Here is a 72,089-nt window from a genome sequence, read left to right on the forward strand (position 1 = left end):
AGAGACGAAAGGGGGGGCATGCTTTTCTAAACAACTGTCTTTGTCGTTTCAGATCTCCTTTCCCGCTGTTCCCTTCCTTTCCCGCGCTCTCAGGACTATTCTGTTGTCTGTGTTGTATTTTCAGACTTCAGGGTCGTTGTGTGGGTGAGGGTTTAGGACTTTCGTCACAGCCCCGAGGAGTATAGGAGACGGAGCCTGACAGAATTTCGGCCCAAGAATACTGTTCTCCTCTTGGCTGTGTTGAAATAGGAATGGCGTCATTAGATGATGTGGTGGCAGCCCTGGCCTTAGTACAAACGTAATGTAATGTATGTATACTTGTAAAGCGCACTGTTACCCTGTTACGTGGCGTCCTGGCGCTGTATACCGATGGGGAACCCGTCCTGGCTTTCCCTGTGAGAGGGCACCCCCAAGGTGAAGCCAGGCATCCCCCGCGCTGCTGGAGCCGTTGTGGAGATTAAGCAAGCTATTGCCCAGAGTTGCAGAGTGGGACCCATGATTAGCGTAGGCTCCTAGACTAGAATTATCGAGTCGCGGACATTGACCCAAGACTCTGCCGCATCGGGAATTGAACCCTGGTCCTGGACCGACCTCTGCTTCAGGGTCTGCTGCTTCTAACCAGTGAGCCACACTTCTCCACCGGAGAACAGAGCTAGCGGCCTCCAATAGAGAGGTGGCGGCTTCTAGAACTGAAACTGCGCAATTGAGGGCAAGGATGGATGGCTTACAAGGGAACCATTTTAGCGCAGGAACTAGTCAGACACCTCCCCCCTCTCTGGTAGTAGAAATGCCAACACAAATACCACTTGCCCCTCCAGAAAGGTTTTATGGGGATTGTTGGACTTGGCCTTTTTCCCCCAAAATTTTTCGCTTTTGACCCCCTTATCTGGATTGTCTCCCCCATGGGATTAAACCTGTATAGGCCATGAGTGGTGTGAGACCCCTTTTGAAAAATGTAAATTACCTGACATAATGTGAGACACTTTGTGAAGATGTAAAATTACATGTTGTAAATGGTACACTTGTAAATATCCCCCATTTTGAAAACGCACCTGACTGAAATGTATTGTTTTTAAAATGGATGCCATGGCCATGGGTTTTGCCACCTGACTGACATAGGTCAGCTGTCTAGATAACATTACCCAGCAACCCCTAGCTTTTGGAGGGAAAGCCTGGCACCCAGGGTGCTCACCCCCTCCCTTAGAACCAGTTTAGGCTAGATGTGCCAACATTCTAGAAGGTCCTGGCACTGCCTGGGAGGAGGGTATAAATAGGGGGAAGTGTCACCAGAGAGTTAGTCAGCGCTGGGACAAGGAAGGGAGGGGGACCTGCTGTGAGGTGCGACCGCCACATGGGCCTGTGAGCTGGGCCCTGCACCCCTATAAACCCCCCCCGCTGCTGTCCCCATGGGCCCCTGACAAAGGAGGGCCCCTACCCAGGTCACTGACGCCGTTTTGGACCAGGTACCACGTCAGCGCTGCATGAGAGAAGCGCCCAGGAGGTGAGGAGTGGGACTGTCTACCCCCTCTTGTAAAGCTGTGGCCCTGTGGAAGTGCTGGGTCGTGAGGAGCTACCCGGGGAGGATTGTGCCCCCGAGGGACTGTGGACGGCTGACTGGCATAAACTGCGATATTGCCCCCTAAGCGCTGTGAGTCTAAAGACTGTTGCTGCCTGTGGAGCTGCCTGGGGAGGATTGTGCCCCCAAGGGACTGTGCCCTGTGATTGATGTGACCCCCGAAGTGCTGTTGGCCCTGAGGACTGTGTGGGCAGAGGAGGGAGTAGTGCGCTGTGAATAGCGCCATTCTCCTGAGGAGAATCACGCTGGAGGAGCCTACCCTCGTTTCAGCGCGCTGTCTGTCGCCTTATTAATTAATTAGGAAGGGAGCCTACCCCTTGTCGCAGCCGGAGATCACCGTCGCAGCCCGGGTGCTGAGGAGATTGTGAAGGGACTTAATATCCAGAAAGGGAGCCTACCCCTTGTCCGGTCCTTGCGCTGTGTGGCAGCGCCGAAAATCACCGCTGCCGCCCGGCGCCGCCGTGAGGAGACCCCCCTGCTGGGGTGTGCATCGTCGCGGCAGCCCCCGATGCCAGGAGGGGGCCGCCGAAGTAGAGTGAGGGCCGCGCTAGGCCCTGAAGCCTGCCTGACCCGCGTCACGTGACTGGGGCGCCGGTGACGTCTACCGCCACGCCCCCAGCCACGCCGCGCACTGATTGGTTGCCCCGCCGGGCAGCAGGAAGAGGCCCGGAAAGCCCTGGGTTCCCGTGAGGAAGAGGGAACCCGGGTGAAGCCACTGAGGTCGCTGCCAGGCCTGAGACCGGAGCGGGAGCCTACCCCGCCGGTCCGGTGGGCCAGGAAGCCTGGAGTGAGCCGCAGGAAGACCGGAGCGGGAGCCTACCCCGCCGGTCTGCAGCCGAGGGTTGGAGTGGAGAAGGAGGCGGGGCCGGGGCACTCTGCCGGTGCCAGCCCCGCCGCCACAAGGGAAGCGCCGCCGCCAGACCGGGGCTTGTATTGGGACCGGGGAGGGCTCGGAGGAACCAGAGAGCCCCTCCCTTCCAGCACCATCGCCGGAGGGCCCCAAAAGAAGCCTGGAATCTCCCCACACCGGACACCTCCGCAAGGGGCCTAGTGAGCCCGAAGAGACAGGTAAACCCCCGAAAAGGGGAAAGTTGTGGTTGGGCCCCATTGGCCTTAACGAACTACCGCAGTGGGAGGTTGCCCCTCCCTGGGGGAAAACGAGTGACTATTGGGCCCTGGAAGTTAACCCCCGCCTGGGGTAGAGAGATTTATCAGGAAGTGGTGGGCCCAGCCCCAGGGATTAATCCTACTTCGCCTAGTAACCTGCTCAGCCTAGGCCTTGTGCATGGCTTATCTGTTATGAAATGTTTGCTCTTGCTCAGAGAGGCGGTTACTAGCCCTAATGAGATGGTTGCCTTCCACCAGGAGAGGGTTGTTCTTACATAAAGAGAAGTTGCCTGATTCCTAAAATGCCTAGTTATCCCCTGGGTTGCTCCTTCGATGAAATGTTTATGGAGATATGCTATGTCAAACATTGCGTTACCCCCTTTACTCCTGCAGTGAAACGATTCTTAAACTGAGCTGCATTGTGGTGACATGTTTAGTGTTATGCCTAAGCTAAGGTGATTGGTGGCCCTAAGTTGGCCTGACAAGTTATTCTAGGCCCTGTATATGCCCCTTGATAATGAGCCTGCCATACTGATTCCTGTTAGGGGTTCCTGGCTAGTATGTGCTGTAATGCTATATTGTCTTTCCTTACAGGGGTGGGGTTTGGCGTCATAACGCCTGAGGTGTATTGTTGCATGATGTGGGATTTTGAAATAACAGCTTCCCTAAGGATGAAGGCCTGAGTTGGCCCTGCCTGACGCATAGTTCCCTAGGTGGAGGGGGGAAGAAACCTGATGTCTTATTACAGGTGTTCCTGCCTAATGTTAATGCCAGGTGATTCCTATTCTTTTTGCAGGAGTCGCCAATGCCAGCTATTGTGGGTTCTTACCCCTAATGTTTGATTGCATGTTTAATGGGCAAATACGCCAAGTGCATTTTTCCCTTATATAGGTGTCACTGGTGTTACATGCCAAATGCTAACCCTTTTATATTTCAGCTAGACACTATGGACTATGGACTAAACCCCTTTTTTGTCCCATGTAAATAATCCCCCACTGAAATACTTGGCTTGGGTGCCAGTTGGCGCCATGTTATGATTACCAGTGTATTTTTCCTTTTTACCTTGCAGGTTGGAGATAACACTAAAATTATTCTTTTCCAACCAAAGGTGGAGTTGCGTCTCTTTTGTAGTGTGCCTGGTGTGTCGTCTGTGGGTACTGCGTGAGTGCTTCACATGTCCTCCAAGTTTGGCCTGCCCGCTTGATGCCATGCTACCCCCTTTGAGACGTGGGCAACCCCCATTTCCAACATTTTGGTGGCAGAGCGGTGGGATAGGACTTGTGTTTGCGCAGTACCACAGCGGCCACGGGTTACACTGCAAATAGAGCTTGGAGGTAATCTGAGCCTCGTTGTGGGGATTATTGTGTTTTTTATTGCTTCCTCCAGAAGAGTGTTGTGAATTGTCCCCTTGTTCCACTGGGAGGGTGTGTCCCGGGTGTACCTCGCCACGATGGGGTTGGTCTACCAGGAAGTGGACCTGATGGAGTACACCGAACAGGAGGTGATAGACTTCCTCCTGGAGAGAGGGATACCCCCAGTAGGGAACATTAGGAGGAACCTGTTTCTCTATGAGGCCCTCAAGAGGGGAGAGCCTTTGGAGATTGATGGGGACTTGTCTGACTACCCCCCCGAGGTGTTGAAGGGTCAGTGGGTTAGAGACCAGAAAGAGGGCTCCCCATCCAGAACCCTGGGAGGTAGTTATTCCGAGGAGGAGGAAGAATTTGAGAGGGCGGAGATGCCAGGAGCTGTTGAGGACACTGTAGATAGGGAGTCCAGCACTGGGTCCAGCCCCGGGGCCACTGCCCCATCCCTTTCCCTGTCCCCAGAAGAATGGGTAGATAGGCGAGAAGAGAGGGAGTATCAGCTGGCGCTGGCAAAGCTCAGGCATGCCGAGGGCTTAGCGCAGCTGAGGGTAGAAGAGCAGCGCCTAGAGACTGAAAGAGTCCTAGCGCTGGAGAGGATGGCGGAGGCGGAGAGGGCCTTCGCCAAAGAGAGATCAGCTCAGGTGGGTAGTTTGACCCCTGAGAGTGGTTTCAGGAGTCTGGATTCACCGAGGTGGGTGGGATCCAGTGGTGGCAGCGAGTGTAGGTCCAGTGCAAGGTGTCCCACTCCCGAAGCCCAGGAGACTGTGCCTGATTCCCCGGAAGAGGAGGACGGGTTAGTGTTCAGGGGCAGGGGAAAGCTGTCCCATCAGTCCTGGGGAGAGTTCGAGGAGGAGTGTTGGACTGTACTGGAGGATTGGGTGGTGAGGAGAGCAGTGGAGGATTGGGAAGGGCTGTGCCATGCCGTTATCCGGGAGCACATGCTGAGGAGTTGTTTCCCAAGACTGCGTCACCATCTGTTGCAGTGCGGGTTCTCAGACCCCAGGGAACTTGCACGGGAGGCAGACCTCTGGGTAAGTGCCAGAGTGTCTGGGAAGGCAGAGGGGAGTGATCCTGAAGGGAGTGAGACGGGGAGGTGTCCCAAGGTACCCCAGCTGCGGCCACCAGGCCTGGAGTGTTCTTTAAGAGAACCCCAGCTTGGGAGGCTAGGCTGCCCCGAGGTGTCATCCCGAGGGAGGGATCCCCTTATGTCAGGAGAACCCGGAGCATCATTAATCAAAGCTCCAGCGGTTCGGGGGACTGACCAGTCACAGGGTCTAGATCTTGGACTGGGGTTCCGGGTTCGGGAGTTGCCTGGCCTGGAGGGTGGGGTTCCTGTAAAGCAGGTCCCTACCAAGTTGACTCCCAGGGGTACCACTTCCAGTGGGAGGGTGCGGAACTCTGGGAGGGGGTGCAGAGGGAGGAAGGTCTCTTCTCTGTCACCGGCTCAGCCACAGGGCATAGATCCCGGGTTGGGTGGCCAGGGACAGGAGTTGCCTGCCCTGGTGGGCGGGACATCTGTAATCAGAGTCCCCCCGGAAGTGACTCCCAAGGGTACTTCTCCGGGTAGGAGGGTGCAGAATTCTGGGAGGGGGTGCAGGGAGAGGGAGGACTCGCCCCTGTCACCGGTTCAGCCTGTGAGTTTCGACTCCAGGTTGGGGAGAGAGTTGTGTGAGGGTGTCCCCAGGCGTAGGAGATGGAGGAACCCAAGGAGGAGAAGTAGGGGGAGGGGAGCCTCGCCCCTAAGGGCTGGTCATTCTGAGGGTGTAGACCCCAGGTGGGTGGACCAGTGGAAATTTGGAGAGAAGAGAGTGGTTCCAGAGTATCACAAGCCTGAGGCTAGAGCCTCCCACTCTAGGAAGGAGAAACATCCCACTAGGGAACACCAGTGGGGTGGTTGTGTTGGTGAAGGGAGGGTTGCGAAAGAGAACCATTGGGTTCCAGAGTGGAGGAGAGACTGCAGGTGCTCCTGTGGTTGCAGGCCTGCGTCCACCTTTTTCCGCCCCAAGCAGGGAAGCCCATCAAGGCATTGATCGGTCTACCCTGGCTTTTGGCTGGGGGGGAGTCGTGTTGGACTTGGCCTTTTTCCCCCAAAATTTTTCGCTTTTGACCCCCTTATCTGGATTGTCTCCCCCATGGGATTAAACCTGTATAGGCCATGAGTGGTGTGAGACCCCTTTTGAAAAATGTAAATTACCTGACATAATGTGAGACACTTTGTGAAGATGTAAAATTACATGTTGTAAATGGTACACTTGTAAATATCCCCCATTTTGAAAACGCACCTGACTGAAATGTATTGTTTTTAAAATGGATGCCATGGCCATGGGTTTTGCCACCTGACTGACATAGGTCAGCTGTCTAGATAACATTACCCAGCAACCCCTAGCTTTTGGAGGGAAAGCCTGGCACCCAGGGTGCTCACCCCCTCCCTTAGAACCAGTTTAGGCTAGATGTGCCAACATTCTAGAAGGTCCTGGCACTGCCTGGGAGGAGGGTATAAATAGGGGGAAGTGTCACCAGAGAGTTAGTCAGCGCTGGGACAAGGAAGGGAGGGGGACCTGCTGTGAGGTGCGACCGCCACATGGGCCTGTGAGCTGGGCCCTGCACCCCTATAAACCCCCCCCGCTGCTGTCCCCATGGGCCCCTGACAAAGGAGGGCCCCTACCCAGGTCACTGACGCCGTTTTGGACCAGGTACCACGTCAGCGCTGCATGAGAGAAGCGCCCAGGAGGTGAGGAGTGGGACTGTCTACCCCCTCTTGTAAAGCTGTGGCCCTGTGGAAGTGCTGGGTCGTGAGGAGCTACCCGGGGAGGATTGTGCCCCCGAGGGACTGTGGACGGCTGACTGGCATAAACTGCGATATTGCCCCCTAAGCGCTGTGAGTCTAAAGACTGTTGCTGCCTGTGGAGCTGCCTGGGGAGGATTGTGCCCCCAAGGGACTGTGCCCTGTGATTGATGTGACCCCCGAAGTGCTGTTGGCCCTGAGGACTGTGTGGGCAGAGGAGGGAGTAGTGCGCTGTGAATAGCGCCATTCTCCTGAGGAGAATCACGCTGGAGGAGCCTACCCTCGTTTCAGCGCGCTGTCTGTCGCCTTATTAATTAATTAGGAAGGGAGCCTACCCCTTGTCGCAGCCGGAGATCACCGTCGCAGCCCGGGTGCTGAGGAGATTGTGAAGGGACTTAATATCCAGAAAGGGAGCCTACCCCTTGTCCGGTCCTTGCGCTGTGTGGCAGCGCCGAAAATCACCGCTGCCGCCCGGCGCCGCCGTGAGGAGACCCCCCTGCTGGGGTGTGCATCGTCGCGGCAGCCCCCGATGCCAGGAGGGGGCCGCCGAAGTAGAGTGAGGGCCGCGCTAGGCCCTGAAGCCTGCCTGACCCGCGTCACGTGACTGGGGCGCCGGTGACGTCTACCGCCACGCCCCCAGCCACGCCGCGCACTGATTGGTTGCCCCGCCGGGCAGCAGGAAGAGGCCCGGAAAGCCCTGGGTTCCCGTGAGGAAGAGGGAACCCGGGTGAAGCCACTGAGGTCGCTGCCAGGCCTGAGACCGGAGCGGGAGCCTACCCCGCCGGTCCGGTGGGCCAGGAAGCCTGGAGTGAGCCGCAGGAAGACCGGAGCGGGAGCCTACCCCGCCGGTCTGCAGCCGAGGGTTGGAGTGGAGAAGGAGGCGGGGCCGGGGCACTCTGCCGGTGCCAGCCCCGCCGCCACAAGGGAAGCGCCGCCGCCAGACCGGGGCTTGTATTGGGACCGGGGAGGGCTCGGAGGAACCAGAGAGCCCCTCCCTTCCAGCACCATCGCCGGAGGGCCCCAAAAGAAGCCTGGAATCTCCCCACACCGGACACCTCCGCAAGGGGCCTAGTGAGCCCGAAGAGACAGGTAAACCCCCGAAAAGGGGAAAGTTGTGGTTGGGCCCCATTGGCCTTAACGAACTACCGCAGTGGGAGGTTGCCCCTCCCTGGGGGAAAACGAGTGACTATTGGGCCCTGGAAGTTAACCCCCGCCTGGGGTAGAGAGATTTATCAGGAAGTGGTGGGCCCAGCCCCAGGGATTAATCCTACTTCGCCTAGTAACCTGCTCAGCCTAGGCCTTGTGCATGGCTTATCTGTTATGAAATGTTTGCTCTTGCTCAGAGAGGCGGTTACTAGCCCTAATGAGATGGTTGCCTTCCACCAGGAGAGGGTTGTTCTTACATAAAGAGAAGTTGCCTGATTCCTAAAATGCCTAGTTATCCCCTGGGTTGCTCCTTCGATGAAATGTTTATGGAGATATGCTATGTCAAACATTGCGTTACCCCCTTTACTCCTGCAGTGAAACGATTCTTAAACTGAGCTGCATTGTGGTGACATGTTTAGTGTTATGCCTAAGCTAAGGTGATTGGTGGCCCTAAGTTGGCCTGACAAGTTATTCTAGGCCCTGTATATGCCCCTTGATAATGAGCCTGCCATACTGATTCCTGTTAGGGGTTCCTGGCTAGTATGTGCTGTAATGCTATATTGTCTTTCCTTACAGGGGTGGGGTTTGGCGTCATAACGCCTGAGGTGTATTGTTGCATGATGTGGGATTTTGAAATAACAGCTTCCCGAAGGATGAAGGCCTGAGTTGGCCCTGCCTGACGCATAGTTCCCTAGGTGGAGGGGGGAAGAAACCTGATGTCTTATTACAGGTGTTCCTGCCTAATGTTAATGCCAGGTGATTCCTATTCTTTTTGCAGGAGTCGCCAATGCCAGCTATTGTGGGTTCTTACCCCTAATGTTTGATTGCATGTTTAATGGGCAAATACGCCAAGTGCATTTTTCCCTTATATAGGTGTCACTGGTGTTACATGCCAAATGCTAACCCTTTTATATTTCAGCTAGACACTATGGACTATGGACTAAACCCCTTTTTTGTCCCATGTAAATAATCCCCCACTGAAATACTTGGCTTGGGTGCCAGTTGGCGCCATGTTATGATTACCAGTGTATTTTTCCTTTTTACCTTGCAGGTTGGAGATAACACTAAAATTATTCTTTTCCAACCAAAGGTGGAGTTGCGTCTCTTTTGTAGTGTGCCTGGTGTGTCGTCTGTGGGTACTGCGTGAGTGCTTCACATGTCCTCCAAGTTTGGCCTGCCCGCTTGATGCCATGCTACCCCCTTTGAGACGTGGGCAACCCCCATTTCCAACAGGGATAATAAGAAGGTCCAGGTATTCATGACCCAAGTGTTGTTGCACTTTATGTGCAAACCAAAGATGTTTGCAACCAACCAGGCTCGGGTGGCTTTTCTAATATCCTATTTAGGGGGGGAAGCAGCACAATGGGCGGTTCAAGTTGTCCGAAGGGATGATCCTCTACTCTATGACTGGGACAAATTCCGAGTGGAATTTGAAAAAACCTTTGATCGCACGGCAGAAACATTCTCAGCAGATAGAGATATTTTAGCTCTGAAACAGGGCAACACTGAACTTGTGACATATTTGAATAGTTTCCGCCGCCTCATGGCAGAAACAGATTGGCCAGAAGCTAAACAATCTGCGTTGTTCTATCAAGGCTTGAATGACGAGATGAAAGACGTCTTGGCGCACATTGATCCACAGCCCCGTACCTGCTCCGCTCTGATTGAACTTGCATTGCACCTGGTTCATGGAATAAAAGAACGGAGGGGTGATCATAAGAAAAAAGAGATGCCAGTGATGGCTTACGATAGAGGGGGAGAAAAACCAGCTTCGGCTCAAGACGCCATGGAGATTGGAGCTGTGAGGGCTTCCTTGACGTTAAGTGAAAAAGAGTATCGGAGGAAAAATGGTCTTTGTCGGCACTGTGGCAAAAAAGGCCACTATTTGAGAGAGTGTTCAGTGAAGCCTAAATCTGGAAGATATAAAACCGGACAGGCTGCAGTTGGAGTATCTGACAAGCCGTCGGAAAACTCCCATGCTTGAGGACGAACGAAGGGGCCCCCTCAAGTCGGATAATAATCCCTTCAATTGCACCGGGCGGTAATCAGGAGAAGAGCCATGTATTTTTGGTGATGTCCCTGTTCATGGAAAAAGAAGAAAAAGAAGTTAATGCGATGGTGGACTCTAGGGCAACTGGATGCTTCATGGACTATGCAGAAGCTGAAAGGCTAGGAATCCCACTCATCACCAAAAATAAACCTGAAATGGTATATGCAGTGGATGGTAGTGAATTGTTAGCCAGGCCTATAAAATAGCACACGCCGGAGTATCTGCTCGTATACCAGGGTGTACAACATGAGATGTTATCTTTCAACATTATTCAGGCCCCGCAATATGGAATCATATTGGGACTTCCATGGCTTAAGAAACATGAACCACATATACATTGGATGTCTCAAACCATCAGTTTTGTGTCTGATTTTTGCAATAAACAGTGTCTGTTGGTGTCTGAAGACCCGTCCCGGGCCTTGGCCTCTTTACATAGCATCGCTACTGCTGAGGAGAAGGATGTGGTATTGCCTTCATGTTACAGGGCATTTGAAAAGTTGTTCAGTGATACACAAGCCGAAGCTCTACCACCGCATAGATCCTACGATTTCCGGATCGACCTTACTCCAGGATCGGTTATTCCTAACGGAAGACTCTATGCTCTCACAGTGCCCGAGAACGAGTACTTACGGGCTTATTTGGATAAATATCTGGCTATTGGGTATATACGGCCTTCAAGAATTCCTGCGTCGTCGCCTTTATTCTTTATTCCTAAAGCCAATGGTGACAAGAGATGTTGCATCGACTATCGTGCCTTGAATTCCATTACTATCAAGAAGCGGTACCCATTACCATTGATTCCTGTCTTGTTAGAACAGGTAAGATCCGCCAAGGTGTATACCAAGCTTGACCTGAGAGGCGCATACCACCTCGTCCGAATAAGATCTGGGGACGAATGGAAGACTGCTTTCAAGACACGGTATGGGCTGTTCGAATATCTGGTGATGCCCTTTGGGCTGTGTAACGCCCCAGCCGCCTTTCAATACTTTCTGAATGAGGTGCTGAGAGACTTTTTGGACCGTTTCGTAGTCGTGTACATCAACGACATCTTGGTGTACTCGGACTCAACGGAGGAACATCCATCACACATGAGCCAGGTGTTACAGGCCCTACTCCTTCATCATCTTTATTGCAAAATCACGAAATGTGAGTTCCATGTGACCACAGTTGAATTTCTTGGGTTGATGCTTACGCCATCGGGTCAGGTGATGGCGGAAAGAAAAGTGAAAGCTTGTCCCTGTAACATTAAAGACATACAGTGCCTCCTTGGTTTTGCCAATTTTTATAGGCGCTTCATAAGGGGGTTTTCGGCCTTGGTGACTCCTCTTACCCGTCTTACTAGAAAGAAAGTACTGTTTCTCTGGGGAACTGAAGCACAGGATGCATTTGATGGATTAAAGGATGCGTTTACTAGTGCTCCTGTTCTAATTCATGCCAATCCTAACCTACCCTTTTTGGTGGAGGCGGATGCCTCCGAAGTGGCGTTAGGAGGCGTTTTATCGCAAAGGAATTAAACCACCGGAAACATGCATCCTATTGCATTTATGTCAAGGAAACTCAGTCCAGCCGAGATAAATTACACAATAGCTGAGAAAGAGCTGCTGGCCATACGGGATGCTTTTGTAGAGCGGAGACATTGGTTATTGGGAGCTATACATCTGGTCACTGTCTACACACACCATCGCAATTTGCAGTTTATGCGATCAGCCCGTCATCTTACTCCCAGACAGTTACGCTGGATGTTGTTTTTTGAGGAATTCAGGTTTGTGGTTACGTACAGACCAGGTATCAACAATAAAAAAGCGGATGTACTAACTAGGCAAGAAAATCCTGCTCTACATTCCACGACACAGAATCGCTCCATCATTGATCCCTCGAAAGTGGTGTGTATTGCTCAATCTAAAGACTTTCTGAAAGCTGTACGGACTGGGATTCAGTCATTTGTGTGGAGAACCTGGCTTCGTCTTCATCCAGAGTGGAAAATGATACACGGGATGGCCATGAAAGGAACACAAGTGCTGGTACCCACAAAATCCCTGCAAAGAACAGTGTTTTCTTGGTGCCACGAGACGCCTAGTGCAGGTCACATGGGATACGTGAAAACACTTGAGAAGGCATTGAGACAATTCTGGTGGCCCTCCATACGACCCGATCTGTGTCAATGGGGAAAAAACTGTACACAATGTGCCCAAATGAAATCAGACCGTCAACAACCTCAGGGATTTTTGAAACCTTTGCCCACACCTGGAGAGCCTTGGGAAAGCTTTTCAGTGGATTTCAATGTGGGACTCCCTAAAGACCAAGTCATGACGACCATCCTGGTAGTAGTGAACTATCTCACAAAAATGGGACACTTTATCGCTTGTGATCAGGTCTGTATGGCAGGTCGTTTAGCCCAGCTGCTCTTGGTGCATGTGGTGAGGTTACACGGACTCCCGAGGGTGATAGTGTCAGATAGGGGGGCCCAATTTACTGCTCACTTTTGCAAAGTCTGGTGTTCTGCTTTACATATAACCTCTTCTTTGTCCACTAGCTTTCACCCCCAAACGGACGGCCAAACGGAGAGATTAAATCAATCATTAAAACAATATCTCCGTTGCTATGTGCAGGCCGATACGGACTCCTGGGTGGATTGGCTGTGGGTGGCGGAAATGGCATATAACAGCACTCAACACTCTTCCACACAGCACTCATCTTTTTTCAGTTCGTACGGTTATCATCCTAGGGTGAATCCCTTGGTGCTCCCGAACGATACGGTCAGGCTGCCAGATGTCAGGGCTCGATTATCACGTATATGCCAAATCCTTCTGGCGACGCGGTGTAATGTAGCTCAAGCTAAAGTGAGGTACAAAGTGCAGGCTGACAACATCGTAGGCCGTGCCCTGAGTATAAGAAGGGCGACCTTGTATGGTTGTCTACGAAACAGATTAGGTTTAGGAAACATAGTGTATTTAACCCACGGTTTATTGGTCCTTACCGGGTGGTGGGTAGAGTGAATCCTGACTCTGTGAGGTTGCGTCTGCCTGCTCATTTTAAGATACATCCTGTTTTTCACGTATCTTTGCTAAAACCATCTGTGGTACCTGTACATAGGGCTCCACTACCTATTTGGGTGCAGCAGGATCAGGAGTATGAGGTGCGCAGGATTCTTGACTCCAGGTGGGTGAGGGGGCATCTGCAGTATCTGATTGCTTGGAAGGGGTTTGGCTCGGAGGAGAACTCGTGGGAGCCTGTGGGTTCGTACACGCGCCTCGGCTCGTGGCTCGATTCCATGCTAGGTTTCCATCCAAACCGGCTGCTGGACAGTGCCCCTTGTGAGGGGGGATGTACTGTCAGGATCAGCGGAATGTGGTGCCGCTGTCCGCGAGATGCGTGGCACATATCAGCTCTGAAACCCAAAGACTATGTTGCCCATGATCCTTGGTGGCAAAGCAGCGTGGTAGCGTACGTTACGCTGAGTCAGGAACTAAGTACCGGCGGCTGTGAAGGACGGTGCCGATAATTCTTGCTGTGTTTGGTGGCGTGGTCGGTAAGACAAGCATTCGCTGGTGAAATCGTGAGTACAGATACTGTTTTCTTGTCCACACTCGCTCTCGGAATTGGACCGAGTGTGTGTCACATTATCTGCGTCTGGAGGACACGCGGCTGCTGGTAGTATTTGTAGCTGCTTGGATTCTGCTGTGCTCTGCTGTGTTAACGTTCATTTTCTTTCCTGTTGGAAGAGAAAGATACGCTTTCTCATTGCAGGAGGAAAACGTTATTCCGTGGCCAAACAACATTTGGATATGAACTCTTGATGAGTCTTCTTGAACAAGGTCATATTTCTTGAACTGTTGGAGATTGCTAGCGGTTTGGGTTCAAATCGTTGGGCGAGTTTCTTACAGATTACATCAATATGTACAAAGACTAAAACACGTTTATATATGTAAACTACCATTTATTATCATGGGAAGGAACTGTGGTATGGTGAATTAACCTCACGTATTCTTATATGCTTTATTTGCACATTGTTATTTCATTGTTTTTTTCAGGAGAGAATCAACAGGGGGTACTTGATCAGAGGGAGCTTGTGACCAAGATTAGCACAGAGAAATATTGTGGTGTGTGATCTATGTTAATTGGTGCATACATCTCTCTCAACAAAGGAGGTATAGGTTTATAGTAAGGTGTTCCTTATTTTCTTCTAGCTGGTGGCAGCCCCTGGTATTACCCTGTGCCTGTGCTCCTGTATTTAAAAACCTTGGGGCATATTATCAAGGGGGTTTATCTCCGCTTTTTTGGCTTTAAAAGCCAAGAAAGCGGAGATAAAATTATCTCCCTATTACCAAGCTGTCGCTAACACCAGTTAGCGACAGCTAGTAGGAGATAGCGACCATCTTGGGCCCCACTTTGCATGTCAGTGATATTTATCACTAATGAGATGCAAAGTGGGCGTGCCAAGATGTTAGAGACTGAAAACAGTCGCTAACATCGCTATCTCCTATTACCAACTTTTGGAGATATTCGCGCTAAGCGGGAATATCTCCAAAAGCTAACACCTGCCCTGAGCAGTTCTTAGCCATGTTATCCAATGGGAGGTGGATAACATGGCTAAGAGCATTTGCTCGATAATGCATGAATATCGCTGACTTTTCAGCGATATTCATGCATTTCGGCCGTTTTTTATCGCATTTGCGATAAACCTTGTTAATAGCAAGGTTTATCTGCGATAAAAATCGCCGATGTGCGGCGATAATTTTTGTCTCTAAACAAGTTAGAGACAAAAAGTATCGCTAGTTGTTGGTAATATGCCCCCTTATTATCTTCCTTTTCAGGTAGGGGTCTAGAAGTACACTTATGCGAGGATAGAGGAAGCAAGTTAGATCTATCTTGTAAGAGACGAAAGGGGGGGAATGCTTTTCTAAACAACTGTCTTTGTCATTTCAGATATCCTTCCCCGCTGTTCCCTTCCTTTCCCGTGCTCTCAGGACTATTCTGTTGTCTGTGTTGTATTTTCAGACTTCAGGGTTGTTGTGTGGGTGAGGGTTTAGGACTTTCGTCACAGCCCCAAGGAGTATAGGAGACGGAGCCTGACACAGAGGGTGGCAGTGGTGAACCAGAGGGTGGCAGTGATTATCCATAGGGTGGCAGTGGCAAACCAGAGGGTGGCAGTGGCGAACCAGAGGGTGCTGTGTGTGAGAAGTTGGCCTGGTATATGATGATCACTATTCTAGTGAGCACCTTGCACCAGTCCAAACGACCCTTATGGTGATTGGTTGTACGTCAACCTTATAGACCAGCTATCCTAGTGGTAGCATGGACAAAGCATAAGCAGTCTTAGGCTAAACTCAAGAGGGCATGTGAAGCCAGCTGTTTTTACCATATGCAATCCTTTAAATACCAAATGAAAGGACACCACACAAGTTATATATTATAAAATATATGTATTTATTTCTAGAATAATACCCTTGACTCTTTACGAGCACAGGAGCACAAGCGTTAAACGAAGAACACAGTATAACATACAATAAGATGCACAATTATGGGTAGGCCGGGTGGCCACTCAAACCACATATTAAGAAAGTGGTATAAGTACCACGTCACGAACAATAAGCAGGCCTAGGGCCTAGGGAATCGCTGGGCCTACACTGGACTAACGAAGGTTAGGACATAGGAGGCCCACAGGATGCGGGTGCAGTGTCTATAGGCAACCGCGTTTACTTTACAATGCAAGTCAATGGTGCGTAAAAATCAGAAAGTTATAGGTTTAGGAGTCTTCCGACTGGACTAGAACTTAGCCACTAAAAACTAGGACACTAAAGGTGTAAACCACTATAGGAGCACCGGTGTAATCTCGTTACCTCACCCACAGGAAGCGGGTGCATAGGTGCCAAAGTGCGTCGGGTTTCTTTGTGGAGTTCTATGGAGCTTAGCGGTAAAGATGCTGCAGGCGGCCAGGAGAGAAGAGTCCGGTTGGATCCAAGGGTGTATCAAAGATGTAGAGTACTCGAAAGCAGAGGGGACAGAGTCTAGGTCACTAGCTCTAGTAAGGAGACTTGGCATTATCATCGTGCTGTACTCTTTGTTTAATGTTGCTGTAAGTGCGCTGCGCTTTGAATTTTAATCTGTTTTTATTATCGCCGCCGCGCCCACACACTTGCACCATAATTGGGCCCCCCACCGCTTTTAGAGCGGAGTTATTCGGATTTTGGTTGCTTACTCGTGGCGCCTGGTCGCCATATTGGGGGTGCTGCTCTTCCAGCGCTCCACCGGATCCAGCGCTCTAGTGCTCCGTTTGGAGACCAGGTGAGGCTGCATTTAAAGCTCACTTCCCTTCGCGCAGCGGAGACGCGCAGCGGTGGCGCATGACTCGCGCCGGAGTCAAGCCAGAGTCCTGCCCGTCTGCGCCCGTCAGCGTCCCGGAGGCGATCGGGGCGGCGGGTTGGGCTCTGCAACCAGGCATGTGTCACACAGGGTCGCCTGTGCGGCGATATACTCCTGGGGAGCTTCGCTCTCTTTCTAATCCAGTTAGTGGCTGTTGCACTGTCTTCCCTGGCCGCCACCGAGGTAAGTCCACCTGCCCTGGCTGTGGCTGGCACCCCAACCGCGCTCAGTCATCGTCCCCTAACAATAACATCGTCAGTGCTGGTTATCCCTGCATGTTATTAAACACTAGATCGGCGGGTAGACATGCACAGGACATTTTTGAACTTCTGGATACGATGAAGCCATTTTGTCTTATGCTTACTGAGACGTGGTGGGGTGAATTCTCCAACCCAGATGTCGCCATGGCAATCCCGCCTGATTATAACATCTTCAGGAAGGATAGAGCTAAGGGAAGGGGTGGTGGAGTGGCACTGGTGGTGAAGAAAGGCACGTCCTGCGCTATCTTGCCAGTGGAGGACATCCGCGGCTCGGAGACCCTTGCTTTTTCTATCACTCTGTCTCCGCACCAATCAGTTAAGGGATTACTGGTTTACAGACCACCTGGTCCACCCGGAACGTTCTTTGAAGATCTTGACTCCGTGTTGCTGGGACTGGCCCTGAAAGCGGAACATTGTATCGTGGCAGGGGATTTCAACTTCCGGATGGATGATCCGTCGGACCCTGCCGCTATTAAACTTTCAGAGGCTATGGCCCCGCTGGGACTGATCCCTTATCTGCTGGGGCCTACGCACGACAAGGGGCATACTCTCGACCAGGTTTTCTCGTCATCCCCCCTTGAGGTGATAGAGATTATCCCGGTACTATGGTCAGACCATTTGCTTGCCAAATTTTCGATCAAAGGCACAGTTAAATCTGCTGCTGCTCTGTCACAGCAGCAGGGTCGAGTCCATAGGGCTTACCATCGAGTGACCCCTGCGATGCTGGCCCAGGCCGCCTTGGACCACCCCTGCCCCCTCTCAGGCGACCTGGAGAGGGAGCTGGAGGCCTTGCAAGTATGGCTTTTAGACAGGCTAAACGATCTCGCCCCGGAATTGACACCTCGCCTGACACCGAAACGGGTCTCCGCGCTTTGGTTCACTGCAGCACTGTCGGCTATGCGGCAGCAGTGCAAGGTGGCCGAAAGAGCCTGGCAGACACAATACGATTCTGTGGCCAAGCTGACCTATAAGACGGTGGTTAAGGCTTATCACCGGGACATTCGCCTGGGAAAAAAAGCCTACTTGGCAGGGAGAATAGAAGCCGCTTCCAACTCCTGTAAGGAGATTTTCTCCATTGTGAGAAAATTTATATCCTCACGGTCCAATACCTCTGATGAGAGGCCATCTGATTCCTGGGCTTCGGATCTTGCTGATTTTTTTACGAGCAAGATCCAACTTATACAGGATTCTTTTCCACCAATTGTATCTGCGTGCCTGATTAACCCTGAGGCCAACTTGTCCCCTTTGGCCTCGCCAGGTTTGACGTTGGGCGTGTTTCCACCTATCTCTGCCCCTGCCTCATTAGCCCTTATGGGCAATCTTAAATCGGGCTCGCCTCTGGACCCGTGTCCCGCTAAATTTCTGGCGAAAATTGCAGAGGTGATTAATCCGCTGGCGAACCCGCTATTGAATCTCTCGCTGAGCCAGGGAGTGGTTCCGCATGCCTGGAAGCAGGCGATGGTAATTCCGCTGCTCAAGAAGCCTGGCCTAGATCCGAAGGCCCCAGTCAACTATAGGCCTATCTCTCTGTTGCCGGCTCTCACGAAAATTGTGGAAAAGCACGTTCAGGAGGTGCTCTCCAATTTTCTAGAGACAAATGAGATCCTGCATGCCACCCAGTCGGGCTTTCGTCCGCATCTCAGCACAGAGACCGCGCTCCTTGAGGTATCAGAAACCATTAAAGGGGTTCTGGACTCTGGGGGCAAAGCCATGCTGGTGATGCTTGATTTGTCGGCGGCTTTTGACACCGTCCCCCATGATGGCCTTCTCGTAAGACTTTATGAGATAGGTCTGCGGGGGACGGTGCTCAGCTGGTTTTCCTCCTTTCTAGCTGGCCGCCGGCAAACGGTCTGGGCCTCGCCAGATTCCGCTGTGATGCCGCCTCTGGGAGTCGGGGTCCCATAGGGCTCTATTTTGAGCCCGACCCTTTTTAACATCTTCATGACCCCTTTGGCGGCGTTGGCGGCGTTGGCGGAGTCGTTTGGTGCCCAGATCGTATCCTACGCAGACGACACCCAGCTCCTCTTCTCGTGTAAGAGAGGAGGAGATTTTGACGGGGAGAGTATCCGGGATTGCCTTGGGGCTGTTTTTCAATGGTTCCAACTGAACAGCCTCAAGTGCAATTCCGATAAGTCCGAGGTACTCTTCTTTGGGTGTGACACGGAGCCAGATTGGCAGGCTTGGTGGCCCATCAATATGTTCCCTCCGTCTTGTTCTTCCTAAATTGCTAAGAACTTGGGGGTCAAGATGGACAAGGGGCTAACACTGAAATCCCAGATCCTTGGGGTGTCGGGCACCTGCTTCGGCATCCTGAGGATGCTGCGGAGGTTTCTTCCCCTTTTGTCGGAGGAGCACAGGAAGCTGACTGTGCAGGCCCTGATCGGTTCCAGGTTAGATTATTCGAACGTTCTTTACCTGGGCCTGCCAGAGTATCTGCTTCAGCGGCTCCAAGTGGTGCAGAATGCTGCCGCGAGATCTATCTTCGGCTTGAATAGATGTGCCAATGCTGCGGGCCTGCTGCAGACTTTGCATTGGCTTCCAATCCGCCAACGGATCGCCTTTAAGGCTTTGACTTTGGCCTATAAGGCCCTCCATGCGGTGGGAGCAAAGTACCTCCAAAAGAGACTTGCCTTTTATCATCCGGCTCGCTCTCTGAGGTCGGAATCCCTGTTCCTGGCGGTGGTCCCGCGAGTGAAGAGAGCTCGCCTGGGAGGTCGCTCCTTTGGACTACTGGCGCCACAGTTGTGGAACTCTCTGCCGCTCACCCTTCGGGGAGCCACCAGCCTACTTGCCTTTAGAAAAGGTCTTAAAACCTGGTTGTTTACCCAGTAGGCCGCTTTTTTGTGCGCCCTCTCTGCCTTCTGTCCTTTTCTTTTTTAACCGTGTTATGTTATTGTGTTGCAGCCCTCCTTACTCAAAGCGCCGGGACACTCTTTTTGAGTAGCCGTGCGCTATATAAAAGTTAATATAACATAACATAACATAGCATAACATAACAGTGACCAGGATGGAACCAGGACGGAACCAGGCAGTGTCGGGTTGCGATCAGGTGCTGTCGAGTAGTTTGTTTCCGCTGCCACGTGGACCAGGAAGGATCGAAGATGACCAGCTGGTGGACACGAGCTGTCCCACTAAGTCTCTTGCTGTCGGCGGTGTCGGTTCTCGAATTGGAGTCACCAAACCTTGGCAAATACAACCCAAGCAGGACTCAAAGATGTCTTCTGGATCGGACCGGGAAGGTCAGATCGATGGCTCCTTTTCAGGGGAGCTAGGGCCAATCTGGAGCAACCAGACCAGCAGTGTAGTTTTGATGGATCCTCATCACAGAGGCCACTAGCCAACGGGCAAGCAACCGGACAATGCATCAAGCAGGAAAAGTGCATAAGGGGCCCACACAGACCTCGGTGAGTTTGGAGGGGGGATTTTTGGAGCACAGGCTGCTCGGGGCTGGGGCTTCTCAAACCCCGAAGCACAGCATCGAGGGTGCCTTGGGAGCTGCACAGGAAGCACTTTGTCAACTTTTCAAGATGGTCGGTCCCACGTCTCTCGTCTCCTCCACGGGTCTCAGCTTTGCCAGGACTGTGGATTGGGCTGTTGAATGTCTAGGAGTCTGGGTCTTGTTGATCTCTGTCGTTCGAGCTCCGGTGGGAGCAATGGCAAAGAAAGTCTTGATGCGCTGATGGTGCCTGCTTGCACAGAGTGGGCACTCCTTGACCACAAAGGAGATTCTTCAGTCCTCCACGTCGAGTGGGATGTCGAAGGGTCCAGAGTTTTGTTTCAAAGTTTCAGTCAGGATGATCTGGTTTGCATTGGCACAGCTCCTACCTTTATTCCAAATCTAGGGGCTGGATCTCCTGCTAGGTCCCTCCTATGGGTGGGACCCAGGAAGGGAGTGGTTACACCCCTTTCCCTTTGTCCAGTTTCACGCCAGAGCTGGGGCTGGAGAGCCCCAGCACCGGTTTGAACTGGACTTTGCATGGGAAACCTTGTGTGCCCCAGGCAGTGTCTAGTTTCATTCCCTGCCCCAATCACTATCTCCTGTCTGGGGAGGTGTAACACCTCCCTGCGACAGGAAACCTATTGTCCAGGCCTCCCCTGCCAGAGTTTCGGTCAGCAGCAGGAGGCCAGACTTGTGTCTGTGGCAGCAGCATCCATTTTGTGATGCTGAGGCTCTGGTTAGATTTAACCACGTTTAAGCAAACTAACATGTCTTCTCCCTCTAGAAGGGTGGAATGCTACCCCCGTCACCAGAACTGGCGAGGGGGTAGTATTCCAAAGCGCGTGACACCTTACACGACATGTTTCGATAAAGCCAAACCAAAGTTCGCAAGTAACCGCGAGGATTATAATGCACTTAAGAGTATATGGTATGGCAATATCCCAGAACAGCTAAAGGACATGGTTCCGAAAGCTGGAGACAGGCTCAGCTCATGCTAGAGCACCATCTCACATAAAACCAAGCACTCTGCCTCCAGGATTGTTAAGGCCTGCCATAGGAGAGACTTATAGGTGCATATGTGTCCAGATATAGCTTTAGATATAGGTATACTATATCTAAGCAAGGGTGTTTACACCATCTTGCCCCAGCTGAGTGATCAGCCAGTTGTGTCAGTTTGGATAGCCATCCAGGGATGGCAAAAGATATGCTGCAGCCCCTGGTAGGCCTTGGATGCACCTATGCCCTGGGTACATATAGTACTCTGTACAGGGGCTGATAAGGTGATCCAATCCCAATTGGTAATGTACCTAAAGTACATGGATATGAATTTTACAGAGAGAGCACATGGCCTGGGGCCCTGATTAGCAGGATCCCAGGCCAACTAAGTCGAAAACCAGCTAAACACTAGGCAAAAAAATCTGGGCTAACCATAGTCAGGTATCCACCTTCCTACACTGTGATGAACCAGAGGACGGCAGTGATCAACCAGAGGGTGGCAGTGATGAACCAGAGGGTGGCAGGGATGAACCAGAGGATGGCAGTGATCAACCAGAGGGTGGCAGCCTTGAACCAGAGGGTGGCAGTGATCAACCAGAGGGTGGCAGTGATGAACCAGAGGGTGGCACTGGTGAAGCAGAGGGTGGCAGTGATGATCCAGAGGGTGACAGTGGCAAACCAGAGGGTGGCAGTGATGAACTAGAGGGTGGCAGGGATGGGCAGTGATCAACCAGAGGGTGGCAGTGATGAACCAGAGGGTGCTGTGATGAACCAGAGGGGGACAGTGATGATCCAGAGGGTGGCAGTGGCAAACCAGAGGGTGGCAGTGATGAACCAGAGGGTGGCAGGGATGAACCAGAGGATGGCAGTGATGAACCAGAGGGTGGCAGTGATGAACCAGAGGGTGGCAGTGATGAACCAGAGGGTGGCAGGGATGAACCAGAGGGTGGCAGTGATGATCCAGAGGGTGGCAGTGGCAAACCAGAGGGTGGCAGTGATGAACCAGAGGGTGGCAGTGATGATCCAGAGGGTGACAGTGGCGAACCAGAGGGTGGCAGTAATGAACCAGAGGGTGGCAGTGATGAACCAGAGGGTGGCAGTGGTGAAACACAAGATGATGAACCAGAGGATAGCAGTGATGAACCAGAGGGTGGCAGTGGTGAACCAGAGGCTGGCAGTCATGATCCAGAGTGTGGCAGTGGCGAACCAGAGGGTGGCAGTGATGAACCGGAGGGTGGCCGCGATGAACCACAGGGTCGCAAACAGGTTGGACACGTAGAAACAACATGGTCGCGACCGTTGGGACCACACAAGTAAGTTAGCATTCCCGAACTTGTTCAAAACCCTCGCAAACTGGCAAAAACAGCAAATTCGCACAAACTCGCGAATTTTACGAATTGCGTGTTCGCTTTCGCATGAATTTGCGGATCGCAAATTCACAAATATCACCCATACTTACCGCCCATACCTACCGCAAACTAACATCCCGCATACCATCACTCCGCAATATTTATAACGCAGGACTATTACTCCGCAAAGACATCATTACTAAAACTTTTACAACGCATATGACTTTATCACGCATGCCATTATAACGCAAATGCATGTGTGGTAAAGTCATATACATTGTAAAAGTACATTATTAAAACATCAAATATATGTTTGTATATATATGTATTTATGTATATATAAATATATATATATATATATATATATATATATATATATATTCACTGAAAAAACCATAGGTTATAGACCATATATAGTTAGGGATTAGCATTTACCAAACCTTATTTTACTCACACAAAACCATTGAAATTCGCATATATAGTTAGTTGCACTAACTGTATATCGTGCACCCGCAATCCACTGCTGATGATGTCACATATTACATCATTCATGACATGGTCAGTGACATCACTGATGACATCACTGATGACTACTCAAATGACATCTCTGACAACATCACTGATGACATCATTCATGTGATAATACGATGAACCTCTTCAGACTCTAATATAACCTTAGATACACTCAGAGTAAACAGACACTCACAGATTGTCACTCATCCATGGAGTTACTCATACACCTAGTCAGTCATGCAAAGAATCAATCACACCTCCATTTCCTCAACTATACAGTTATACACACCTTACTTATTCAAACATATTCTAACACATATTTACTCTCTTATACAATCACTGATACAAGTTTTCAATGATCCATGCAGCCACTCACACATTCACTAGCTCTTATACACAGTAATTTATATATGTCAACTCTCACATGTACTGTGTTTTACATATGTACTTACTTTGACATGTAGCACTGAGATATCCATTCACTCACCAATACACTCATGCACACAGTCAACTACCCATACAGCTGTTTCCACATGCAGTTTTGAACCCATACATCTAGTGAATCAACTGCTCACACATCTATGCACAGAGTCACACACCTCCCAGCCACCCACCCACACACACTCACTCTCCTATACCAATACTTGGGCAACCAATCAATAACCCATATAGTTACTCATATAGCTACTGATCAACACATGCAGCAGTTTACAGAACAACAGATATAATGATGCACAAATTAAGACAGTTTAGTCACTAACCCATGCACTCAGTGAGACACATTTAATCACTCACTCATACAGTCAGTCATGCACCTACTAAATCCTTCATCCAGACACTTATACATCCATTCATTCTTCAATATGTAAGACATATTTTAAATTTACAGAAACATACAGTCACTGGATGATGTCCTCAGTGATGTCATCAGTGATGTCACTGACCATGTCATGAATGATGTAATATGTGACATCATCAGCAGTGGATTGCGGGTGCGCGATATATAGTTAGTGCAACTAACTATATATGCGAATTTCAATGGTTTTGTGTGAGTAAAATAAGGTTTGGTAAATGCTAATCCCTAACTATATATGGTCTATAACCTATGGTTTTTTCAGTGAATTTTCAAGGTTTTGTAAATGCTAATTCCTAACTATATATGGTCTATAACCTATGTTTTTTTCAGTGAATTTCAATGGTTTTTTTTATAGCAAATATCAAAAGCTGTAAAATGTATTCTTCTTTTAAATGACACATTTTCCCCAAACTGCCTTGGTATATTCCAATATATATCAAAGAAAAAAATGTAAGTGGTCAAATAAATTTTTTTCCACAATTTGAGAAAGCACAGAAACATGTGAATAAATCTGTTTCTGCTTACATGAGAGACTATGGAATGGGTTTAATATACAACAATAACTTGCGTTCCAACATTCAACCCATCTACAGAAGAGATGGTGTACACTTCTCCGATGAAGGGAATAGAATATTCGTCCTTTATTTAAAAGTGTGTATTGGAACCTACTTGTAGGTATCTAAATTAGCCACAGAACACAATAGCTCTTTTCAGAGCTACCCTACCTCTAATCATTCAAAACGTTTTTTTTTTTTTCTTCACCAAAGTATGCTCCCCGGTTAGCTTACCGGTGCGCGTACTGGGCGCTCTCCCCACGAGATTTTTTAAAATTTAATTTTTTTACTTTTGCATATATCAGCGTCCTAATCCCCCCTCAGAAAACCTAGAGGGTCACAAAGTGTCTACCGTGCCTCCTTCTACCCATTCCGTACATTCGTTGTCCTCCATCTTATGACTCAATTCTACCAATACAGAAAATGGAGGACTCCCGTAACGCTGCCAGTTCGCGTACCGGGGAGCGCACCGGTAAGCGCTCGATAAAAAAAGGTGGGAAAGTAATTTACAGAAAAACTACTGCAGACACTTTCATCAAATATAGAATAGGCCCTACTACTTAGCAGTCCCTACCATTTACCCAAATTTGATGGAATTCCATTGAGAAAATTATGCTGTAAGCCTGACTAAATATCCTGAGGTAAATTACACAAAAACACTTATGAAGTGTTAGAATTGACAACCAATCAAAATGCTACTTTCAATATCTTCTAATATTTTATGACATTTGATTGGTTATGTACCTGAATATATATAAAGAAAGGGAGAGAAACACAGCCATTTTGACTACTACTTCCTGAAGTACATATCAAGTGCATTTCAACTGAGAACTTAAACTTCTTTTTGATTGGTAAGATGATATTTTAAAAACTGAAGTATGTTCTGCACTTTAAGTTAAGTAGGAAAACATTTTCTGATAGTTATATACTATCCCTCTGTAATAGTTATAGAATAAGATAGACATCTCTGTTTTATTTATGGATGGAGTTAGGCTTGTCTTGTATAATTAAGAATTAACTTAGGCTTTATCACATACATTTTTTTATATTTCTACTTCCAGTCTGATACCATACACTGCCCAAAGATAAAATCACTGTTTAAAAAAACAAACTACCTGTCTGTACTTAAACCCAACAGTGCCCTATCTGTACTGATATTTTATTTTTAAATTCGTTTTACAGCACAAAAATGGAAGGAGAGAACAAAACTAACTTGGAAATTGTTGCAAGAAGCAACACAGATACAGAAATTGACTCAGAATTCTATGATGAATCACGAGACTTTGAACTTCTGCAATGTGTGGAATCAGTAGATTTCCTAATTTAAAATGAAAAAAATCTGACAATGAATTATTAGAAGTTCTTTTTAATTTTGAAAACGATTCAGAAAAATAAATTTTTATTTAATAATTCAAAAATTGTTTGAGACATTTTTCATTTTTATATGTATTTTGTAAACTAGTAGCAAATTGATTATAATGTAAAATCAGACTTTAAAAATACTGTGCAACTTTTTTATGTTACATAATAAGTTTGCTCATAGTTACTTCCTTTCTCCCACTATATTATCTCCAATGTGTATTTAACATCTCTTTATCATCTCCTTCCTCCATGGTGTTTCTGCTTTCCTGACAGACTACGCTATGAATTCCATATACCACAATAACTTCTGAAACAACATGCAAGATATTTACAAAGAAAACAGTGTTTTTTTATTTTTAGACTCTGCATTGGTACCTACATCTTGGTACTTAAATAAAATAAAAATTTTTAAAAAAAAAAAGAACAATCACATACAATATTTGAACATTCTTTCATCCCATTTTCCCAATATTACGCTTCCCGGTGCGCGTACCGAGCGCTCCCCTCGCAAAAAAAACGGTAATAATTTTTTTTTTCTTTGACCCGCGGGGCCCTTTTAAAGCCCCCTAATAAGACCTAGGGGGTCAGGGAGGATGTACTCTGCCCCCTTAGGCTTATTTCCCACTTTGTTTTTTCCACCTCTTGTCTCTCGATCCTACCGAGAGACAAGATGGCGGCCGTTCCGGACTGTTTAGAATGTTGACAGACACCGGAGAGCCAATCAGCTTCGCTTCGCGAAGTTCCGTTACGCGCCAGGTACGCGAACCGGAGCACTAACCGGAGCGCTGTAACTATATATACCTACTGGCGACCGCCAGTAGGTAATATATATATATATATATATATATATATATATATATGCATATATATATATATATATATATATATATATATATATATATATATATATATATATATATATATATATATATATATATATATATATATATATATATATATATATATATATATATATGTATATATATATTCACAGAAAAAACCATAGGTTATAGTGGATATATAGTTAGGAATTTGCATTTACAAAACCTTGAAAATTCAATGAAAAAACCATAGGTTATAGGCCATATATAGTTAGGAATTAGCATTTACAAAACCTTATTTTACTCGCATAAAACCATTGAAATTCCATATATAGTTAGCTAACTATAAGCGCTAACTATATATCGCGCACCCGCAATCCACTGCTGATGATGTCACATATTACATCATTCATGACATGGTCAGTGACATCACTGATGACATCACTGATCAAAACAACCAGTGATTGTATGTGTCTGTAAAGTTTAAATATGTTTCACATATTGAAGAATGAGTGGATGTATAAGTGTCTGGATGAAGAATTTAGTAGGTGCATGACTGACTGTATGAGTGAGTGATTAAATGTGTCTCACTGAGTACATGGGTTAGTGACTAAACTGTCTTAATTCGTGCATCAGTATGTTTGTTGTTGTGTAAGCTGCTGCATGTGTTGATCAGTAGCTATAAGAGTGGCCATATAGGTTATTGATTGGTTGCCCAAATATTTGAATGGGAGGCTGAGTGTGTGTGTGGGTGGCTGGGAGGTGCGTGACTCTGTGCATAGATGTGTAAGCAGTTGATTCACTAGGAGTATGAGTTCAAGAGTGCATGTGGAAACAGCTATATGGGCGGTTGACTGTGCATGGGTGTGTTGGTGAGTGAATGGATTTCTCATTGCTACATGTGCAAGTAAGTACGTATGTAAAACACAATACATGTGAGAGTTGAGATATATAAATAACTGAACATAAGAGCCAGTGAATGTGTGAGTGGCTGTATCGATCACTGTGAGCTTGTATCAGGGATTATATAAGAGAGTAAATATGTGTTATTATATGTTTGAATAAGTAAGATGTGTATAACTGTATAGTTGAGGAAATGGAGGTGTGATTGATTCTTTGCATGACTGACTAGGTGTGTGAGTAACTCCATGGATGAGTGACAGTCTGTGAGTGTCTGTTTATACTGAGTGTATGTAAGGTTATATTAGAGTCTGAAGAGGTTCATTGTATTATCACATGAGTGATGTGATCAGTGATGACAAATGAGATGTCATCAGTGATGTCATTTGAATTGTCATCAGTGATGTCATCAGTGATGTCATTTGAGATGTCATCATTGATATCATTTGAGTTGTCATCAGTGATGTCATTTGAGATGTCATCAGTGATGTCATCAGTGATGTCACTGACCATGTCATGAATGATGTAATATGTGACATCATCAGCAGTGGATTGCGGGTGCGCGATATATAGTTAGCGCTTATAGTTAGCTAACTATATATGGAATTTCAATGGTTTTATGCGAGTAAAATAAGGTTTTGTAAATGCTAATTCCTAACTATATATGGCCTATAACCTATGGTTTTTTCATTGAATTTTCAAGGTTTTGTAAATGCAAATTCCTAACTATATATCCACTATAACCTATGGTTTTTTCTGTGAATTTCATTGGTTTTTTAATAGCAAATATGAAAAGCTTTAAAATGTCAAGTACGTGATAGATAAAAACATTTTCGTATTTATGCACGCTGATGTGCTTTGAACGCTGCCCCCCCCCTCCCCTCTTTTGCCTTAGTAGTACTCTCTCTTTGCAGATACAGAAGGGTAGTTAACGCAGGCCTTTACCCCCGTTGTAATCCGTCGTACCTCCTTGTCTCTCCATTTGATTGATTGTTGTCCAAGCATTTACTGTTTTAGAATTGGTTCTCTTTGGATCATTCTCTATTTACAAACAAGCACAAAGTCGCAATACTCTGTTTAGTCTTTGCAGATAGTTAAAAATCGTGTAAAAAAATAAAAGTAATCGAGCAAAATCAGTAGGCCACTAATTGGATCTCTTTTTGACCTCGCTAAAATAGAAATATTAGGAACAACCCTTCTTGAGAAATACGAAAATAGTGAGATGAACTGAGCTCCACACCATGAGGGCTGCAAGACAGCTCGGCTCCATCACCCATCCCGCACAAAATAATGACAAACCCTATGCAAATATTAAAAATATAGACAACACACCAGCAAAGAAACAGGGTAAAACATTTTATTAAAAAACTATTTACATAACGTTGGTTTATAAGATGATGTCAGTAGTGGACCGATGTGTGAATAGAACGAAAACAGCACAAGGCTCCAAGATCCGGATGGCAAGCTCCTGGATGTTGGGTGCCATAGTTTAGAGTTCTGAATTTCAGCCTTTTTCAATGCCTGTGCTTTGTTGAATCAAAATGGCGGCTTGACACAAAGCTGACTCAAGCGTTGTTACTGATGCTATGCAGACCAAAACTGGTTTTCAGTTTGTACATTTTTCTAGATTTTTCAATCCAAGTTTGGTTGACTTTGTAGAACGATGGCTTCAGATTTTCAACATACGGTGTGGTGGCGCTGACTGGGAGGGGGCGCTTCGCTCCTGCCCCCTCCCCAAGTAAGATTTTCATACGTGAAAGTACGTTAATGGTTTTGGTCCCTGAGATGCTTCGATGTCACTACCATTCTCAAATAGCATAAGTTCTGGATGTTGGGTGCCATAGTTAAGAGTTCTGAGCAGCGCTTGTAACACTGTCTGAAGCTTATTTCCACCTACTGCAGCTTCACTATTCTCAAAGTAAGTGAGTGTCGTTTGTGGACCTGACTGCATTAGAAAACAATGTGATATGTTACCTTCCTAAACAGCTTGACGGAGGCCCCTGAGGGGCGCTGTGATGGCCATGGACTCGGAGAAGACGCTTGGCTCCGACACCCTCCCCAAGTCTTATAGCACTGGTGTAGCCTGAGATCGCCCCCGACATAGGCGGCCGGCTCCCGGGGTCCGGCGGTACTTTTTGCCTTTTGATGACTCTTCAATTCTGGACCTTGTCCCACAATCCGTTTGACCTGAAGACAAGCTGTAGTGAGGCGCCCCTTTATCGTTTTAGTTGCCATTCCGCCCGCTTTTGCTACACTGTGCCTCTTCCGCCATTCAGCTGTTTTCCGCCCGCTCTTGCGACTACAGCGTCTCGCTCACCATGTAGTTGAGATGCGCCCGCTCTTGCGGTGCAGCGATAGGCGGCTGCCACAGGACTCTCAAAATGGCGGCCGGCTCTTCGGTTTTGGGCCTGGTCCACTAAAATGGCCCTGGGACACCTTGGAACTCGGACGCTTGTCTGCTAGGGCTTGGGTCCCATTCTCGAAAAGCGTCCCCTCAGCCGTGAAGATTCTACAAAAGTCTTGGGGGCCTCCGACTCCCGCAGGCTTCTGGTGGGGAGCGGCTGCCATGATTGCTCGTGGAATGGCCACGACGGAGCTACGAGATGGTAGTGGTCTCATGCTGACGCCAGCTTTAGTCTGAAACATCCAGAAACACTGTAGACTACCAATTCGATCAGTTCCGGTAGCGCCCCAACATGACCCGGAAGAGAAGAACTTGCCCTCCCCTCTTTGACTGATGGTTCTTGTTGCCTGTCCCCTCTGTTGTCATTTAACAGAACTTTTTGGACTGCTGAAAGGGGTTGTGTTCTGAACGCTGGTTGGTGGAGACATTTAGACTATATTCTTGACCTACGTTGTCGCGTAATGCGTTTTATGACACGCCGCGTTAGCGCACCCGGAAGTGATCCGAGGCGCGGCGCGCAGCGCGTAACGTAAGCATAACAGGTCATGTGACTTGTTAATAAAACTTTTCATTGGTTCATTTTACTTTTGTTAATTTAATGATGAAAAGCTTGGTCATATGACCTAAAAATTACGCTTTTTATTATTTTCGAACAATATTTTTTTTTCAAACATATGTTATAATATTCCAGGCTAATGTACTTTCCCGGAAAATTTACAACTGTCTTGCAAGTAAAATATATTCCTTTTTCGAGAAAAAGGGCGTTTCTTCCTTCCATGACGGAGCCGTTGAGTAAAAGAGATTCGGCCTGCTGTCTTAGTCGCCGATACGCCTGATTATCAGATTCTTATCGATCACTTTATGTTGCAGACATGAAAAACACAACTGCCCTTGACCATTTATCTTTACTGCGTTCCTACATATTATACCTTTTATCCGTCATGTAATTGGACTGCTTTATTTCACTTGCCTTTTACTGATTCGAAAACAGTCACTAAAAGTAAAAACTTTACAAATGAAAATACTACTACCGTGTTTTGTTTTAAAAACCTTTATTGTGAAAATGTCAGTATACAAATACGGGCCTATAACCACGTGGGCCGGCCACGGAGCAAACTCAAATCGTATATGATGAGGAGACATTTACACTGTAGAAGAACGTAACGAGCGGGCCATTAGGTGACAAGAACAAAGGTGTCTAACAGTTGCGGAATCGGTGGACGTACATTTTGTAATTAAAATACGACAGGGCCACTTACAATAACATTTTCTAGATATACATTTGCGGGCAAAGAGTTACGAGTCCCATTTATACCGGCGCCATTTTGGGCGAGGCCGGGCAGGTCCAAGATATAGTCAAAATGTCTCCACCAACCATCGGCCAGACCAGAACCCCTTTCGGCCCTTTATGTTACAAGATGGTGTCTTCCATTCAGAAAATATTGGTGGCAGCATTTTGAAAGGAAACAGAAACAGCCGTTCTCCTAGTGAGTTTCACATTGTTACATTTAGGAAGAATGTTGAAGAGTAGTATGTGGAAAATCTGAAGCCATTTTTCTACAAACTCTCAATCAGACTTGGATGGAAAAAAAAACCTGAAGAATGTACAAACTGAAAACCAATTTTTGTCTGTATAGCACCAACAGTAACGCTTGAGTCAGCTTTGTGTCAAGCCGCCATTTTCATTCAATCAATAGCGTCCCCCTGCACACATTCAGGGACCTGGTCGTGTCTTCAAATGAAACGCATTGTAGGAAAAGAAGCAGAAAGGAAAAGGAAAAAAGTTCCGCCGGACCTAGTGAAGCTGCAGCAGGTGCAAATAAATTCAGACAGTCTTACAAGCACTGCTCAGAACTCTCAACTGAGGCACTCAACATCCAGGACTTGCCATTCGGATCTTGGCGCCTTGTATTTTTGTTTTGTTTTTGATGGAGGGGAAAGAACAAAAAACAGACATTGAAAAAGGCTCAACAGTGCAGGGCGCCTTGTGCTGGTTCCGACCTATTCACACATCGGTCCGCTACTGACATCACCTCATAAACCAACGGGGCACCCCACGCCGACTTTCGGCGCAGCATTGTAGGATGGCCACACCAGTGCGGCAATTTGCTGGACACCACCTCGGTGCCATCCAGATCTCGGCGTGTTCATTCATTCAATAGCGTCCCCCTGCACACATTCAGGGACCTGGTCGTGTCTTCAGAAGAAACGCATTGTAGGAAAAGAAGCAGAAAGGAAAAGGCAACAAGTTCCGCCGGACCTAGTGAAGCTGCAGCAGGTGCAAATAAGCTTCAGACAGTTCTACAAGCACTGCTCAGAAATCTCAACTGAGGCACTCAACATCCAGGACTTGCCATTCGGATCTTGGCGCCTTGTGCTGGTTCCGACCTATTCACACATCAGTCCACTACTGACATCACCTCATAAGCCAACGGGGCACCCCACGCCGACTTCCGGCGCAGCATTGTAGGATGGCCACACCAGTGCAGCCACTTGCTGGACACCACCTCGGTGCCATCCGGATCTCAGCGCGTTCGAGTCACTGTGCCGGAAGAGTGACCGGAACTCAGCTGAACACGCCGTCTTTCGGCGCAGCATTGTAGGATGGCCACACCAGTACGGCAATTTGCTGGACACCACCTCGGCGCCATCCGGATCTCGGCGCGTTCGAGTCACTGTACCGCAACAGTGACCGCAATTCAGCTGGACACGCCGTCTTTCGGCGCAGCATTGTAGGATGGCCACACCAGTGCGGCAATTTGCTGGACACCACCTCGGTGCCATCCGGATCTCGGCGCGTTGTGCTGCCTTCGGCCTATTCGCACATCGGTCCGCTACTGACGCCGCCTCACGTGCCAACGGATTTTCTACGCTTTTTGTAGCCCTATGTCGCATAACAGGTCATGTGACTTGTTTATAAAACTTTTCATTGGTTCATTTTACTTTTGGTTTCCTAAAGATGGAAGGCTTGGTCATATGACCTAAAAATAACACTTTTCATTGGTTTAGAACATTTTTTTTTCCCAAACGATGAAAGCCCCACCTTGTTTCTGGATCATTCAGACTGAAGCTGGCGTCAGCATGAGAGCACCACCATCTCGTGGCTCCGTCGTGGTCATTCCGCGAGCAATCATGGCAGCCGCTCCCCACCGGAAGCCTGCGGGAGTCGGGGGCCCCCAAGACTTTTATACAATCTTCACGGCTGAGGGGACGCTTTTCGAGAATGGAGCCCAAGCCCTAGCAGGCAAGCGTCCGACTTCCAAGGTGTCCCAGGGCCATTTCAGTGGACCAGGCCCAAAACCGAAGAGCCGTCCGCCATTTTGACAGCCATGTGGCAGCCGCCTATCGCTGCACTGCAAGAGTGGGAGCAACTCCACAACATGGTGAGCGAGACGCTGTGGCCGCAAGAGCGAGCGCAACTCAGCTAGATGGCCGCCACCTGGGGAGGCCCGTTCACGCCGCCTCCCCCCCCCCCCCCCCCCCCCCCCCCGGGCCGCCGCACGCCAATTTTCGGAGCAGCATTGTAGGATACCAAAACCAGTGCGGCAGTTTACTGGACATCACCTGGGTGCCTGTCGTACATGTTGTGTCAGCCATGTGACACTGGACACAGACCGCTACTGACGAGGCCTCCCCCCGCACCACCCGGGACGCCCCACGCTGTTTTTCTGTGCTGCATTGTAGGATCCCTAAACCAGTGCGGCACCCAGGCGACATCACCTGGGTGCCGTCCAGAACTCTGCACGTTGTGCTGCCTTGGGACTATTCGCACAACAGACCGCTACTGACGAGGCCTCCCCCCGCCCCACCCGGGACGCCCCACGCCAATTTTCGGAGCAGCATTGTAGGATCCCTAAACCAGTGCGGCACCCAGGCGACATCACCTGGGTGCCGTCCAGAACTCTGCACGTTGTGCTGCCTTGGGACTATTCGCACAAAAGACAGCATCTAACCATTGTTGCTTTTTGTGTTAATAAATGTTTAAATGTTTTTAGTTTTTGTTCTGTTCATTATCGTTAAAAGTTAATAAAGTTTTATAACCTTAATTTGTTGGAGTGTTATCTATTTTTTGAAAAACGGGTGAATGGGGCCTTGAATCGGGTTATTGTCATGTGTGGGCTTTGGAAGTGTGCTGCTGCAGGATCGGACATTTCAAACTCAAATGCACGTTCTTTTTCTTACCTTTCCGAAGCATGGAGCGCAATAGCAGGCAGAGAAAGGGTGATGCACGTGTTGAACACTACCTGACCTGGCAAGTTGCTGGCAGTGCCCCCCCGCCCGCTCCTGAAAGAGGGCACACACACACCGCCGCCCCGAGTACTTCACAAATCTTTAAAAGACCATGCGCTTGTTCATGAGGCTTAAATGGTTTATCACCTCTTCTAGAACCCCTACATCGACCCTCTGACGTTTCATGGAAAAATTACCATGTAACACAATACCAAGCCATGTCAGCTGAAACCCCCAAGGAATCATGGGGCATATTATCAAGGGGGTTTATCTCCGCTTTTTTGGCTTTAAAAACCATGAAAGCGGAGATAAAATTATTTCCCTATTATCAAGCTGTCGCTAACACCAGTTAGTGACACCTAAAAGGAGATAGCGACCATCTTGGGCCCGGCTTTGCATGTCAGTGATACTTATCACTAATGACATGCAAAGTGGCGTGCCAAGATGTTAGCGACTGGAAACAGTCCCTAACATCGCTACCTTCTATTACCAACTTTTGGAGATATTCGCGCTAAGCGCGAATATCTCCAAAATCTAACACCTGCCCTGAGCAGTTCTTAGCCATGTTATCCAATGGGAGGTGGATAACATGGCTAAGAGCATTAGGTCGATAATACATGAATATCGCTGACTTTTCTGCGATAATAGCAAGGTTTATCTGCGATAAAAATCGCCGATGTGCGGCGATAATTTTTGTCTCTAAACAAGTTATAGACAAAAATTATCGCTAGTTGTTCGTAATATGCCCCCGGGTTTTTGCTTGCAGAAATCGGGAGGCGGGAGACTAGCACTGAAATCAGTACTCACACGCCTGAATCAGGAGGATTGGCATGTCTGAATTCTCTACAGCTGGGGCCATAAACTACATCCGCAGGGGTAGGTGATAGCCTGGGACCAGCCTGGCATCTAAAATGGCTGCCGTGCACGACAAAATTGTGGCATTCGAAAAAAGGCAAGATGGCGCAGCCGCTGGAAGAGATATATCAACATATATCAGCCTCCTCAGCCACCCTCAGGAAACATAGGGGATTAGGATATGTCTCCCGCACCCCCTTATACCTAGTACTTTAATTAACGAAGCACAAAATGGCGAATTCCCGTTTCGCTACCAGTTTGCGGCCCAGTTCGCGGCCCGTGAAGCGCTTCTACCGTGAAAAATCATTTTTTTTTTATTTTCCCCACGGGACCCTTTAATAACCCCAACAACATTCCTAGGGGGTCAAGAGGGGGATACCTTGCCCCCTTTCATTAAATTCCCCCTTAGTTTTTCACCTTTTCTTCTCTCTCGATCCTACCGAGAGACAAGATGGCGGCCGCTCCGGACTGTCACGCAGCAAAAAAAAAAAAAAAGCTCACGCACAGCCGCTGGAAGAGATGTATCAACATATATCAGCCTCCTCACCCACCCTCAGGAAACATAGGGGATTAGGATACGTCTCCCGCACCCACTTATAACTAGTAATTTAATTTACGAAGCACAAAATGTCGAATTCCCGTTTCGCTACCAGTTCGCGGCCGCGCTTCTACCGTGAAAAATCATTTTTTTTTTATTTTCCCCACGGGACCCTTTAATAACCCCAACAACATTCCTAGGGGGTCAAGAGGGGGATACCTTGCCCCCTTTCATTAAATTCCCCCTTCGTTTTCCACCTCTTCTTCTCTCTCGATCCTACCGAGAGACAAGATGGCGTCCGCTCCGGACTGTTTAGAATGTTGACAGACACCGGAGAGCCAATCAGCTTTCTGCGCGCAAAGTTCCGATAAGCGAAAAGTAAGCGGACCGGATCGCTGCCCAGAGCGCTGTTACAGATATATATCTTGGTTTGAACGTTAATTTCTCAAAAACTACTGGAGCACATATATTGAGACCTAGCAAAGGCACATCGGGCTAACAGTCCCTACAATTTTGCCAAGTTTCGTGCAAATCCATTCAGCCGTTCGAGCTAAAAGTGAGTCCAACCGCCCTATGGAAAACTCAATGCAAAAAACGCGTTTTGGGACCCCCCTTTTTTCTCAGCCCCCCCTTGACGAAACCCCACCAAATTTTCAGGGGCTGCTCAGAAACAAAATGTGCCATTTTCCTGAAAATTTCAGCCGATTCCGTCCACAAACGCCAAAGTTATTAGACATAGAATTTTCAAAAGTCCCATAGGGAAAAAATTCTAACTATATATACCTACTGGCGATAGCCAGTAGGTAATATATATATATATATATATATATATATATACAGCCACACGGTCCAACCAATTAGGTCGAAATAAAAACGCCAAGCACTCCGGTGAAAAGATGTTTCAAAGTCTATTTATTTTCCAAACCCCCTTCACCCCGACAGACGTGTTTCGCATAAAAGCTTTGTCAGTGTCAGTATATATATATATATATATAATCTTTAATTGAATAAATCGTCTTCCTGCAACTCACTTGAGGAGTGACTTTTTCTTGGTTGGATATTCGCTGCATTGTGAGGGGCTTTTGGAGGTCCAGACCTATTGGGTTCCGCCGATCATAGATGGAACAAGGACTGCTTTTTCATATATATATATATTCACTGAAAAAACCATAGGTTATAGACCATATATAGTTAGGGATTAGCATTTACAAAACCTTATTTTACTCGCACAAAACCATTGAAATTCGCATATATAGTTAGTTGCACTAACTATATATCGCGCACCCGCAGTCCACTGCTGATCATGTCACATAATACATCATTCATGACATGGTCAGTGACATCACTGATGACATCACTGATGACATCTGAAATGACATCACTGATGACATCACTGATGACAACATCCAGTGACTGTATGTTTCTGTAAAGTTAAAATATGTCTTACATATTGAAGAATGAGTGGATGTATAAGTGTCTGGATGAAGGATTTAGTAGGTGCATGACTGACTGTATGAGTGAGTGATTAAATGTGTCTCACTGAGTGCATGGGTTAGTGACTAAACTGTCTTAATTTGTGCATCATTATGTCTGTTGTTCTGTAAACTGCTGCATGTGTTGATCAGTAGCTATATGAGTAACTATATGGGTTATTGATTGGTTGCCCAAGTATTTGTATGGGAGACTGAGTGTGTGTGTGGGTGCCTGGGAGGTGTATGACTCTGTGCATAGATGTGTGAGCAGTTGATTCACTAGATGTATGGGTTCAAAAGTGCATGTGGAAACAGCTGTATGGACGGTTGACTGTGTGCATGAGTGTATTGGTGAGTGAATGGATATCTCAGTGCTACATGTCAAAGTAAGTACATATGTAAAACACAGTACATGTGAGAGTTGACATATATAAATAACTGTGCATAAGAGCCAGTGAATGTGTGAGTGGCTGTATGGATCATTGTGAACTTGTATCAGGGATTGTATAAGAGAGTAAATATGTGTTAGAATAAGTTTCAATAAGTAAGGTGTGTATAACTGTATAGTTGAGGAAATGGAGGTGTGATTGATTCTTTGCATGACTGACTAGGTGTGTGAGTAACTCCATGGATGAGTGACAGTCTGTGAGTGTCTGTTTACACTGAGCGTATCTAATGTTATATTAGAGTCTGAAGAGGTTCATCAATGATGTGATCAGTAATGTCAAATGAGATGTCATCAGTGATGTCATTTGAGATGTCATCAGTGATGTCATCAGTGATGTCACTGACCATGTCATGAATGATGTAATATGTGACATGATCAGCAGTGGATTGCGGGTGTGCGATATATAGTTAGTGCAACTAACTATATATGCGAATTTCAAGGGTTTTGTGCGAGTAAAATAAGGTTTTGTAAATGCTAATCCCTAACTATATATGGTCTTTAACCTATGGTTTTTTCAGTGAATTTTCAAGGTTTTGTAAATGCTAATCCCTAACTATATATGGTCTATAACCTATGGTTTTTTCAGTGAATTTCAATGGTTTTATAATAGCAAATATCAAAAGCTGTAAAATGTATTCTTATTCTAATTCAAAAATATATTTTAATAGCTTCATTTTGTTCCGCGATCCGGTCCGCGAACGGTAAACGTTCCGTTTGCGCAACTACCGCGTAAGAAATCAACATTGTGACGCGTCGCGTAAGCGCGACGTATCACTTTACCGCGTAATGCGTCTTATGACGCGCCGCGTTAGCGCACCTGGAAGCGCTCCGGAACGCGAACCGAGGCGCGAAGCGCAGCGCCCCGGAAGCGATCCGGGGCGCGGCGCGGAGCGCGTAACGTAAGCATAACAGGTCACGTGACTTGTTTATAAAACTTTTCATTGGTTCATTTTACTTTTGGTTTCCTAATGATGGAAGGCTTGTTCATATGACCTAAAAATAACACTTTTCATTGGTTTAGAACATTTTTTTCCCAAATGATGAAAGCCCCACCTTTTTGTAAAGCAAAGGACCCAGATGCATTTACAGTTAATCACTAACAATGTTCCAGGCTAATGTATTTTCCCGGGAAATTTACAACTGTCCTGCAAGTAAAATATTCCTATTTCGAGAAAAAGGGCGTTTCTTCGTCCCATGAGGGAGCCGTTGAGCAAAACAGGCCCGGCCTGCTGTCTTAGTCGCTGATAGGCCTGAATATCGGATTCTTATCGATCACTTTATGTTGCAGGAGTGGAAAACACAACAGCCCTTGACCATTTATCTTTACAGCATTACTGCGTATTATACCTTTTAACCGTCATGTAATCGGGCTGCTTTATTTCACTTGCCTTTTACTGATTCGAAAACAGTGGCTATTATTCAAAACTTTACCAATCTAGGTACTACTACCATGTTTTGTTTTAAAAACCTTTATTGTGAAAATGTCAGTATACAAATACGGGCCTATAACCACGTGGGCCGGCCACGGAGCAAACTGGAATCGTATATGATGAGGGGACATTTACACTGTAGAAGAACGTAACGGGCGGGCCATTAGGTTGCAAGAACTAAGGTGTCTAACAGTTGCGGAATCGGTGGACGTAGGTGGACGTAAATTTTATAATTAAAGTACGACAGGGCCAGTTACAATAAAATTATCTAGATATACATTTGCGGGCAAGTACCATGGGTGACGTTAATTCGAACTTTCAATAGCACAGTAATCAATAACACATCAGAACTTAATATCAATAGGGATATCCAAATGTTCAATTAGTACTCGTCCCCGCCCGCCATGTGCTTTAAAACTGCATACGTATCTCGTGATATCAAGGCTGAGCAACCAGTACACAACAAGGAGTTGCGAGTCCCATTTATACCGGCGCCATTTTGGGCGAGGCCGGGCAGGTCCAGGATATAGTCAAATGGCTCCACCAACCAGCGGTCGGACCAGAACCCCATTCGGCAGTCAAAAAAGGTTCCGTTAAATGACAACAGAAGAGATAGGCAACAAGAACCATCAGTCAAAATAGGGGAAGGCAAGTTCTTCCCTACCGGGTCACGTTGGGGCTCCACCGGAACTGATCGAATTGGTAGTCTACAGTGTTTCTGGATGTTTCAGACTGAAGCTGGCGTCAGCATGAGAGCACCACCATCTCGTGGCTCCGTCGTGGCCATTCCGCAAGCAATCATGGCAGCCGCTCCCCACCGGAAGCCTGCGGGAGTCGGGGGCCCCGGTAACTTTTGTAGAATCTTCAAGGCTGAGAGGACGCTTTCGGGAATGGGGCCCATGCCCTAGCAGGCAAGCGTCCGAGTTCCAAGGTGTCCCAGGGCCATTTTAGTGGACCAGGCTCAAATCCGAAGAGCCGGCCGCCATTTTAAGAGTCCTGTGGCAGCCGCCTATCGCTGCACCGCAAGAGTGGGCGCAATTCAGCTGGATGGTGGGTGAGACGCTGTAGCCGCAAGAGCGGGCGCAACTCAGCTGGATGGCGGGTGAGGCACTGTGCCGCAAGAGCGGGCGCAACTCAGCTGGATGGCGGGTGAGGCACTGTACCGCAAGAGCGGGCGCAACTCAAGTGGATGGCGAGTGAAACGCCAAGGGGCGCTCCACTGCAGCTGAGGAGCCTCCACCTGGGGAGGCGGGGGAGGCCCGTTCGCGCCGCCTCCCCCCCCCCGGGGCGCCCCACGCCGTCTTTCGGCGCAGCATTGTAGGATGGCCAGACCAGTGCGGCAACTTGCTGGACACCACCTCAGTGCCGTCCGGATCTCGGCGCGTTGTGCTGCCTTCGGCCTATTCGCACAACGGTCCGTTACTGACGCCGCGTCACAGACCGACGGATTTTGTAGGCTTTTTATAGCCCAAAGCCGACTAAAAGACAGCCCAAAGCAGCCCATTGGTGCTACTCCGGGGAGGGAGGGGCAGGGACAGTGTCAAGCGGACGGTGAATGCTTTGAGATGGATGTTGCAGCAGGCTGCCATGTAAATAGTTGTTTAAAATGTTTTTTTTTAACGTGTTTATTTTGTTGGAGCGTTGTATATATTTATAAGTTATTAAAGTTTTATAATCCTACTACTTTGTTGGAGTGCTATAAATTTGTAATGTGGCAACGAGCACAAAGATGTTACTGTATAACCAGAAAAAGACATAGTCCAATTGTGCGTGATCTAGTCCAATCTGGTGATGCCGATAGTGGGTATCAGCAGACTTTCATTTGTATAGGGTTTGTCGGTTATTGGGCGGGGTGGGTGGTAGGGCAGGCATGCTTAGGCAGCGAGGGGGGCGGAGCCGAACTACCTCGTGGCCATCCCGACCGCGAGCTTGGCTCCTCCCCCTGGTTTCATACTTTTTGCGGAGGGCTATTTCCTGGTGTTTCTTGTTTTAGCAGGGTCAGAAAGGATCCTATCAGTGGCCTACTGATTTTGTTCGACTCCTTTCGTTTTGCCATAATTTGCTAGGAAGGTACCGTGGCTAATCCGTATTTTATATATATGTCCTCTTTATTAGGGGTGCCCTCCGGTGGGGCCGGACAAGCTACCTCTAATAAATGGTCCGGGTAGAACCAATTACCAATCACTGGGGAGAAGATAGGCATGACAGATTACAAAAGGGGGGACAAGGGTCCGCACTACCTATCTTTTCACTGCTTGCAAAGACTAGACAGAATATCTTTATTCCACGTTATTTGTAAGCAGAGAATACCTCCAAAGAACTAATATCAAACAACCAGTGTTCGGACAATCAAACAATCAAATGGTGAGAAAGAGATAGGCACGACAGGTTACAACGGGGGACAAAGGTCCACGTTACCTACCCTTCACTACCTGCAAAGGAAGAGAGAATCTTCGTATTCCTCTCCGTTTGTAGACAGAGAATCTCCAAAGAGGACCAATGTATCAAGTAGCGACCAAGGCTAAACGAACCAATCAATCGAATAATACTAGTATTTTCAAACAATTCCGATAATGTTTATCAATACCGATTAATTTTCCACAGAGAGAGCGGGGGTGGTCAGAGAGGGGGGGTGTTCGTAGCCCCAGGAAGACGCGCTGGGGACCGACGAGGGGCAGAGGGGCCATAGCGCTTTCAAAATTGCTACTGCTTGCTAGAGCATACGTGCCTGAGTGGGGACAAGGTGGCGCCAATTATGTTGACATCGCAAACCAGATTTTAACACATAGACATGGAAGTGAAAACTGCACCATTGCTCCCCCCCCCGACTGACACCCTCCTTTGCCTCAGCATGGATCATCATTTGCTAAAGTGTTTCAAGACCCCACTGTGAGTATAAGCACAACCGGGGCCTTACTGCACACCCTGAGAAAAACTACGCAGCAAGACAATCTCTACCTTCTCCCTTTTCCATGTTCCAACGCTTTGAAATGAACAATATATTTACTTGCAGTGACAAAATGGCGGTCAACACTTCCTGATTTCCTTCGAATCGAAAGTTAACAGACGTCACGCAGCAAAAAAAAAATTCCACTCACGCGCAGCCGCTGGAAGACATGTATCAACATATATGAGCCTCCTCAGCCACCCTCAGAAAACCTAGGGGGTCAGGATACGTCTCCCGTGCCCCCTTATACCCATTTCCCACATTGTTTTTCCTCCATCTTGTGATTTAATTAAAACGAAACACAAAATGGCGAACTCCCGTTACGCTACAGGTGAGTGACCCGGTTCGCATACCGGGAATCGCTTCTACCGCGAAAAATCACATTTTTTTTATTTGCCCGACGGGACCCTTTAATAACCCCAGCATCATTCCTAGGGGGTCAAGAGGGGTCTACCTTGCCCCATTTCATTAAATTCCCCCGTCGTTTTTCTCCTCCTCTTGTCTCTCGATCCTACCGAGAGACAAGATGGCGGCCGGTCCGGACTGTTTAGAATGTTGACAGACACCGGAGAGCCAATCAACTTCGCTTTGCGAAGTTCCGTTACGCGTCAGGTACGCGAACCGGAGCGCTAACCGGAGCGCTGTCACAGATATATCTGTTTTTTAAAATGTTAATTTCTCAAAATCCTCTGGAGCACATATATTGAGACATAGCAAAGGCACGTCGGGCAAACCATATGTACAATTTTTCCAAGTTTCATGTAAATCCATTCAGCCGTTCGAGCTAAAAGTGAGTCCAACCGCCCTATGGAAAACTCAATGTTAAAAACACATTTTGGGACCCCCCTTTTTTCTCGGCACCCCCTTGATGAACCCCCCCAAATTTTTAGGGGCTGCTCAGAAACAAAATGTGCCATTTTCCTGAAAATTTCAGCCAATTCCGTCCACAAACGCCAAAGTTATTCGACATAGAATTTTCAGAAATCCCATAGGAAAAAAATCCTAACTATATATACCTAGTGGTGACCGCCAGTAGGTAATATATATACAATTCACAATCCTATCACTTCCCAGGTGGGCGAAATGAAATTGGCGGACCCAGCGGATTAGGCAGGTAGATCTTTATTGAAACTTTCCTCTGTAACGCATTTCGAGCACCAAGTGCCCTTGCACACACCATATATATATATATACACATTTTTTAAATGTAATTAAAACATTTATTCTTTTAAATTGTATTATTTGTATTATTTTTATTTATTATTTTATTTTATTACCCTTTACACCATAAAAACTAATCAATCACACCCTGCTCCCTCTATTAACTACAATGCTTTTTAATGAGATGCTATCATGTATATTGGTTCCAAGATGGCTGCCAACACTTCTTGGATGAAGTGCTGACAGCCAATCAGATCTCACGATGAGATGTGCGGTTAGGCTCCGCCCAGATATATATGTGTTTTTGAAGTTAATTTTCATAAAAACCACTGGAGCAATTTTCACCAAATATAGCAAAGGCACTTCTGCGTACCAGTCCTTACAATTTTGCCAAGTTTGGTGCAATTCCGTTCAGCGGTTCGAGCTGTAGACTTGTCAGAACGTCCTATGGAAATTAACATGGGGAAAACACGTTCTAGGAACCCCCTTTTTTCTCAGCCCCCACTTCACGAATCCCCCCGAAACTTTCAGGGAAGGAGCGCAGCTGAACTGGCCAAAATTTTGGAAAATTACTTGCAAATTCCTCAACCGGTGCCAAAGTTATTCCCAATAGAATGTTGCGGATTTCCTATGGTAGCTAGGTCCTAACTATATATACCTACTGGCGATCGCCATTATATATATATATCCCAGAGGCTGCTTGGAAGAATCAGGTGCAACAAGGGGTTTCCAGCAAGCACCGAAGAAGCAGACACGAGCCCAGAGTAAGTGCAAAGCAAGTAGCGTTTTATTTCTCAAGAGTTCGCCATAACGCGTTTCACCACCGGAGTGGCTTGATCACATGACAACGTTCAAACTTTTACTGGACCTTTAAAACAGCTAGCACTCCAAGCACGTGATTGTGAGAGTGAAAGACATAAAAGAAAGGTGAAAATGCAACGTATTTTTGCCTTTAGAAGAAAGACTGCGTTTTGTGAAAAGTAAAACTAATAAAGTAATACTTAATTCCAACTGGTTGAAGGGAAAAATTGATGAATACCAGTAGTATCCTAAGCATAACAATTTACAATTAAACAACCAAAAGGAAGAAAATAAGAGAATGTTCGTAGCATAAATGCATAAATATCAGTATGAATACTAGTACCATGAATACATTCTCCAGAGCCTGAATAAAATACATTTGTCCCGGAATGTGGGGAAATTTCAAATTTCCATACAAAAATACATTTGGTGAAAAAATATACACATATATTTATATATTTCATATATTTACACACTGCTAAGTAGGAATTACCAGTCATTATATAATATTTGCATGAATGCCATTTTGAAAAATACCCTTCTGTGTGTCGTTAGACACAAAATTTAAAAACACAGTTGGATCTTCATGAAGAATGTGAGTAAAGTGCTGTTAAGTGCCAAAATTAAAATAAAGTGAATACCAAATAAAATTAAAAGGCAATCCTGAATATGCAGGATTTGGTGAGAATCATATGACAGCTTTATCAGGCTAGTGGTCAATTTCTACACGTTGGTAAGGTGAAATATTGACATGTCATCTGGCACAATAATCCGATTTGGAGGCAACAGATTGATAACACATAAGTTGAAATGAGAACAGGAAGGAAAAGGACGCAGGGGGCAGGTTATCAAAATGTGTCAGGAGAAACAGAAAAGATTCATTCATTCAAGGGGGGTAGTTAAGATGGAAAAGATATGGTCATAAGCAGGTATGTAAATCTTCAGTGTTGTTCAAACCTCCAGGGCTTTTACTGTTGAAGTTCAGAATGTATCTGGTCTCCAACATACGCATTTTGCGTTCTCTGTCACCTCCCTGTTTAGTTTTGGGAATGGTGTCGATGACATAGTATTTGAGGTCCTTCAAGTTGTTATTGTGGACCTCACGAAAATGTCTCGCAACAGGGTAGGTGGGGTCAGAGTTGGTAATGGCCCTGATGTGTTGTAATACCCTTACACTAGCTGGTAATTTGGTACTTCCCACGTACCGCAAGGGACAAGTACATTCCAAGATGTAGATGGCGTACTCGGTTTTGCAATGGAGGGATTTGGAAATTTTGATTTCCTTGTTGCTGAAGGCTGTACGGTAACTCGTTTTGTTGATACCGTAGGTACAGGCTTTACATGTATGACATTTAGTAAACCCCGTGAAGTTTTCAGCCAGTCCTTGGACGGGATGACTTCTGGACAACTGGATACAAGGCTGTTGTAAAGAGAAGTAGCTCTCTTGTATGTAATACTGGGTTTGGCTGGCATTTTATGGCCTATTATTGGGTCAGAGCGTATGAGTGACCAGTTCTGATTAATGATTTTGCTTATCGCGTCGTTTTGGATACTGTATGGCACGATAAGTCTAACAGTGTTGGATTCAACTGGTTCGATGGATTCAGGAGTTGAGGGATTTCTGGCGGATCGTGGAACAAGTAGGAGATTTCTGTCTAGTTCCATGGTCTTATTGATGGCAGTTTGGATGATGTGCATGGGATATCCTCTAGCGAGGAATCGCTCTTTGCATTCAGTTTGGGCCATTAACAAGTCAGAGGGATTACTGCAGATCCTTTTTATTCTCAGCATTTCCCCGTAGGGGATGCTTCAAATGAGGTGTTTCGGATGGAAGCTGGTGTAATGTAAGATGGAGTTACCAGCAGTTTCCTTTCTGTAGAGCTTGGTTTCTACTGTACTGTTGGTAATGTACAATTCTATGTCTAGGAAATGAATGCTGGTGTGACTCATGGTACAGGTAAAATTCAGATTGATGTTATTAACATTCAGGAGGTTAACCCACTCCATGGCCTCTTCCCTAGTACCTCCCCAGACAAAGATAAGGTCATCAATATACCTATAGTACATTCTGACATGTTTATGAAACCATACACCAAGGGTCCCTTTTAGGACCAGCTTCTCCCACCAGCCCATGAAGATGCAGGCATAACTGGGGGAGAAGCTGGCCCCCATAGCCACCCCCCTCACCTGTTGGTAAAAGGTTTGGTTAAAGGTGAACAGATTATGATGTAAGCAAAACGTCACCATATCCAACAGCATGTTGTTATGCTCCGGGCAAGCGGGTCTATTTTTGGTGAGAAAATAATCCAAAGCTCTTATACCATCCTTATGGTCAATACAAGTGTAAAGAGACGAAACATCCAAAGTAAGCAAAAGGAACCCAGGATCCCAAACAAAGTCCTTAATTTTATCCAGAAAATCACTGGTGTCTCTGAGATAGGAAGCCAACCCAGTTACACAGTCTTGCAAAAAAAAGTCAATATAGTTCGAGGTGTGTTCCAACAAACTATTTCTGCCAGAAATGATGGGCCTTCCGGGGGGGTGCAGAGAGTCCTTGTGTACTTTAGGAATAAAGTAAATGTTGGGGATGGTGGGATATTCATTCTTCATGTATAGGTATTCATCCTTGGTAATCAAGCCCGCGCCTTTCCAAGCTAAAAGCTTCAGGAAAAAAGAGTTTGACGTTTCTTTGACTGCTGCAGCACTGCTGAGTCTATAGCAACTGCGGTCATTCAGTTGTAGCATAGCCTCGCTCATGTATTGGTTTCTGTCCCAAAGTACCACGTTACCTCCTTTGTCTGAGTTTCGAATGATGATCTGGTTGTTTTGTTGCAGTTTGGCCACCAGATTGTCATATGTTCTGTTGCGTCTAGATATTTTGTTTTTCATTGCGCATGTTTTGAAGTTCAATTTTTTCAATTCATTAATCACGTGTTCATTGTAGATGTCAATGCTGTCCCGTGGCATGATTGGATTGAACCTGGATTTGTTTTTGAAAGGAGTTATGGTAATGGGGCTACTGGTTAGGCTTGAGGTTTGACTGCTGGAGGATGGTTGTGAAAAATCAGTGCGGTTCTGAACATGAAGATCCGTGAGGACAGTGAGCAAGGTTGAAGGTAATCCTGTACAAGATGGAGTCCCCATAGAACTCTGGCTTCCCATTTGAGTTATGGTTTCCTTGTCTGGTTGTTTAGGTGGATTAAGTGTGTGAAATTTATTCAATTTGAGTTTGCGGATGAATTGATATACATCCATGCGGGTGGTAGCATAATCAAAGTTGGATTCTTTGCAATGAGAGAGTCCTAAAGATAGGATTTGAATTTCCGCTTTGGTCAGGACTGTCTCTGTTAAATTAATAACCGTTTTTTCTGTGGGGTTATTAAGGTTCTTAGATCTGTCATTTGTGTTGCAGTCAATGGGAACAAATAAATTGCAGGCATCATTATGTGTCATTATTGACGTTTCCAACGACCTCTCCCCTTGCCCTTGTAATTGGAGTTTGTTGGCACGTTTCCTTGCTTTCCTTCTTTGGCTGCGTTTGTGGTTTCTCCGCTTGCGGCCTGTGTCTGCCGATTCCTTGGCCGCAGGGTTGACAGACGATCCATGGATAAAAAAATAATCTCATCGCCTATATATATATATATATATATATTACCTACTGGTGGTCGCCAGTAGGTAGTTATAGTTAGGATTTTTTTCAATGTTAAATCTCAAAATTCTATTTGGAATAACTTTGGCGCCGGTTGACGAATCTGACAGAAAAGTTCCTCAAAATGGCCTTGCGGCGTTCCGGTCCTTCCCTGAAAGTTTGGGGGGTATTCGTCAAGCGGGGGCCGAGATAAAAGGGGGGTCCCAAAACGCGTTTTCCCCATGTTAATTTCCATAGGGCGGTCGATTTCACTTTTAGCCCGAACGGCTGAATGGATTTCAACCAAATTTGGCAAAATTGTAGGGACTGGAAGCCCGATGTGCCTTTGCTATGTCTCAAGATATGTGCTCCAGTGGATTTTGAGTAATTTAGGTTTAAAAAATTATATATATCTGTAGGCGCGCCCCGGTACGCGCTCCCGGGAGCGCCCCGGGCGCGATACGCGAGGTGCGCACGGAAATCTGATTGGCTCTTGGGTGTCTGTAAACATTCGAAACAGTCCGGAGCGGCCGCCTTCTTGTGTCTCGGTAGTATCGAGACACAAGAGATGGCCAAAACAAAGGGGGAATTGACCATAAGGGGGCGGGGTAGATCCCCCCTGACCCCCTAGGTTTGATGTGGGGGCTTAAAAAGGGCCCCGCGGGGCAAAAAATTATTTTTTTTTGTTTGGCGCGGGGGGCGTGTCCGGTACGCGCACCGGGGAGCGGACCGGGGAGCGGACCATGAGGAAAAATGAATGATAGAGTTTTTTAAAAATTTTGCCTTTTTTAGAAATCGGAGGTAGTTCTAAAAAGAACTGTTTTTTTCTTCTTTTTGTTGTTTTATATTTTTTATATTGTTTTTTGAACATTTTGTACTTTTTTTGGATTTTCTGAACAGTTTTAGATTTTTTTGTATTTTTCATGGGGAAAAACGAAAAAACAGGGAATTAAAAATGGCTCAACTGGAGCAAAAAACTAAAAGAAAAGAAAAAATTAGGGTTGATTGGGGCATTTATGGTTGTCCCCAGCAAGGACGATGAGCTTTACGCTCTGTTCTCCGTAGGAGATGTCCTTCCCACAAAATTTACAGATAATTCTGAAATCTGCAAATCGGGGCTGAATGCACAGCATCGTCTCACTTTCCTCTGGTGCAGACGCAGTGGGTTGTTTCCTTTTTGAGCTGGTTCTTGTTGATCGGGGAGGGTTACTGGCCAGTTCCCTCATTTCTGCAGCAGAATAGTTTATAGGATGTTTGCGCTGCATGTGGGGTATCATTGTGTAGTTCCCAAATGAATATTTTTTATTTGGGTTTCCCCTGGAAAGTTCCATGCCACAAATTTTGCAACTGACCTTGGGTGCATTTACTTTTTTTTCCCCTCTGGGAGAGTAAAAAACTCCCAAATAATGTGTGGTCTTGGCTGGTATGGGGTATTGTGTTCTTCCAGCCATCTTGAAGTCTCCTCCTCCTCCTCCTCCTCTTCCTCTTCTTGAAGACCACCAATGATATCTTGAGGAGGTCCTTTTGGTGGTTGTGGTGGTGGTGGTGGTGCAGATGTACCAGCTGCTGCTACTACTGAAGCCATTATTTTGAGCAAAAAAGTAGAGAGAGCTACAAACAGGTCTTCCTAAGTCAAAGGACAAAGTCAGAATAAGGAAAAAAGGTTGACGCGACAACGTGATACGTCGCGCTTCCGCGACGCGTCACAGTTCCGCTAACGTAACGTTGACCGGTTCGCGGATTAGGTCGCGGCATCAAGATGAGCTAACGGAAAGCTTCTCGGTTCGCGAACTAGAAGCGAAGGAAAAAAATTATTAAAAAAAAAATTATTAATAAACATCTAAAATATATTTTAAGATTTAAAGAAGAATACATTTTACAGTTACAGATGTTAGCTTTTAAAAAAACAATGAAATTCACAGAAAAAACCATAGGTTATAGACCATATATAGTTAGGAATTTGCATTTACAAAACCTTGAAAATTCAGTGAAAAAACCATAGGTTATAGACCATATATAGTTAGGGATTTGCATTTACAAAACCTTATTTTACTCGCATAAAACCATTGAAATTCCATATATAGTTAGATGCGCTAACTATATATCGCGCACCCGCAATCCACTGCTGATGATGTCACATATTACATCATTCATGACATGGTCAGTGACATCACTGATGACATCACTGATGACAACACCCAGTGACTGTATGTTTCTGTAAAGTTAAAATATGTCTTACATATTGAAGAATGAGTGGATGTATAAGTGTCTGGATGAAGGATTTAGTAGGTGCATGACTGACTGTATGAGAGAATGATTAAATGTGTCTCACTGAGTGCATGGGTTAGTGATTAAAGTGTCTTAATTTGGCAATCATTATTTATGTTCTTCTGTAAACTGCTGCATGTTTAAATCAGTAGCTATATCAGTAACTATATGGGTTATTGAATGGTTGCCCAAGTATTTGTATGGGAGACTGAGTATGTGTGTGGGTGGCTGGGAGGTGTATAACTCTGTGCATAGATGTGTGAGCAGTTGATTCCCTAGGTGTATGGCTTCAAAAGTGCATGTAGAAACAGCTGTATGGACAGTTGTCTGTGTGCATGAGTATATTGGTGAGTGAATGGATATCTCAGTTCTACATGTCAAAGTAAGTACATATGTAAAACACACTCCATGTGAGAGTTGACATATATAAATAACTGAACATAAGAGCCAGTGAATGTGAGAGTGGCTGTATGAATCATTGTGAACTTGTATCAAGGATTGTATAAGAGAGTAAATATGTGTTAGTATATGTTTGAATAAGTAAGGTGTGTATAACTGTATAGTTGAGGAAATGGAGGTGTGATTGATTCTTTGCATGACTGACTAGGTGTGTGAGTAACTCCATGGATGTGTGACAGTCTGTGAGTGCCTGTTTACACTGAGTGTATCTAAGGTTATATTAGAGTCTGAAGATGTATTATCACATAAATGATATCATCAGTGATGTAATCAGTAATGTCAAATGAGATGTCAGTGATGTCATCAGTGATGTCATTTGAGATGTCATCAGTGATGTCATCAGTGATGTCATTTGAGATGTCATCAGTGATGTCATCAGTGATGTCACTGACCATGTCATGAATGATGTAATATGTGGAATTTCAATGGTTTTGTGCAAATAAAATAAGGTTTTTTAAATGCTAATCCCTAACTATATATGGTCTATAACCTATGGTTTTTTCAGTGAATTTTCAAGGTTTTGTAAATGAAAATTCCTAACTATATATGGTCTATAACCTATGGTTTTTTCTGTGAATTTCATTGGTTTTTTAAAAGCTAATATCTATAGCTGTAAAATATATTCTTTATTAAGTGACGTATCACGTAGCCCGTGAGACGCCTCATGATGCATCGCATAACCGTGACGTATCGTCTCTGCAGCGCAAACCAAACCCAAAACGTAAGCGCGCCAAAACACGCTTAAAGATATATATATATATTTTTTTAACCTTAATTAGACAAAATCCACACGTGCACATATCACAAACGTTCAAAAAACACAATATGTCGGACTCCCGTTACGCTGCCGGTTAGCTGCCCGGTTAACGTACCAGGAAGCACCTTTACCGCGAAAAATCGCATTTTTTTTTCACCCCCCAGGGAACTTTAATAGCCCCCTCATCAATCCTAGGGGTTCAGGAGGGGTCTGCCTTACCCCTTTCATTCATTTACACCTTTTTTCCACCTCTTGTCTCTCGATCCCACAGAGAGACAAGATGGCGGCCGCTCCAGACTGTTTACAATGATAACAGCTAATCAGCTTCTCCTCAGACTCCCGTTACACTGCCGGTTAGCTGCCCGGTTCGCGTACCAAGACGCGTCTCTACGGCGAAAAAAATCGGAATTTTTTTTTTTGGGCCCAGCGTGGCTCTATAATATCCCCTCATCAATCCTAGGGGGTCAGAAGGGGTCTACCTTGCCCCCTTTCCTTCATTTCCTCCTTTGTTTTGGCCTCCTCTTGTCTCTCGATCCTACCGAGAGACAAGATGGCGGCCGCACCGGACTGTTTAGAATGTTGACAGACACCGGAGAGCCAATCAGCTTCGCTTCGCAAAGTTCCGATAAGCGAAAAGTACGCGAACCGGATCGCTGCCCGGAGCGCTGTTACAGATATATATCTTGATTTAAACGTTAATTTCTCAAAATCCACTGAAGCACATATATTGAGACCTAGCAAAGGCACATCGGGCTAACAGTCCCTACAATTTTGGCAAGTTTCGTGCAAATCCATTCAGCCGTTCGAGCTAAAAGTGAGGCCAACCGCCCTATGGAAAACTCAATGTTAAAAGCGCGTTTTGGGACCCCCTTTTTTCTCAGCCCCCCCTTGACGAAACCCCCCCAAATTTCTAGGAGCTGCTCAGAAACAAAATGTGCCATTTTCCTGAAAATTTCAGCCGATTCCGTCCACAAACGCCAAAGTTATTAGACATAGAATTTTCAGAAATCCCATAGAGAAAAAATCCTAACTATATATACCTACTGGCGACCGCCAGTAGGTAATATACATATATATATATATATATATATATTCACTCAAAAAAACATAAGTTTTACACACGTTATAGTTAGGAAGTAGCATTTGAAAAACCTATGAAATTCACTGAAAAAACCATAGGTTTTACACACGTTATAGTTAGGAAGAAGCATTTGAAAAACCTATGAAATTCACTGAAAAAACCATAGGTTTGACACATGTTATAGTTAGCTGGACATTTCACTCATATAAAACCAATGAAATTCCCCGTTATAGTTACTTCAGCTAACTATAACTTGCGCGCCCGCAATGCACTGCTGATGATGTCACACATCACATCACTCATTACATCATCTATTAAATGGGTTAGTTTTGAAAATTACATATATTTTATATATGTAGATCAGAAAGTTGGTTGAAAAAAAATGGTACTATATAAGTGTATAATCGGTTGCTATTTGGGTGAAAAATAGATCTATAACTGACTGATTAAAAATATCTTAATAAGTACATGTGTTACTGAGTAATATTTAAATATATACCTATCTGTGTCTGTCTATCAGTTTCTTTTTTAGTGGCTAAATGTGTTGATAAGTAGCTTTATCACTGATACATTATATCTATATAGGTTATTGTATCTTTATTATTACCAAAAGTATCTCAGTGTCTAAGTGTTAATATGCTACATTAGGAGATTTTACATATTCCATTCATGCAAGAGTCAGTGACATACTATTCCTATATGTTGTAGGCAGCATATGTGAGATACTAGATATTATCAGTGATATCAAGAGTAATGTCACTAACCATGTGATGAGTGATGTAATATGTAACATCATCAGCAGTGCATTGCAGGCGCGCAAGTTATAGTTAGCTGAAGTAACTATAACGGGGAATTTCATTGATTTTATATGAGTGAAATGTCCAGCTAACTATAACATGTGTCAAACCTATGGTTTTTTCAGTGAATTTCATAGGTTTTTCAAATGCTTCTTCCTAACTATAACGTGTGTAAAACCTATGGTTTTTTCAGTGAATTTCATAGGTTTTTCAAATGCTACTTCCTAACTATAACGTGTGTAAAACCTATGGTTTTTTCAGTGAATTTCACAGGTTTTTTAAATGCTAGTTCCTAAGTATGAAGGATATACCTGAAATAAATATCGACATACCAATCTTACGTGCACAACCGAGTGCACGCACCTACCTATTTATTTCATGAAAGCTTTGCAATTTAAACCTAATGAATTTCTTCATAGACCAATGAAAGAACTTATAGTTCGTTAAAGACACTGAACCTAGGCTTTTTTTATGTCATATAAACCTTTTAATTAAATGGAGCCAAATTTCTTTTTAATCGTTCGTGCGTGACTGGTTGTACACACCTTAATATTTTTTTTAAAAAATATATAAGGTTTTATAATTTAACAATTGTATACTTAAATTGAGCTCTAAAAATATGTAAAATCCGTATGTGTTTGAATTCACTTCTTTTCACGTTTTTAAACTTCGCTGAAGAACATCGCTACTCCCAAATGACGTTCGTAACTAGATAGTGTCACCGCCTACACCTCCTGAGAAGCGCGTGTAAAATCATGTGACTTGAAAATAACACTTCCAATTGGTTATTAGTAGTTTCTATTCTGGAATTTACACGCAGCACTCCACCCACTTTCCTCACTATCTTTTCTACTCTCAAGAGACAACAACGTCGAACATCTTCCGGAAGACTTTGCTGAAATGGCTGCTGTTCCGCATTCATCTTCCGAATCTGAAGGAAATGAGCGACCACCTTTAAGAAGAAAAAAGGAATCTTTCAGTTGGCAATTTTTCACTTATCCTGAAGATCAAAAGAAAGTGAATGCGCCAAAAGTAACCTGCACGATATGCAATTCGGAGCTCTCAAGGGGAAATCCAAATAGAAAATATTCCTTTTCTATACATACCATGCAGAGGCATGTTAAACAAAGGCACCCTGAGCATTATGCAAAAGCATCGACAAGAGCCCTGGCCACGCTATTACCATCAGAGGTGGCCAGCACATCTTCTGGTGGACGACCTGTATCTCCATCGAGTGCTGAGATGGACTTGAGACCATATCTTGCGAAGGTGCACATGAAATGCAACGAGTGTGGAGAAATTCTTTTGTACGGAGAGCAGAGCCTCATTCTTATTAAACTCAAAATTGAAAGTCATAAATGCCCCAAGAAAAGATACATTTCTTCACTTCATTTTCATAGTATGACATACTGAAAAATGTCGTAGCAACTTTAAGAAATCGAAAGCATCATAACACTTGTTTCCAAAAAAAAAAAAAAAAAAGTTATTTTCAGAACTAACTCTTTCTACCAAAACGAGCTCCAAGAGCATATTATGAGATGTTTTTCGCCACGTTATTTTAGTGCGCGACGGGGTGCACGCACCCACCTATCGCGTACAGGACCTGAGACTCGCATGTGAAGTCATGTGACTTCAAAACAACACTTCCAATTGGTTCTTGGTAGTTTCTATTCTGGAATTTACACGCAGCACTCCACCCACTTCCATCACTTTGTTTTCTACTCTCAAGAGAGAACAACGTCGAACATCTTCCCGAAGACTTTGCTGAAATGGCTGCCGTTCCGCATTCATCTTCCGAATCTGAAGGAAATGAGCGACCACTTTTAAGAAGAAAAAAGGAATCTTTCATTTGACAATTTTTCACTTATCCTGAAGATCAAAAGAAAGTGAATGTGCCAAAAGTAACCTGCACGATATGCAAATCGGAGCTCTTAAGAGGAAATCCAAGGAAAAAATATTCCTTTTCCATACATACCATGAAGCGGCATGTCAAACAAAGGCACCCTATAGAGTTTGCAAAGGCATCAACAACAGCTCTGGCCACCCTATTACCATCAGAAATGGCCAGCACATCTTCTGCTGGACGACCTGTATCTCCATCGAGTTCTGAGATGGACTTGAGACCATATCTTGCGAAGGTGCACATGAAATGTAACGACTGTGCAGAACTTCTTCTATACGGAGAGCAGAGCCGTATTCTAATTAAACTCAAAATTGAAAGTCAAAAATGCTCTGAGAAAAGATACATTTCTTCACTTTATTTTGATAGTATGGCATACTAAAAAATGTCGTTGTAACTTTAAGAAATCCAAAGCATCATAACACTTGTTTCCAAAAAAAAAAAAAAAAGTTCTTTTCAGAACTAACTCTTTGTACCAAAACGAGCTCCAAGAGCATATTATGAGATGTTTTTCGCCGCTTTCTTTTAGTGCGCGACCGGGTGCGCGCACACACCTATCGCATACTGGACCTGAGACGCGCATGTGAAGTCATGTGACTTCAAAACAACACTTCCAATTGGTTCTTGGTAGTTTCTATTCTGGAATTTACACGCAGCACTCCACCCACTTCCATCACTTTCTTTTCTACTCTCAAGAGAGAACAACGCCGAACATCTTCCCGAAGACTTTGTTGAAATTGCTGCCGTTCCGCATTCATCTTCCGAATCTGAAGGAAATGAGCGACCACCTTTGAGAAGAAAAAAGGAGGCCACGCTATTACCATCAGAAGTGACCAGCACATCTTCTGCAGGACGACCTGTATCTCCATCGAGTGCTGAGATGGACTTGAGACCATATCTTGTGAACGTGCACATGAAATGCAAGGACTGTGGAAAACTTCTTCTATACGGAGAGCAAAGCCTTATTCTAATTAAACTCAAAATTGAGAGTCATAAATGCTCCGAGAAAAGATACATTTCTTCACTTTATTTTGATAGTATGACATACTGAAAAATGTCGTAGCAACTTTAAGAAATCAAAAGCATCATAACACTTGTTTCCAAAAAAAAAAAAAAAGTTCTTTTCAGAACTAACTCTTTGTACCAAAACGAGCTCCAAGAGCATAGTATGAGATGTTTTTTCGCCGCTTTCTTTCAGTGCGCGACCCACCTATCGCGTACAGGCATCGAGATACGCATGTGAAGTCATGTGACTTCAAAACAACACTTCCAATTGGTTCTTAGTAGTTTCTATTCTCCAATTTACACGGAACACTCCACCCACTTCCCTGGAGAAAAAGTTTATCGAAAAACTTTTAAACCCTCCTATCAAACATTCGACATCGTTCACATAGCAGTGTTGTAAATAACACTAGATGCACTCCGTCCCTTAATTACAAGGGACATATTGCTATGTGAAAACAACTTTTGTTTTCACGCGATAATGTGAAATACTGAGCCTGTTACAGAATTTTCTTTCACATATATGTTACTATTCTCCTTCAAGCACTAACACCGTAGAAAATACCACCGATAGCGGTGATATTTTTTACACCGAGAACGGGCAATTTGTATCGCTTAGAGCCCTTGCAATCATAAAGTTTTATTTCCTAAGTCTCTGATCTCCAACTGTGCAACGCGGCTCCCCTGTGTGTCGTAATGAGGTGCTAAGAGCACCACGCACACTCTACTGTGACTAAGCATCCATAAATTCCACGGACATCTCTACCCTGCTATCTACAATAGTAAACATCAAAAGGAGCGGCCTCACTCCCACTGCTACAACGGCTTGGTCGTCGCCAAGATCCACAAGAACAGCGTCTCGGATCCATTGAACTTCTGTGACGGTCTCAATGAAAATAAGCACTAAACAATATTCAAGTATGTAGTAGTCCTCCTGCTTGCTTAGAGACTAAAAATAAGCATGGGCGAATTTTGCGAATCTCGCGTTCGTGAATTTTGCGGATTTGCGAACTCGCAATCTGCAAAATCCGCGAATTCTCGCGAATTTGCGGATTTTTTTTTTTTGTGTTTGCGCGGGTTTCTGCCAGTTCGCGAGGGTTTTGTACAATTTCGCAAATTGCGAACTTACCTGTCGGGTTGCAAGTTTCGCGAACTTGTTGTTTCTACGTGTCCAGCCTGTTTGGGACACTCTTCTTCATCACTGCCACTCTCTGTCACCACTGCCACTCTCTGACTACTCATGCCACCCTCTGGCCCACCCATGCCACCCTCTGTTTCATCACAGCACCCTCTGGTTGTCCAGTCAGTGTACATTATTGTGGCAACGCAAGCACACCTTCCCTGCCTCAAGTGACCTGAATTAATTTGGGGCTGATTAATGTGTCACAGAATATTTTTTTAGCTGGCACCTGCTTCCTTAGTGCTTCCTGATTAGTGATCTTTTGCACTTACTAAGTGCTTTCATTGTTGCAAAATTAGTTACAACACCTGCCCTGCCCCAACTGACAATAATGGATTAGGGGCTGATTAATGGATTTGAACTTCCAGCCTGGCTCCTGCTTGTCTCCCTTAGCTGTAATTCAGGACCTTTGTGGCATATGTGTAACTATTCTGAGGTTCAGAGCAGGGTCACATAATAGTTGCAACTGGCAACTGAACTCTGGAGGGGCCCCTCAGGAAGTACTATAGGAAATGGCTACTAATGATGAGCCTGAACTTTTGAACCTGGTAAGTAGTTTCAGTTTTGCTAAGATCGTATTTCTGCAATTTTGCACTTATTCACGGGGCGCGAAGTTGTACTGGGAAGCCGCGAACTCACGCGAACAGTGCGAGCAAACCATAAAATCCGCAGCTCGCGGATTTGCGGATTTTGCGGGAAATTCGCGAATCTCGCGGATTGCGAATTTACCGAAAATCCGCAAAATCCGCGAGCGAAACGGATTTTCCGCCCATGCTTAACTAAAAATTTACCGCAGCGCTGCAGCGATTTCTACCGCAAATAAACCTTGGTATTAATAAGGTTTAACGCAAATGCGGTAAAAATCGTTGCAAAGCATGAATATCACAGAAAAGTCAGCATTATTCATGCATAGCGACCTAATGCTATTAGCCATGTTATCCACCTCCCATTGGATAACATGGCTAAGAACTGCTCAGGGCAGGTGTTAGCTTTTAGAGATATTCCCACTTAGCGCAAATATCTCCAAAAGCTAGTAATAGGAGATAGCGATGTTAGAGAATATTTTCAGTCGCTAACATCTTGGCACGCCCACTTTGCATCTCATTAGATATAAATATAACTGACATGCAAAGTGGGGCCCAAAATGGTCACTATCTCCTACTAGCTGTTGCTAACTGGTGTTAGCGGCAGCTAGGTAATAGAGAGATAATTTTATCTCTGCTTTCTTGGCTTTTAAAGCCAAAAAAACAGATAAACCCCCTTGATAATATACCCCTATATTCAAATTGCTGCGTCAGACCTACGCCTTCTTCAATCACATGCACAGTTTTGAAACAGCATGGGCCTGAAAGTCACTGAGTAAAATCTCATAAATTACAGTCAGCCACTTTCAAGGCGCATTACTTCAGAGGAACACTTCTTTATGATACAGGGCTTTAGAATGACACATATCTCCTCTTTATAGAGACCCCTCAGGTTTTTTTAACAGCTGTTAAATCCTTCCATACTCATCACAAAGCCGCTCCATCACAAGCATTGCCTCAGCTGTCCTCAGGACGGACAACATTTGTGATGAACTTGCCGCTGTGCTTGCGCAACACTAACATTGCGCTTCCTTGACACGTTCTATTCACTAAGCAGAACCATGACGGAACCACTCTATCATGAACACACCTCAACCATGGCTCAGAAAGGAGTAGCTCTATCATGACCATACAAGTACCACTAAGCCCCCCAGTCCCCTAATCTTGAGGCAGAATTAGCACTGCAACACAGGATTTAAAGTCCTGCAAAGAACACCATGTAACATTTAATATCATATCCACCATTGTTTTCATATATCACTATTGCTAAACTCACTCAGTGAAATGTCGCTCATTTTATTAAATCACTTTTAAAGCATGCCTTCTAACAATACACCCAATCCTATGTGGAAGTGTTTAATATAAAAGATGACATTGCTTTAACAAGGATAGACAAATAAATAACACAATGATGTAAAAATGTCTTTATTATATATACTTACCTAAAAAAAAGAAAAAAAAAGTAAATTTCTTATTAAAACGTAGCACCTGTGGAAGAAAATTAAAAATAAGATTATAAAGTATATATTTATTAAAGAAAAAACAATAGGAGACAATAAGAGAGATGCAGAGAAAACTCTCAGATATTATTAATTATTATTAATTAAACTTACCTTATAAATATAATATCTGTGGAGGAGATTAAAAAAAAATCTGTTATAATACATATTTCTGAATGCAATGTAACAAAATAAGTGAAACAACATATTAAATGATTTATTTTTGCTATCCTCAGAATACATTGATTTTCACTATCAAGAGTGATTTCAATATTAATCATCATATAACAGCGGGGGAAAAAAACACAATCAAAATGATTGTGTTTAAAAAACCCATACAAAATCTGCATACCTATTATAAATACCTGAAAAAAACATGTCTTAAATGTTTTCCTCAAATTCGCAATTTCTTGAGTAAGCACACTACATCTTTCACAGTTACAAACTAATTAAAGTATACCACTTATTTTTCAAGATATCTCAACAAAGCCCTGTGCAGGTATCTCCTATAAAAAATGTATTTGAAAGACACAGTTTCTTCTCTCATACCTTTCCGCGTGGCCAAATTGTATAAGCTAACTCATTATCTTTTAAATACCTCTCCCAAAAACTTGCGTCCATATAAGTTTTAAAATAATTTTCAAAAGAACTCATTTTCTTATCTCATATTTTTCCACGTGGCCAAATACTATGAGTTAAGTAGTTTTTTTCTGAAATTATTTAATCTTAGTCTTATCTATTGTTTTCTGAACCTTCACAATTAAAATTTGTAGCATGTTTTATACCATCAAAAATTAAGTAAATTTGTACCTGATGTTATCACTATGCCAAACACAAATTTCATTTATAGATTTGTACACCCTCATTTACATGATATTTGTAAACTAGTAAGTTTCAGATCTTTACAGTATACATCTTCCTACAGCAAGTCATTCTACTGAAATTTGGGTTCCAAAAATAACAAATAAGAGTTAGTTAAGGCAAAAGGCAAATATTTTTTAAAAGTCAATTGGCTATCATTGCAAAGCATCCAGCCACTAGCACACTTCAAATAAGCTGTATAATGTCCTGATGATGTAGAAGGCCCTTCATGAAAAATAATGGCTACAGTTATAAATGTTCTTCTAGAAATAGAAACTTGAGAAGCCACAAAATTTTTAATTAAAGTTGACAATTTACTCCCATCAGCTCTGCATCGTTGAAACATTAAAATTACATATTGTCCATATCTATGGATAAATAAAGTTGATAACATTTCAGACTTGCATTGAGAACAGACCATGTTCTGATGCGCATCTTTAACTAGTTTATTAAAAGGCACTTCTTTGCAGTCTGGTAATGTCAAATATAAAAATCTTTCACTGGGTATCTCAGTACTACTTAAAAATGAGCAATTATCACACTTATGTTCCCATTTATAAGAAAGGCCAAAAAGACTATCAATATCCACACCTTCATCTTCCAAAACTGTAAACATATACATGATAAATTCCTGACAATCTTGCTGAATATTCTGAGAAAATTGATTTACTCCTGCACATATGTCTAAAACATTCCTTAGTTCTGAAACACTTGCTACTTCACTATCACCACTACTACACATTTCAAATATAGAATTTAAAGAATAGCAAAATGTATGCTCCTGATTTTCTATAATCTGTTCCTTAACATTTTTCAGAAAGAAAACAACATTAACTACTACATTTGCATAGCAGTTGACACCAGACCTATTTTCAAACTTAAATCCAACAATCTCTTCAATACTAACAGTTTTGCTACGGCTACCAACAACAGCTACATCTTTTTTTCGTCGTTTCTCGACTACTTCAGTACATTTGTCCTCATTTTTCCTTTTCTGACCAACTATACGCCTTTCAATTAAAGGATATTGAGGTAAACTTGGAGCATATTCTCTTCTTAACCTATTATACTCCTTCACACAATTTAAATCTGCACTAATCTTTGTCTCATCATAATCAATTAGATAAAGTCCACATAAAGTTCTAACTCGCGATAGAGCAACATACGCCATACCCTCTTTGAATACAGTGCTTCCAATATTTACCAAAGCACAATCTACACTTAAACCTTGAGATTTATGTATAGTCACTGCATATGCCAAACAAATTGGAAATTGCTTACGACGGGCATATAAGTCTTTCACAAGCAAAAAACGAGTTGAACATCGACTAATTTGTTGAACTTCATCAATCCCATCAAATTTTATCCTCAAAAATTCAATCTCATCTCTATTTGTATAATTGACAAAACCAACAACATTACCCATTGCTCATTTACCAATCCTCTTTCTACATGTAAATTTCTCCTTAAAATTATCCGACAATTTAAACATACATACAGATTTTTCTCTAAACCAGCAGTTTTAGATATAGTTTTTTGAAGAGAATCCAATTTTAATTTCAACTTTTCAGACAGAACAATAGTACTACCTTCATGCTCTATTCTATCTTTAGCTTCCAGTTTCTTAATTTCTTGATTTTGTAAATTCAACATTTTCTCATTAAAAACTGAACATTCTTTCAGAGTTGGCATCAAGCATATCACTGACTTATCTGCTACCTCTTTACTATATATTTTCTCAGGTACATTATCTTCATTAGGAAACATCTTGGAAAGTAATCGGGTTCGTAGAGTGTGTTTTGCATCTTCAGTTAATTTTCCAATCCTAATATCTTGAAGAATACTTCCATATTTAGTATCCTTTGCCTGTCGCATATTTTGAATCAGTTCAGTATATTTGAAATGTGACCATATATTTACATTTCCAATACTGCCCAGGCACTTTCTGGTCTCCTCATGTGTAACAGTTTCAAATACAGGTTGTCCTTTCACAGGAGTTAGCTGCAGTAGATCTCCAAAAACTATGACATGTTTACCTCCAAATAACACATCATACTCTGTCTTAAGTGTCTGTTGCATTCTTAAATGCACTAAAGCAAGCATTAAATTGGAGACCATGCTTACTTCATCAATAATAAGAAGTTTGATTTTTTTAAGGACTCTAGAAACTTCAAAACAAGCTTCTCCAGATAGCTTCTGATATTGTAATTTATTTTCATGTTCAACTGGCAGCATCAGTAAACGATGTAAAGTAACACCTTTAATATTATGTGCTGCCAATCCAGTTGGAGCAGTAACAACACATGAAAGTGTTGACTGAGTTGTTTGCTGTAAATATGTAGTAATTCCTTTAATTAGGAAACTTTTACCAGTCCCAGCTTCTCCACTTACATATAATCGAATAGGTTCAAATGACATACATGAGCAATCTTTTCTCTCATGACGAAAGCCATGCTCAATGTGCTCTGTCACTTCATCATATATCTGTCTTTGCTCAACATTAAACTGCTTCTTTAATTCTTCTAAGTCGATTACTTCCTCTTGACCTTGCTGCATTGCGCTTTCCACCTCATCCATGGCGGTGGCTGCTTCATTTTGGATAATTGGTTGTCCCAGTGGATCTTGACTTAATGAAGCCGAACTTTGACTACCTTGTGAACTATCTCTAGCAATCTCCGCTGCAATTGTCGCTTCTTGCTCTATTTCATCATTCAACATTTGGAGATAATTACTAAAAACAGGACATTCAATATTACTTTTAGATGCGTTGAATGAATCTTCATAACTATCAAAGTCTCCAAGTAGTTCCTCTTCTCTACGCCATGGTTTAAAGAGTTGCAAAAGAGCAAAATAGTAAAATTCTCTTTTATCAGGTGTTTCGCAACTCAGTTTCCGATGATTTATCAGGTGTCCTTTTCTTTGTTTTACCAGACATCCTTCATGTCCAATTACAGCATGTACACCTTTATCAATATTCTCCGTAACATTTCTTTTAAAAGTATAATTTTGAAGTATTTCATACAGACAAATGTTTTCAAGCAGAGTACTTCTATTGGGATAGTATGTATCCAACATATTTGTTTTCAAAATGTCTGTACTGTTTGGTTCTTTCTGGGCTAAATACTCAATTTCTTGCACAGGTTTCAGAACACGGTTTCGTGTTTCTGCTAGGCCCAAACTCACCCAGAGAATAGTCCTTGATTTCGCATAAAGACTTGCTGATGATAATCTGTCACAACATTCATATGCTCCAATTTCTCGATGAGACAGCATCTTCAAACTGTACGTATACAATTTCTTGCTCAGGCTCTTTTCATGAGAAATGTCTTCCCACATCTCCTTCAGTTCCGTCTTTTCAGATTTCGTGATGTAAGACGTTACATATCGAGCCATAGCAATAGAGTTGTCTGCAACATATTGTATGTCCATGTTAGTATTCCACATGGACAAAATGACTGGGTTATAGTCATTAATATATTTGGATTCTTCACCTCTTCTTAAATTGTACGTATTTTTAGGTGACCTCCTTCTGATATTATGTCGCAAACATGACATCAAATTATTGACTCTTCCTTTTAAAAATACCGGTCGTGCAAATCCAAAGCGACATTTGGTGTAAAATTTGCTCTTTGATTTGAATTTTCGCCGACAATATTTTCCACAGCGATGACTTTGAAAACGTAACACTTTTCCTCTTAAGTCCTTATCAGTTGTACTATTAGGTATGTCACAAGTGGCATACTGTTCAATAAAAGACAGTTCAGTCTCATCCGAGTCTATTCCAAATTTAGGAGCATCCTTGATCCATAGCAGCATATGAATATGAGGAGCACCTCTTGCTTGATATTCTTTTCTCCAAAAGAAATCCAGTACTTCACCAAGAGGCAGATTTTTCTTGTTTGTAATGAAAGACATCATAGCTTCAAATCTATGATTAAAATATCTGCAAACATTAACTGGATCTAATGAACACAGTTCTCCAGGTGTCTTGTAGTTTATGTTTTCTATGTTTGCATTCGCATCCCGAAGAAATTCAATTAAATCTTCCCAAGCATACTCTGCACAGCTTAGAGTTAAAAACCATGTTGGTGCTCCTAAGTTTCTAAGCATGCCCTTCAAATCTCCATGACGACGTTACCAATACTCATTAGTACCCCGCTGACAAGCCATTAAATTAATTAGATGTGAATCCAAAACACTATCTTTCTGTTGCACTTTATCCATAAATTCCTTTGCTGAAATATTTTGCAGATGTACACCACTTTTTAAGATATGATTTACTGCATAAGACAGACCAGATAAGTCACTCTCAAACAGAAGATGAAACAAATATGGAATGCATTGGCGAAACCTTGGATCTTCTGCATATAATCTTGTTGTCCGGTACTCAGATGCAGGAATCTGCATAGGTCGATCATCATATCGTGTACCTTCACCTGTAGGAAATAACTGTGGAAAACAACGACCTTCCAAACTTTCTTCCCAGACACTAATAGGATTTCCTTTCGCCTTTTTCATCTGAAATAATTCAATAGCATTCCCTATTGCTTCTTTGGAATGCAGTGGATGAACACTGTAATGTTCATACATTTCTTCAGATCTGGATACATCAACTTTTTCAATTTGTCCACTAGACAAATCACTATCCTCTTCTTCACTTACATCTTCTTGTTCTACGTATACATCTTTGTAATACTCATTATTTTGCACTAAATACAACGTTGCCTTTTTCACTTTCCTAACATCCACTAAATCTTGCCAGATTTTCTTACTCTTTGTAGGTACACCATTAACTAGAATAACTAGAGGTTCCTCTTCTACATTTTCAACACCAATTGTTTCCATATTTTTTTTTAGATCAAGAGGCAAATACACAACTCTACCCTTTAATCCTCTTAGTAAATCTGAAGGATTTAATTTACCAGTCTTAGGCTCCATTCGAACAATAGCCTGAAAAGGATGTTCACATTGAATCAGAATCGTCTCATAAGTATTTAAATCCATCAATTCTGATGGAATATTTACCAACTCTAGATTATTATGAACAGCTCTAGCAGGCATTTTATTTTCATTTAATTTATTATAACAATATTTACAAACACGTTGCTCAAAACCCACATCAAAATAGTTTTCCACCAACAAATAAGTTGCAAAATCTTTCCATTGACCATTACTTTCATCTTCACTTTTTAAATATAAATCAACTAACCTCATTTGACTTTTGTAATGAATGCGTCGACAACAGACACAAGAAAAATTTGGTTTCTCACCTGCAATTACCTTAAACTTTATTATTTCCTGTTCAAAATTTTCAATATTCACATTCCCAACATTTTCTAACACATTTCCTTCTATAATTATATCAGTTTCTGCATTATCTTCCTCTGGACCAAAATAACTTACCTCAATTTCTGCACAAATCTTCTTAACATCTAATTCACATCCATACAAAAGAGCACTATTTAACTGTTTAAGTTTAAGTGCTGGACTTTTTGCATAGTACAACTTTCTCACTAATTTTCTCATTTTAGTATGATGCACTGCTAACATCCGGAAGTGATGAAAGACACTCTGGCATATTTTTTTAGACAGACAAGCCAGAGAATGGCCTTGCAGACCTATTTTCTCGCGCACTCTGCATTGATCTAATTATTGCAACATTTTTTTTTTTTTAGACTTTCTTTAGTGTACTTACGTAAGAAATTGCAAAAGAAATCAATTGAATCCTGTCGTACACTACAAATGCTACTACAATTCCAACTGTAAATAGGAGCATTAGGACGTCCCTCTAAAGCTTCTCTAGCCATAACATCTTCTGCATTTCTAACCACAATTTTCTCTTTCTCAATAACACAACCATCCTTCACCTCATACGCTCGACCACTGGTGTCAACTGCATGCAACAGATCGTTACTTTGAAAGTAACTCTCTTCATTAAAAAATGGCTCAGAAGTTGAAGTATGCATCCACTTCCCAGAAAACACTTTACAAAAATTACTCCTATTTATGTGTCTCTTCCATTTACTTTTACCTTTGAAAACTCGAATCGCCTTATTTAAAATATTTATTCTATTAAGTATTAAAATAAATAAATTTCTTTTTGTCTCAAATGCGCGCTCAACGATACCCTCTATATATTGTTTCTTTTTTAAAAAAGCAGATCTTCTTTTAGAAACTTTCTCCTTTTGTAATAAATTCGAAACGACTCTGTTGTAAAACATACGCTTCCTGATTTGCCTGAATTGATTACTCCGGGTTTTACTGTACACACTTTCATCTTTCCTAATTCCAGAAACATTATTATCTTTGACTCCAGATCTCCTTTTAGATAGTGATATCATTTTCTCCTTCTGAACTTCAATATTTACATTTTTCCTTCCCAAAATTCTTTTAAAAAACTTTTTAGTTTGCTTACCAGGAGCACTCTTCTTTGTATCCGTCCTCTCCTTCTTTGAAAATAATTCTATACTTTTCTTCTTCAAACTGTAAGTCCGTTTATAGAGTTTCTTTTTTTCAATTCTGGTCGGCATCTTAATTTAAAATTTTGATGAAATTGTGAATCTGTAAAACACAAAAATAACAAATATTATAGTTCACTACTAGCATATACCGTACAAATTAAAACCACACATTCATTTTCTAATGAAATACAGATAATAACAGAAAATCTCTGAACAAAGTAGTAAATCCTGTAGTGAATGTTCCTTGTAAATTTATCACACTCTATATTTCTTTTAACTTTATAGACAATTTAAAAAAACTTTTTTTAAAGCATACAAACAGTACACTTTTTTCAAGAACTATCGGTCATCATAAGTGTTTTAATCTTTTTTTCTACGATCTCTTTTACCCTTCATGAGAACATATCTTATCACTTTCATGAAGCACTTCATCGACGAATATATCAAGAAAACTATCATCACGAATGCTTTGCTATCATTTTTTTTTATTTATTCAAAAGTTCATAATTTAAAAGAACTTCCAACATTAGTTCATCAGGGGCTTCTTCAAGTCCATTGTCCTCATCTTCTTCTATCAGCTCTAAATAGGCTGAATCTAAGGATATGTCCATAAAATAATAATTTTCATCAGCTTCCTCTTGAACAACGGTGTTTAAAATTTCCTCCATCAGTTCATTAATGATGTCAAAATGAACTTCATTATCTTCTGAACAATTCTCCATAGTTATTTTGATTAAATTCTTCTTTATCCTTTTAAAAAAATATAGAGACTAAATTATATCTTTTTCCATAAGTGTATAACTGAAAACTACCTTTACTAATTTTTAAACTACATATAATTTTATAATCTCTAACTTATTAACTCTATATATTGTAAGATACCACATTCCTCTTGTTTTGAAAAAGAAATTGGCAATATAACTCTAAACATTGACACTGCGCTTTTTTTTCAATTAAATAATTACTGTTGATAAAAGACATTTCACTGTAAAATTTATTTTTAGATTTTCTAGATATTTGAAATATTTATTACCTGTACAATAATTTTTAGAGACCCATTTTTTTATTTCATCACTACAAAGTGCAATATAAATGTATGCACTCTGAAGAAAAGTATCACACTATACAAACCATTTAATTCACTTAACAGATTACTACTTCCCACAGAGACCGTTCCATTTATGTTACAACAGCATACTCACCATGTCAATGTCTTAGCATATGCAAAATGTCATACTAACCATGAACAACCACCTCATAATAAAGCTCTACATTAATATGTAAAAAAGTGCCTATACATAGTATATTCACAGATATGCAGGAAACATGAGCATTACATTTAGATCCATATCATAATACCTCTCTGTAAATAAAGGTGGAACACTGCCAAACATAATACAACAAGATTTCAAAAATAATGAGCACTTCACAAGTATTAATTAAAAGAAACCTGAAAGAATTATACTCCAATGATTTCTAAATCTGAACTCCTTGCAAAAGAACACATGTAGCAAGCTCATTAAAAGATAATTTGAACTGTCAATGGATAACATCTCAAAAAACATATGTAGTATAAGCAGATAGAACCACATGTGAAAAATTTAACATAAAATCATGTTCTAAACATTTCAAAAAATATTCTTTATTATTTTCATCACCACCCACAGAAATTTCCAAAGCAAAAAAAGGAACTCACCTGAAAAAAAGAATATATACTCTCAATTTATCAATTCAAATGGCAGGTTGTTCCTTTCAGGCACCAAACACTCTAAAAATTGAAATAATACAATTGTATTGGAAAGGGGCGACCACTCGGTCCCCCCGAATGTATGGCAGAGTGCCTCGATCCCCCCGGGAAGACATTTTTGGGCGGGAGGCGCGTCTCGGCTGGTATGCCCGAAGCGGCGTAGCCGGGGCGCGCTTTTTCCCGCCCTTGAGTGGGCTGGCCTAGACACGGACGCCGCCGGCCACGCCCTCGGGGCAGGCAGGGGCGGGTTTACGCCCGCCCTGAAGATGGATAAAAAGAGACGCAAGACCAGAAGACATCCTCTTGTTCCTGTGCTCTGAAGCTGCACCTCCCCGCTGCACGTGAGCTCGAGACGGAACGAAGAGCCAATTTTGAGCGTTTTAATCGTTCTTGTTTGTTTTTCAGTTACTTTGTTGGAGAATGCCGAAGAAGGTTGGAAAGCGCATGAATACCGACCAGATGCTGCGTGTTCTCATGAAGGAGATGTCCGAGCTAAGGAAGCGGGTGGACATGAATGAGGAAAGGGGGCCAAAACGTCCTTTGGCGGGAGCAGCCCCGGGAGGGAAAGTCAAGAGGCCCAGGAGGGGGGCAGCGGGAGAGGAGATCCCCGGTCCCAGTGCTCCGCTCGAGGCTCCAACTCCCGTGCCAGAGGAGGGGAATCCGATCACCCCCGTGTCCGAGGATGATATGCCGCCCGAGTTGGCAGCACAATTGGCAGCGTGGTTGGGAAAAGGTAACGAGGGCGCCACGGCTGTCGAAGCGCAGGAGCTGATTAAGCAACTGCGTGAGAAGCGGGAAGCAGCCAAGGTGCCCGTGCCGGCTGCAGTGGGGGACAAGACACCAGGGACGGTTGCGATCACAGAGGCAGCGTCAGGTGCAGGTAAGCGGCCATTGCCGATCGCGAGGGATGAGTCAACACCCTCTCGGAGAGAAAAGTTGGGGCAACATGTTCCTTTGGCAATTAAGGAAAAGATTTGGGCGGGGGAGTATGTGAACATTTTTTCGTTACTTGTTGATCATTATGAGGTGGAGCATGTAAAGAGTCAGAAGGACCTAATGCATCCGAGTGTTTGGCGCGCAAAAATGGCCGCCTTTAAAGTGAATGAGAATATCGCCAATTGGGGCAATGCCTGGGGAATCTTTACATCAATCCTGGGCGAACGTAGGCCTGAGTTGCTTTCCGAGTTCCCAATCTACCAATCACGAATCATGGGGTACTCGACATCGCACCAGGGGAATCATTGGTTTTGTTACGATAATATGTTCAGAAAGGAAAAGGAGCATAATAAAAGTTTAACCTGGGATTGTTATGATGCCTTGACCTGGGATAAAATGAAGGAGTCAGGGATGTTAAAAATGCCATTGGTGGGAAGTAATGTGGGTGAATCCTCCCGACAATATGCGGGGACGCCCTTTCGATCAGGTTCGGGGGCCGACGATCACTCGAAACCTACCGGCAATACCGGAAGAAAGGGTTTCTGTTTTAATTACAACAGAGGAAAATGTACGAGACCGCAGGGATCGTGTAAATTCAAACATGAATGTAGTGGTTGTGGGTCGTCCCATCCTGAGGCCTCGTGCAGAGCCAGAACGGGTGATAACGGGGGGAGAGGAGGTGCCAAACAGGTCTAATATAGTCCGAGGGGCGCCTTTACCCACTCCCATTGATACCCTGGCAATGATCCCTTGGCTCAGTGATTACCCGGATCGTACTTCTGCTGGGGTGCTGCGAAACGGTTTTTCGTATGGTTTCCGCATCCCGGTAGGGGACTTTCAGGGTGTGGATAAGTGTAAAAACCAACTTTCCGTCCTGCAGCATACAACCGTAGTACAGGAAAAGATCCGAAAAGAGGTGACTCGAGGTCGGGTCGCTGGCCCGTTTAGTGTACCCCCAGTCCAGAATTTTGTTTGTTCTCCCTTAGGGGTAGTCCCCAAGAAAGACCCTGGAGAGTTCCGACTAATTCATAACTTATCGGCTCCACGAGGTCTTTCCGTAAATGAGGCAATCGATCCAGAAGTGTGTTCGGTGCGGTACGCATCCTTCGATGAGGCCGTAGCCATTTTGAATCGCCTGGGGCCCGGGGCGCTGATGGCGAAGTCAGATATCGAGTCAGCGTTCCGATTGCTCCCGGTACACCCAGACGACCAGCGTCTCCTAGGTTTCATGTTTCAGGGTTGATATTACATGGATAGGTGTATGCCAATGGGGTGTTCTATATCCTGTGCTTATTTCGAGAAATTCAGTTGTTTTCTACAATGGGTTTTCACAAAGAAAACGGGTTTCCAAGATGTAATGCACTACCTTGATGATTTCTTATTTCTTGGGGCAGCCGGGGGTCTTGAATGTGGCCGGGCCTTGGCCGAATTTTGTGTGTTGATGAAACAGTTAGGCGTGCCATTGGCGCCGGGTAAAACAGTGGGTCCTACGACTTGCCTCGAGTTTCTGGGGATCGAGTTGGACTCCATTGAGGGGTGTTTCCGTTTGCCAGCCGAGAAAGTGTTGAAGTTCAGGGCTGCGCTGCAACTGTGTATAAATGCATCAAAAGTTACGCTGCAACAATTACAGCAAGTGGTGGGACAGTTGAATTTTGCCCTGAGGGTGATACCAATGGCCCGCCCCTTTTCCCGTTCAATTGCCCAAGCGATGGTCGGCCTTAAAGAAGGCCATCATCGCACGAGACTATCGGCCGAGATCCGCCAGGACATGCGTATTTGGTTAGCATTCTTGGCGGATTTCAATGGTAGAATCGTCTGGAACAAACCAGCCGTGTCTTCTGAGGAGCTGGGGCTATGGACAGATTCGGCGGGAAGCATAGGTTTTGGCGCCATTTTCGGCACAAAATGGTCGGCACAAAGATGGCCGACTTGGTGGCATGAGAAGGGTCTGACGAGTAATATTGCTTTCCTCGAACTGTTTCCCATCTTGGTGGCCTTGAGAACATGGCCCGATGGGTTCAAAAATCACTCGGTCATATTTTGGTCGGACAATATGACTGTGGTCGAGTGCATTAATAGTCAGGCAGCACGTTGTAAACTGATCTTAAGACTGCTTAAAGAAATTGTTTTACTATGTATGCAATTGAACGTGCTATTCAGAGCAAAACACGTGCCAGGGGTGATGAATCAGGCAGCTGACGCACTGTCTCGTTTTCAAATGCAGGCTTTTTCGGGTTTCCTTCCCTCAGCGGACCCGGAGCCGGCACCCTTTACCGAAGCTCTCTGGTCTCTCGGTGCCCCGAACTTCGTCACCTCGTGGGAGAGAGTCTAGCACCAAGGACGAGGAAGGCATATGAAGGGGCGTTTCGGGCCTATTTAGCCTTTTTGGGGAGTGATAGAGAGCGACTTTGGGGTCATGAGGAATGGGTGGTGAATTTCCTGATGTCCTTACGTAGGGCTGGGAAATCGGTGGCTACGGCCCAGAGGCATCGTGCTGCCATTTCCTTTGTTGCCAGAGCACACGCTATCCAGGACCCAACAGCGTCCTTCGTTGTACAGAAAGCGCTGCGTGGGTGGCAACGCCTTGAGGGTCGCAGAGTAGATGAAAGGCGCCCGATAGGTTTGGATAGATTGTCCCAGTTGTTGGCTACACTTCCTGCCACATGTTCATCTCAGTTTGAGGCAGTGCTGTTCCGAGCCGCGTTTACGCTAGCATTTCACGGAGCAATGCGGGTAGGCGAACTAGTTGCAAGGAACAAACTGGATGTGGCGGGGGGTTTGTGCCGGGAACACGTTCAGATCAGGGGAGAAACAATGACTGTCTCCTTTGTAAGGTCTAAGACTGACCAGGATGGGATGGGTGACTGCGTCATCATACGCAGGATTCCTGGGTCCTCCATATGTCCGGTAAAGTGTTTAGAGGATTACCTAGCACGAAGGGTGGCATCATGGGGGGGGACTTTGTTAAGACACGCGGACGCCACCCCACTGACGAAATTTCAGTTTCAGCGGGTGCTTGCGATGTCAGTTGCCGCTGCGGGCTTGAACCCGGGCGAATTTGGGACCCATTCCTTTCGGATAGGGGCTGCTACGGAAGCTACAGCCAGGGGTCTTAATGTTGAGCAAGTGAAACGAATGGGGCGTTGGTCCTCCAATTGTTATAAAAGATATGTGCGGTTGCACATGTTGTGAAGCTGTAATT

The sequence above is a fragment of the Lissotriton vulgaris genome, chromosome 7 (assembly GCF_964263255.1).
Source record: "Lissotriton vulgaris chromosome 7, aLisVul1.2, whole genome shotgun sequence".
In the NCBI taxonomy this organism is placed as follows: Eukaryota; Metazoa; Chordata; class Amphibia; order Caudata; family Salamandridae; genus Lissotriton; species Lissotriton vulgaris.